Raw genomic sequence first — 72,089 nt, 5'->3', positions numbered from 1 at the left:
ATTAACCCCTAATCTGCCGAGCGGACCGCACCGCTATTATAATAAAGTTATTAACCCCTAATCCGCCTCACTAACCCTATAATAAATAGTATTAACCCCTAATCTGCCCTCCCTAACATCGCCGACACCTAACTTCAAACATTAACCCCTAATCTGCCGACTGGAGCTCACCGCTATTCTAATAAATGTATTAACCCCTAAAGCTAAGTCTAACCCTAACACTAACACCCCCCTAAATTAAATATAATTTAAATCTAACGAAATAAATTAACTCTTATTAAATAAATTATTCCTATTTAAAGCTAAATACTTACCTGTAAAATAAATCCTAATATAGCTACAATATAAATTATAATTATATTATAGCAATTTTAGGATTTATATTTATTTTACAGGTAACTTTGTATTTATTTTAACCAGGTGCAATAGCTATTAAATAGTTAAGAACTATTTAATAGCTAAAATAGTTAAAATAATTACAAAATTACCTGTAAAATAAATCCTAACCTAAGTTACAATTAACAGAAAAAAGAGAAAGCCGCTAAGGTAAAACTCAGTACTTTATTAATCAACATTAAAACTTGATGCCAGCGTGCAGTAACAAGTATTTTCAAACAGCTGCTTAGTCACAAACAGGCCAGTCTGACGCGTTTCGGCTGATATGCCTTATTCATAGACTTAATTTTGTTAATTCACCTGTGGGACTTTAAATGCCCCCTCACAATCTGATTGGTGGCCTGTGTAATGTGTCTGTAATGACTCCTCCCTTATGCGTAATTGACATTGATTGACATCTGCCTTTGCACACAACATACTTTTCATTATTAAAGCCTGTCACAGTTGCCTATTACATTCATAGACATGTCACGTTTGCCTCAGTGATATCTGGATCTATTATCACAAACCCAATTAGGATGAGAATAAGGGAAAAATACGTATAGGTTTATAATGTTGTATGCCACAGAAAAGGAAAGAAAAGAAAAGAAATGAAATGAAATTAGCCATCCCTCATTTAACTTAACACTAATGTTCCTAAATTGTTATATGTATGGAGCAGCGATTATCATTATCTATATTCGCTTTTTGTAAATAAATCTCATATAAATAAACTTCCTGAATTTGAACACAGTTTGTTCAATCTTTATATCACAGTAATGAACACCAACATGTTGTGTTAATTGTACAAGGGTGATCGGTACACCTATTCCTTGTCCTTTCTACTACTCCCAAAAATTGATGATGTCATTTGTTATATTCATGCCCACTGGTCTCCGTGTATTTAGGGTGAAGATCCAGTATGCCTCTCTACGTAATAGCTCCTGCATCCTACTTCCCCCTCTAGGTTTCTTGTCTATCACTTCTATGATCATCCATCTGAAGTTACTTGCATCACCATGATGATCATACAGAAAATGTTTCGCTACCCCTGTAGTTGTTTTTTCTTTGTCGATGTCATTGAGATGCTCTCTTATCCTTGCTCTAGCCTCTCTTGAAGTGCACCCCACGTATTGCAAATTGCAAACGTTACATGTCACCAGGTACACGACAAATTCTGACCTGCAGTTAGTGCATCTCTGACATTCAAAAACCTTCTTTGTATGTGCCGATTGAAACACCTTGCTTATTAAAGCATAGCTGCACGCTGTGCAACTTCTGGCACCACATTTGTAGTGCCCTTTGCTGCTCAACCAGCTACTCTCTTTTTTCGGTGGCTTGAGCATACTTGGGGAGATCATATTCCCTATGGTGATATTCCTCCTAGGAACAAATAGACAGCCCTTGTCTATCACATTTTTTAAGATGTCATCACCTCTTAGAATCTGAAGATTCTTTTTGATGATGTTACAAATCTTGTGAAATTGACTGGTGTATGCTGTAACAAATGTAATCTCACTATGGGTTTCCTGTTTTCGTTGTTTTGGTAATAACAATGTTTCTCTGGGCATATTCCTGACTTCTCTCTGAGCTCTTTTTATAGGACCCTCTGGATACCCCCTTTCTCTTAGTTTTGCCATGAGAGCCTCACTTTCTGTTTCAAAGTCCAACTCGTCAGAGCAATTGCGTTTAGCCCTGATTAGCTGGCCCTTTGCCACACCATAATGCATATGGCATGGGTGACTACTTCTCGCATGAATCAATGAGTTGGCTGAAATCGGTTTAGTGAACAGTTTCGTCCTAACCCCACCAGCAACGCTGTCACCTATTAGCGTGATGTCAAGGTAATCTACCTTTATCTTGTCAAAACAATGAGTAAATGACAAGCCCACATCGTTGCTGTTGAGGTATGACACAAACTGCTCACTTTGTTCCCTGCTGCCTGACCAGACAAACAACAGGTCGTCTATGTAGCGCTTGTAGCCAACTATCTGTTCACTGAAGGGATTTGTATCTGCAAAGACGTGGGACAGCTCCCACCAGCCCATGAATAAATTGGCATAGGCTGGGGCAAATTTGGCTCCCATCGCTGTCCCACGCCTTTGCAGATAAAAACATCCATTGAAATTGAAGAAATTGTGATCAAGCAAAAATTCAATGACTCGTACAATGTAATCCCTTAGTTCAGGCGAATAGTCACTCAGAAAGTCTAGCATATACTTAATGGCCTGTAGGCCCTTATCATGTGGTATGGCGGAATATAATCCCACCACATCCACCATGAGCCAGCAATATTCTGAACACCACATGATCTCCTCCACACAATTCAACAAATGCTTGGTGTCTCGAAGGAAGGTTGGTAACTTCCACACCAGAGGTTGTAAAAGGGACTCGACCCAATTTGACAAATTTTCAAATAATGAGCCGATCCCTGATACAATGGGTCTGCCCTTCACATTCTCGATGGACTTGTGCACCTTCGGTAAATGATGGAAAATAGGTGTCACCGGTTCCTTCACATTGAGATATTCAAAGGTGCACAAGTCCATCAGACCCTCCTCCAGACCATCATCAAGCAGATCTCTTAGCTCTGCCTGAAACCTGACTGTGGGATCATAGGACAGCCTTTGATATATTTCTCCATCACTGAGCTGTCTATTGGCCTCCTTGATATAGTCAGATTCGGTCATGACAACTATTGTGCCACCTTTATCGGCATTCTTAATCACTATACCTTGTCTCTCTTTCAGCTTCTTCAGACCCACCTTTTCAATGTGAGTGAGATTATGTGTGTGATTACTGTTTTCACTTTTGAGCTTAACCAAATCCTCCTCAACTCTCTTGTGAAAACTCTCCAGCACTTCCCCCCTGTAGTGAGTTGGATAGAATGTTGATTTATTTTTGTACCCTGTATGGCTATCCTTTAGTGTTAATTCTCCCATACTCTCTTTTTCTAACTGACTTAAGGTTAACAGATCAATGGTGTCTCTGAAGAGAAAACAATCATTCACCACCTGTCCAGTTTCTGATTTCAAGATCCCGACACCCCCTGGAGGTTGTTCTAAAGTCTGTTCAGCATAATAATACTTTTTTAAGGTTAAACTACGTTAAGTTACAATTAAACCTAACACTACACTATCAATAAATAAATTAAATAAACTACCTACAATTATCTACAATTAAACCTAACACTACACTATCAATAAATTAATTAAATACAATACCTACAATTATCTACAATTAAACCTAACACTACACTATCAATAAATTATTTAAATAAAATATCTACAAATAACTACAATGAAATAAACTAACTAAAGTACAAAAAATAAAAAAAATATTTACAAACATTAGAAAAATATTACAACAATTTTAAATTAATTACACTTACTCTAAGCCCCCTAATAAAATATCAAAGCCCCCCAAAATAAAAAATGCCCTACCCTATTCTAAATTAAAAAAGTTCAAAGCTCTTTTACCTTACCAGCCCTGAACAGGGCCCTTTGCGGGGCATGCCCCAAAGAATTCAGCTCTTTTGCCTGTAAAAAAAACACATACAATACCCCCCCAACATTACAACCCACCACCCACATACCCCTAATCTAACCCAAACCCCCCTTAAATAAACCTAACACTAAGCCCCTGAATATCTCCCTACCTTGTCTTCACCTCACCGGGTCCCGATCTGTCTAGAAGAGCCTCCGATGTCTTGATCCAAGCCCAAGCGGGGGGCTGAAGAGTGACGTCCATCCTCAGGCTGAAGTCTGGATCCAAGCGGCGGTTGAAGAAATCCATCATCGGCTGAAGTCGGAAGTCCATCATCGGGATGAAGTCTTCTATCAAGCCGCATCTTCAATCTTCTTTCTTCTGGAGCGGAGCGGAGCCATCTTCTTTCCAACCGACGCGGAACATCCTCTTCAACCGCTAAATGACGTCATCCAAGATGGCGTTCCTCGAATTCCAATTGGCTGATAGGATTCTATCAGCCAATCGGAATTAAGGTAGGAATATTCTGATTGGCTGATGGAATAAGCCAATCAGAATCAAGTTCAATCCGATTGGCTGATCCAATCAGCCAATCAGATTGAGCTCACATTCTATCGGCTGATCGGAACAGCCAATAGAATGCGAGCTCAATCTGATTGGCTGATTGGATCAGCCAATCGGATTGAACTTGATTCTGATTGGCTGATTCCATGAGCCAATCAGAATATTCCTACCTTAATTCCGATTGGCTGATAGAATCCTATCAGCCAATCGGAATTTGAGGAACGCCATCTTGGATGACGTCATTTAAAGGAACCGTCATTCGGCGAGTAGGCGTCGGTTGAAGAGGATGTTCCGTGTCAGTTGGAAAGAAGATCGCTCCGCTCCGCTCCAGAAGAAAGAAGATTGAAGATGCGGCTTGATATAAGACTTCATCCCGATGATGGAATTCCGACTTCAGCCAATGATGGATTTCTTCAGCCGCCGCTTGGATCCAGACTTCAGCCCGAGGATGGACGTCACTCTTCAGCCCCCCGCTTGGGCTTGGATCAAGACATCGGAGGCTCTTCTGGACAGATCGGGACCCGGTGAGGTGAAGACAAGGTAGGGAGATCTTCAGGGGCTCATTGTTAGGTTTATTTAAGGGGGGTTTGGGTTAGATTATGGGTATGTGGGTGGTGGGTTGTAATGTTGGGGGGGGGGTATTGTATGTGTTTTTTTTACAGGCAAAAGAGCTGAATTCTTTGGGGCATGCCCCGCAAAGGGCCCTGTTCAGGGCTGGTAAGGTAAAAGAGCTTTGAACTTTTTAAATTTAGAATAGGGTAGGGCATTTTTTATTTTGGGGGGCTTTGTTATTTTATTAGGGGGCTTAGAGTAGGTGTAATTAATTTAAAATTGTTGTAATATTTTTCTAATGTTTGTAAATATTTTTTTATTTTTTGTAACTTAGTTCTTTTTTATTTTTTGTACTTTAGTTAGTTTATTTCATTGTAGTTATTTGTAGATATGTTATTTAAATAATTTATTGATAGTGTAGTGTTAGGTTTAATTGTAGATAATTGTAGGTATTGTATTTAATTAATTTATTGATAGTGTAGTGTTAGGTTTAATTGTAGATAATTGTAGGTAGTTTATTTAATTTATTTATTGATAGTGTAGTGTTAGGTTTAATTGTAACTTAGGTTAGGATTTATTTTACAGGTAATTTTGTAATTATTTTAACTATTTTAGCTATTAAATAGTTCTTAACTATTTAATAGCTATTGTACCTGGTTAAAATAAATACAAAGTTACCTGTAAAATAAATATAAATCCTAAAATAGCTATAATATAATTATAATTTATATTGTAGCTATATTAGGATTTATTTTACAGGTAAGTATTTAGCTTTAAATAGGAATAATTTTTTTTTTATTTTTTTTTTATATTTAAAAGTTTTTATTTGTTTTAACAAGTATAACACTGTCTGGGGATTCGCAGATCCCCTACACATTATAGTACAAAGTAAACCATAGAGTACTAGAATGAAATACAAACAAACAAAAGGAAAAATCCATTAGAAAGGATACAACTGAGTCATTGAAGTATCCGAGATAGAAGTCAGTACATTACGCGAGAAATTATCAAGAGAGGGGGGGGGGGAAGGGGGGGGGAGGTGGAGGGGAGGGATTCATCCTTGTGGGTGGGGAGGGAAGGGGGGATTGAAGAGTACCTATCGGAATTTGTCTAAGGTGGGAAATATGTGCGTTACTATACCCTGACCTGGGGGAGCCATGTGGTGTCGTGTATTTCCGTCCAATCGGCCCAGACCATCTCAAACAGGTCACTTTTGTCCAGACTATAGAATATATCCCTTTCCATGGTCTGCAAGTAGGCCATGTTCCTAAGGATATCCGACCAGCCAGGGGGGGAAGCTTTCTTCCAGCATCTAGCAATACAGGTTTTGACTGAAGTTAGAAGGTAAACACAAATGATCTGTTGGTGTTTGGGGAGGGCTTGTAGGTTTAAATGTAGAAGTGCTGTGGCAGGGCTTTTGGGCAGCTGTATCTTGAGAGCAGATAGAGTGCGGAAACACAAATTCCACAAGTGAGACAACCTAGGGCAGTCCCACCAGACGTGGAGCATGGTCCCCTGAGCTCCACATTCCCTCCAGCATTGTGGGGAGGACGTCGGGAACATCTTGGCTAATCGCACTGGGACCAGGTACCATTGGGAGACGACTTTATAGTGCGTTTCAAACATTGTCACACAATGCAAGGATTTTTTGGTCAGGGTAAGAGATCCTTGCCAGGCACTAGCCGAGATTCTAGTGTGGAGGATAGCGTCCCACTTGTTCAAATGCAGGGCCAGGTCCGGGGGTGCCGTGCCCTCTAGCAGACAGTAATGTCTCGACAGAGGTTTGTAGAGTCTGCGCCCACCCTTCCAAGTAGATTCCCATGGAGTAAGTGGGCGCGAAGCAGAGGGGGAAAATCCCCAACTAGATAGGAAACTCTTAATCCTGGTAAGCTCGAAGTGGAGGTAAGGTGGGACATCTTTACCGAGGCTGTCCCTAGACAACCTGAGATAGCCATCTCCACTGGCCGCAGACCAGAGATCCGAAACTTGTGTCACCCCCATTCTAGCCCATGTGTTGGGGTGTGTATCCGGGAGGCCCGTAAATAGGCCAGGAATAGAGGTAATTGGGGAGGGATGCGGCGCGATCAGCTTGCGGTGCCGGATCTTGTCCCAAACCGCCAAGCACTCTACAATTACAAGGTTTTAGATGTTCAAGGTTCTACGACTGTGGACCGGGGTCCAGATTAAATCTTTTAGATAGATATCAAAGGGCAGTGAAGCTTGTTCGATATCCCTCCACCTGTCTTGAGATTGCAAAACTCCCCACTGGGAGATATGCGTGAGCATGGCTCCCTCATAATACTTAATTATGGATGGGGAGGCCAAACCCCCCAAATGAACCGGGAACTGGAGTGTTTTATGGGCTATCCTCAGGGTTTTATTCTGCCAAATGAATTTGGTGCATTCGCTTTGGAATTGCAACAGTAAGTGGGAGGGTACTCTAATTGGTAGGCACCTAAATAGATAGGTGAGCCGTGGGAGGAATGACATCTTGAGAGAGGCTATGCGCCCCATCCAAGAGATGCTCTTGTGATCCCAGGTATTCTTTAATGCTCGCAGATCTGCCAGCAAGGATGAGAAGTTATCTTTGACCATCTGTTTCAGGTCATTTGATATTTTAACACCAAGGTGTGTGATATTTTTATTAGACCATTTAAAGTCGAATTGCCTCTGGAGGACCGAGATGTATTTTTGGGAGAAACCCCACTAGTAAATTTCTGTTTTGGGGACGTTAAGTTTGTAAAAGGAAAGAGAGCCAAAGGCCTCAAGTATATCCAGAAGTTTAGGGATGGTATGAAGAGGGTCTGCGGAGAACACAGTCACGTCGTCAGCAAATAAGGCAATGTTATGCTTAGAGCCCGAGAGTGTAATACCCATCAAGTCTTTGTTAGTGCGTATAGTTTCTGCAAGTGGCTCTACTGCCAGGGCAAACAGAAGTGGGGAGAGAGGGCAGCCCTGCCTCGTACCATTACGGATGGGGAATGGAGTTGAATGGAACCCCATTCCCCTAACCGTAGCTGTAGGGTTGGAATATAGGGCTTGGATAGCTAGGCGTATATCAGAGGGGAATTTGAAGACGTCTAGGGTCTCCCAAAGGTAACTCCATCAAACCCTATCGAAGGCCTTCTCGGCATCTAAAGAGATAACCGAAAAAGGCTTGTTCATTCTTGTTGATTCACAAACTATATTAATGAGGCGCCTAGTGTTATCAGGGCCCTCCCGGTTATGTATAAACCCCACTTGGTCTGGGTTGACCAGGGCAGGAAGAAGTTTGCAAATTCGATTCGCGATAAGCTTGGAATAGATTTTAATGTGCACATTTATAAGCAAAATAGGCCTATAGTTGGGGCAGAGAGAGGGGTCTTTATTTGGTTTCGGGATCATAATGATCTCAGCCTCCAAAAATTCCCTTTTAAGGCTTCCTTCTTGCCTGGCACTGTTAAAAAACCTAAGGAGTAACGGTACTAGTTCTTGGCAGTAGGTTTTGTAGAACTGTGCGGGAAATCCGTCAGGGCCAGGGGCCTTAAGAGATTTGAGTCGCTGGATGACCCGTTTAACTTCCGCCTGAGTGAACGGATTAGTCAAGGACTCTTGTTGTTCCGTCGATAGAGAGGGTAGGTTTAAGGAATCGAGAAATTCTCTGATCTGGTTGGTGGAGGCAGGGGCCTTGATCTCAATACCCTCAAGATCGTAGAGCTTAGAGTAGTAGTCTGAGAAGCAGTCCCCTATCTGTGAGGGGAGCTTGTGAGTCTGGTTGTTGTAAAAGATTTGGTGTATGCGGGACGATATAGCCTCTGGTTACCGCCTTAATGGCTCCCCAGAGTGTGTCATCGGCGGTCTGGCCGTTGTCGTTGAGTTGGATGAGATCTATAAGGTCTCTTCGTAACTCCTCCCTAAAAGGGATGTCCGCTAGTATCTTACGTGGGAGAGACCATCTGCTTTTGTGGGGACAAGGATCACTGAGTTGTAAGTCCACAAGTACCGGGTCATGGTCAGACCATGGGCATAGAGGGATATTGGACTGGAGCACTGAATCCAGAGTCCCGGCCAAGCAAAAAATATGATCCAACCTAGAATAGGTTTTGTGGACCTGGGAAAAATGAGTGAAGTATCTATCCATGGTGTGTAGAGAACGCCAGATATCGTAATATCCAAACTCGGACATGATTGCTTTGAATCGTGTAGAGAGGCGGGTCAGTTGGGGAGAGGGCCTATTTGGGTTTAACGTCTTACGGTCAAGGTCAGTGTCCCAAATCATGTTGTAGTCCCCTGCTATTATGACTCTGCCTTGTTTATGTTGGTCAATCAATCTCAGAATTTTCCTGAGACAAGCAGGCTGATGGGAGTTGGGTAAATAGATCGAGACAAGGGTGTGTGTGACGTGGTCTAGCTTACATACTACAACTGTGAATCTGGCCTGAGGGTCTCTTAGTACCTGGATTTCCTCATAGGCTATATTAGGATTTATTTTACAGGTAAGTATTTAGCTTTAAATAGGAATAATTTATTTAATAAGAGTTAATTTATTTTGTTAGATTTAAATTATATTTAATTTAGGGGGGTGTTAGTGTTAGGGTTAGACTTAGCTTTAGGGGTTAATACATTTATTAGAATAGCGGTGAGCTCCAGTCAGCAGATTAGGGGTTAATGTTTGAAGCTAGGTGTCGGCGATGTTAGGGAGGGCAGATTAGGGGTTAATACTATTTATTATAGGGTTAGTGAGGCGGATTAGGGGTTAATAACTTTATTATAATAGCGGTGCGGTCCGCTCGGCAGATTAGGGGTTAATAAGTGTAGGCAGGTGGAGGCAACGTTGTGGGGGGCAGATTAGGGGTTAATAAATATAATATAGGGGTCGGCGGTGTTAGGGGCAGCAGATTAGGGGTACATAGGGATAATGTAAGTAGCGGCGGTTTACGGAGCGGCAGATTAGGGATTAAAAAAAATATGCAGGGGTCAGCGATAGCGGGGGCGGCAGAATAGGGGTTAATAAGTGTAAAGTTAGGGGTGTTTAGACTCGGGGTACATGTTAGAGTGTTAGGTGCAGACGTAGGAAGTGTTTCCCCATAGACAACAATGTGGCTGCGTTAGGAGCTGAACGCGGCTTTTTTGCAGGTGTTAGGTTTTTTTTCAGCTCAAACAGCCCCATTGTTTTCTATGGGGGAATCGTGCACAAGCACGTTTTTGAAGCTGGCCGCGTCTGTAAGCACCGCTGGTATCGAGAGTTGAAGTTGCGTTAAATATGCTCTACGCTCCTTTTTTGGAGCCTAACGCAGCCATTCTGTGAACTCTCAATACCAGCGGTATTTAAAAGGTGCGGCCAGAAAAAAGCATGCGTAGCTAACGCACCCCTTTGGCCGCAGAACTCTAAATCTAGGCGATAGATTCCTCATGTGATTAGCTCACCCATGTGCATTACTATTTCTTCAACAAAGGATTTCTAAAGAATAAAGCAAATTAGATTATCAAAGTAAATTGGAAAGATGTTTAAAATTGTATTCGCTATCTGAATCATGAAAGAAAAATTGTGGGTTTTGTGTCCCTTTAACGGTAAGAAAATTGAAAAAATGGTCTGGTCGCTAAGGGGTTAAACAAATTTCCAATTTTCTTCTATTATCTAATTTGCTTCATTTTCTTGGTATCCTTTGTTGAAGAAGAAGCAATGCACTACTGGAAGTTAGCTAAAAGACACTCACCTAGATTACGAGTTTTGCACTTAACAGGGTGCGAAACTAACGCCAAAAAAGTGGAGTTATTTCACTCTCCATAGCGCTGCCATTACGAGTTACTGAAAAGCCTCTTTGTGCGTGTGATATGGTGGCGTTAAGCTCCATACCACACAAAAGCAGAGGGCTGATTTGACGTGCTTGTGCACGCTTTCCCCATAGACATCAATGGGGAGAGAGTGCTAGACAAAAACCTAACACATGAATTCCTAAATGAAAAATTTCTGTAACGCAACCCCATTGATGTCTATGGGGGTAAAAAAGTTAATTTTAAACATAACACCCTAACATAAACCCCAAGTCTAAACACCCCCAATCTGCCGCCCCCGACATAGCCTACACCTAAATAAAGTTATTAACCCCTAATCTGCACTCCCAACATCGTAGACACTAATAAAATCTATTAACCCCTATTCCACTGCTCCCCGACAATGCTGACACTATAATAAAGTTATTAACCCTTAAACCTCCGACCTCTCACATTGTCAACACTATAATAAAGTTATTAACCCCTAAACATCAGGCCTCCCATATCGCTGCCACCAAATAAACCTATTAACCCCTAAATCTCCGGCCTCCCACACTGCCACCACTAAATAAACCTATTAACCCCTAAACCTCCGGCCTCCCACATCTCTGCAACTAAACACCCTAACATAAATCCCAAGTCTAAACACCCCAAATCTGCCGCCCCCGACATCGCCTACACCTAAATAAAGTTATTAACCCCTAAGCTGCCACTCCCAACATCGTAGACACTAATAAAAGCTATTAACCCCTATTCCGCTGCTCCCTGACAATGCTGACACTATAATAAAGTTATTAACCCTTAAACCTCCGGCCTCTCACATCGTCGCCACTATAATAAAGTTATTAACCCCTAAACATCAGGCCTCCCATATCGCTGCCACCAAATAAACCTATTAACCCCTAAATCTCCGGCCTTCCACACTGCCACCACTAAATAAACCTATTAACCCCTAAACCTCCGGCCTCCCACATCTCTGCAACTAAATAAACAGCGAAACTGCCGGCTCCCCACATCGCAAAACACAAAATTAAACTATTAACCCCTAAACCTAACACTCCCTAACTTTAAATTAAAATTACAATATAATTATCTTTAAATAAATAAAAACTTACCTGTGAAATAAAAATAAACCTAACATTAAACTATAAATTAACCTAACATAACTATTCTAATAAAATAAAAAATACTACCAATTAAAAAATCTAAACCACAAATTTAAAAAAACCTAAGACTACGAGAAAAATAAAAAAATCTAAAAATACTAAAAATAATAAACACTAAATTGCGAAAAATAAAAAACACTAAGCTTACCAAAAATAATAAACAAAATTATCAAAAATAAAAACAATTACACCTAATGTAATATACCAAAAAAAAATTAAAAAGCCCCACCAAAATAAAAACACCTCCTAGCCTACAATAAACTACCAATAGCCCTTAAAAGGGCCTTTTGTAGGGCATTGCCCTAAGTTAAACAGCTCTTTTACCTGTAAAAAAATACAAAGTCCCCCAAACAGTAAAACCCACTGTGACGGACCTCTCGGTACCCTCTCTGGGTATGTCCGCCTGTTCAGCTTCTCTAACAGCTGGAACCACCAATGCTTCAGAAAATTACCCCAAGAATCAGACAAGACCGATTTTGGAGAAAAAACAGAATGAGCCTTTATTGAAAGAGACACACACATGTTATACACTTCCAGGGACAATATCCCTCCATGAATAAACATTAGCTAGAGCAGCAGATTAAACAATTGGAATGTAAATAATAGAGATGTAGCCTTCATCCAGGCGGCGACATCTTCATCCATTGCGGGGGCGTCTTCTATCTTCATCCCGGCGACGCTGGGATTTCAGTAGCTCTCATCCTATTTGCTGTTTTGAACAGCCAATAGGATTTAAGTAGCTCTCATCCTATTGGCTGATTTGAATTTAAAGAATCAAATCAGCCAATAGTGCAAGTTATGCCATATTGAAACGACTGCCTTGCACTGAAGCTTCAGTGTACAGTGGGGACCTTATGAAGAGGACACTTTGCACTGAATGTCTTCGCCGCTCCACGCCGCCGGAATGAAGATAGAAGATGCCCCCATGATGGATAAAGATTTTGCCACCTGCATGGCTGGATGGAGATGGATGTCCGGACTTACCGTGAGTAGATATTCTGGGGTTAGTGTTAGGTATTTTTTTATTTTTTGTGGTGTTTTTTTTTTCAAATTAGGGTTTGGGCAATTTGAAAAAGAGCTAAATGCCTTTTTAAGGGAAATGAAAAAGAGCTGAATGTCCTTTTAAGGGCAATGCCCATACAAATCCCCTTTAGGGGCAATGGGTAGCTTAGGTTTTTTTTAGAGTTAGTTTTTTTATTTTTGGGGGTTGGTTGGGTGGTGGGTTTTACTGTTGGGGGGACTTTGTATTTGTTTACAGGTAAAAGGGCTGTTTACTTAGGGCAATGCCCTACAAAAGGCCCTTTTAAGGGCTATTGGTAGTTTATTGTAGGCTAGGGGGTGCTTTTATTTGTTTTTTTTTTATTTTTATAGGGCTATTAGATTAGGTGTAATTATTTCTATTTTTGATAATTTTGTTTATTATTTTTTGTAAGCTTAGTGTTTTTTATTTTTCGCAATTTAGTGTTTATTATTTTTTGCAATTTTAGATTTTTTTAATTTTTCTCGTAGTATTTTTTTTTTTTTTAATTTGTTATTTAGATTTTTTAATAGGTAGTATTTTTTATTTTATTAGAATAGTAAGGTTAGGTTAATTTATAGTTTAATGTTAGGTTTATTTTTATTTCACAGGTAAGTTTTTATTTATTTAAAGATAGTTGTATTGTAATTTTAATTTAAAGTTAGGGGGTGTTAGGTTTAAAGTTTAATAGTTTAATTTAGTGTTTTGGGATGTGGGGAGCCGGCAGTTTAGGGGTTAATAGGTTTATTTAGTTGCAGAGATGTGGGAGGCCGGAGGTTTAGGTGTTAATAGCTTTATTAAGTTGCGAAGATGTGGGAGGTTGGAGGTTTAGGGGTTAATAGGTTTATTTAGTGGCAGCGGTGTGGGAGGCCGGAGGTTTAGGGGTTAATAGGTTTATTTAGTGGAATTGATATGGGAGGCCTGAGGTTTAGGGGTTAATAACTTTATTATAGTGGCGACGATGTGAGAGGCCGGAGGTTTAAGGATCGGTGGAATAGGGGTTGATAGCTTTTATTAGTGTCTATGATGTTGGGAGTGGCGGATTAGGGGTTAATAACTTTATTTAGGTGTCGGCGATGTCCGGGGCGGCAGATTAGGGGTGTTTAGACTTGGGGGTTTTGTTAGGTTGTTAGGTTTAAACGTAACTTTTTCCCCCCATAGACATCAATGGGGTTGCGTTACAGAGATTTTTCATTCCGCACTTCACGTGTCACGGTAAAATTTAGTGAATGTATGCAAAGAGGACCAAGTTGCCACTTTGCAAATCTGATCAACTGAAACTTCATTCTTAAAAGCCCATGAAGTAGAGACTGATCTAGTAGAATGAGCTGTAATTCTCTGAGGCGGGGCCTGACCCGACTCCAAATAAGCTTGATGAATCAAAAGTTTCAACCAAGAAGCCAAGGAAATAGCAGAAGCCTTCTGACCTTTCCTAGGACCAGAAAATAAAACAAATAGACTGGAAGTCTTCCTGAAATCTTTAGTAGCTTCCATATAATATTTCAAAGCTCTTACCACATCCAAAGAATGTAAGGATCTCTCCAAAGAAATCTTAGGATTAGGACACAAGGAAGGGACAACAATTTCTCTACTAAAGTTGTTAGAATTCACAACCTTAGGTAAAAATTGAAAAGAAGTCCGCAAAACTGTCTTGTCCTGATGAAAAATCAAAAAAGGAGACTCACAAGAAAGAGAATAAATAAATATATATATATATATATATATATATATATATATATATATATATATACGCCTTTGCACACAAAATATATATACATTCACACAGATACAAACACACATTATATATATATATATATATATATATATATATATTTACACGCCTTTGCACACAAAATATATATACATTCACACAGATACAAACACACATATATATATATATATATACACACACATATATATATATATATATATATATATATATATATATATACACACACACATATATATATATATATATATACACACACATACATATACACACACACACACACACACACATATACATATATATACACACACACACACACATATATAAATATATATATATATATATACATACATATATGACTTTACACACAAAATACATATACATTCACACAGATACAAACACATATATATATATATATACACACACACACGCCTTTACACACAAAATACATATACATTCACACAGATACAAACAAATATACATATATATATATATACACATACACAATACACACACACACACAAAATACTCATACATTCACACAGATACAGAAACTCATCAACTCACATACATAAACTAGTGCAAACACACAGAAACCACACAAAAAAACACATACATACAAATTGTGTTGATTAAATACTGTTTGCATTTGTTTTCACTTTTCTGAGAGCTCCCTTTTAGCAGTGAAACAGTTAAAAAGTGCTTAGAGAAAGGCTGGTCAAAACGGCAGGGTGAGGGGGATAATTTTGCCCTGCATTATAACCTCAAACCTCCTAAATAAGCAGCAGCAGGACAAAGGTTGTAAAAACTAAACTTGAAGAAGTGATAATAGAAGATAAGTAACACAGCACATACCTTTCACCCGTGGGAGGAAACTGCAAATACATTAGGCTGTCTCTTGCACTTGCAGTGCTGGACAGCAGCATGGCAAACATTGACATTGACAGGCTGCTCTGATTTTGATCTATTGAGAGATTTGTTGAAGCTAATCTGCAGAAAAAAATTGAGAGGTGCGCACAAATGCCGGTCCTTGTCTTCTACAACTACTTAAATGAAATATGGGAGGTTATTAAAAAAGCTCTACAATGAGAGCCAGCACTCACTCAATAAATGGCTCCTGTCAGGTGGTGAACCACTCTTACATCCAGACCGCGATTTTCAAACAGCCCGCCCTAAGTAAGTAGCACACATTAGGAAGTGCTACTCTTTTGCTGGACAGCCTGGACCCTCAAAAAAATTATTATATAAATATATATACTGTATATAGCGCACCATCCAGTTCCTGTGCAGCTGTGCTCTCTTTAAAAAATGTATGCATGGGTCTCGCAATGACAGAGTAGAATTAGATAGCAACGGTTCCAGCAATGCACTGACTTACCTCTGGCTCTTCCTACTTCCTTCCACTTCACAGTCTAGGCAGGGACTTTCAAATGCGTCACTGGCTGGTAGCAAGCTGCATTAATTCACTGCAGAGACCGCTCTGCTCCAGCCTCCTTTCCCGCACTCAGTAGCAAATGTTTCAGAGCGTTGCCATGGTAACCCACGGCAACGCTCTGATTTAAAACTGTTAGGGTGCAGAAACGCAGCCACTGAAAAAAATTATGTAACATAAAAGTTTGTTTTAAAAAAAAAAGTATTGAAAATAAAACATTTGTGGAAAAATAAAAAAGTTTGTTGTTCTGCTGAAGCTGGGCCCCCCTAAGGTTGGACCTGCTGGGCCCGGTCGCAAGTGCGACCTCTGCACCACTGTTAGTTACGCCCCTGCAAAAGACTGTTCCATGATGATTTTGGAGATCACTCTTGGAAGGAGAACTAGAGGTGGGAAGATGAAAGCAGGATGATAACACCAAAGAAGTGTCAGCGCATCCACTGCTTCCACCTGAACATCCCTGGACCTGGACAGGTATCTGGGAAGTTTCTTGTTTAGATGAGAGGCCATGAGATCTATCTCTGGAAGACCCCACATCTGAACAATCTGAGAAAACACATCTGGATGGAGAGACCACTCCCCTGGATGTAAAGTCTGGCGGATGAGATAATCCGCCTCCCAATTGTCTACACCTGGGATATGCACCACAGAGATTAGACAGGAGCTGGATTCCGCCCAAGCAAGTATCCGAGATACTTCTTTCATAGCTTGGGGACTGTGAGTCCCACCCTGATGATTGACATAAGCTACAGTTGTGATAATGTCTGTCTGAAAACAAATGAACGGTTCTCTCTTTAGCAGAGGCCAGAACTGAAGAGCCCTGAGAATTGCACGGAGTTCTAAAATATTTATTGGTAATCTCGCCTCTTGAGATTTCCAAACCCCTTGTGCTGTCAGAGATCCCCAAACAGCTCCCCAACTTGAAAGACTCTCATCTGTTGAGATCACAGTCCAGGTTGGCCGAACAAAAGAAGCCCCTTAAACCAAACGATTGTGATCTATCCACCATGTCAGAGAGTGTCATACATTGGGATTCAAGGATATTAATTGTGATATCTTTGTATAATCCCATTGATTCAGCATACAAAGCTGCAGAGGTCTCATGTGAAAACGAGCAAAGGGGATCGCGTTGATGCTGCAGTCATGAGACCTAAAACTTCCATGCACATTGCCACTGAAGGGAATGACTGAGACTGAAGGTGCCGGCATGCTGTGACCAATTTTTAACATCTCTTGTCTGTTAGAGACAGAGTCATAGACACTGAATCTATCTGGAAGCCTAAAAAGGGGACCCTTGTCTGAGGAATCAAGAAACTTTTTGGTAAATTGATCCTCCAACCATGTTTCCGAAGAAACAACACTAGTTGATTCGTGTGAGATTCTGCAGTACGTAAAGTCTGAGTTAGTACCAAGATATCGTCCAAATAAGGAAACACCGCAATACCCTGTTCTCTGATTACAGATAGTAGGGCACCCAGAACCTTTGAAAAGATTCTTGGAGCTGTTGCTAGGCCAAATGGAAGAGCAACAAATTGGTAACGCTTGTCTAGAAAAGAGAATCTCAGAAACTGATAGTGTTCTGGATAAATCGGAATATGAAGGTATGCATCCTGCAAGTCTATTGTTGACATATAATGTCCTTGCTGAACAAAAGGCAGAATAGTCCTTATAGTCACCATCTTGAAAGTTGGTACTCTTACATAACGATTCAAAATTTTCTTTCTCTGGTACAATGAATAGTTTTGAATAAAACCCCAAACCTTGTTCCTGAGGAGGAACTGGCATGATTACCCCTGAAGACTCCAGGTCTGAAACACACTTCAGGAAAGCCTGAGCTTTTACTGGATTTACAGGGATACGTGAGAGAAAAAAATCTTCTCACAGGAGGTCTTACTCTGAATCCTATTCGATACCCTTGAGAGACAATGCTCTGAATCCAATGATTTTGTACAGATTTTATCCAAAAATCCTTGAAAAACCTTAATCTGCCCCCTACCAGCTGAGCTGGAATGAGGGCCGCACCTTCATGCGGACTTAGGGGCTGACTTTGGTTTCCTAAATGGCTTGGATTTATTCCAATTTGAGGAAGGCTTCCAATTGGAAGCAGATTCCTTGGAAAGAAAGACATAGTAATCTAGATTTAGATGTCATATCAGCATTCCAAGATTTAAGCCACAAAGCTCTTCTAGCTAATACAGCTAAAGACATGGATCTAACATCAATTTTGATAATATAAAAAATGGTATCACAAATAAAATGATTAGCATGCTGCAGTAAGCGAATAATGCTAGATATGTCAGAATCCAATTCATGTTGCGCTAAATTCTCCAACCAAAAAGTTGATGCAACCGCAACATCAGCCAAAGAAATAGCAGGTATGAGAAGATGACCTGAATATAAATAGGCCTTCCTTAGATAGGATTCAAGCTTCCTATCTAAAGGATCCTTAAAGGAAGTACTATCTTCCATAGGAATAGTGGTACATTTAGCAAGAGTAGAAATAGCCCCATCAACTTTGGGGATTTTTTTCCCAAAACTCTATAGATTTTGCTGGTAAAGGATACAATTTTTTAAACCTTGAAGAAGGAATAAAAGAAGTACCTGGCTTATTCCATTCCTTAGAAATCATATCAGAAATAGCCTCAGGAATTGGAAAAACCCCTGGAGAAACCACAGGAGGTTTAAAAACAGCATTTAAACGTTTATTAGACTGAACGTCAATAGGACTGGTTACCTCAATATCCAAAGTAATTAACACTTCTTTTAATAAAGAACGCATATACTCTATTTTAAATAAATAAGTAGATTTGTCAGTGTCAATGTCTGAGGAAGGATCTTCTGAATTAGATAGATCCTCATCAGAAGAGGATAAATTATTATGTTGTTGGTCATTTGAAATTTCATCAGCTAAATGAGAAGTTTTTAAAAGACCTTTTACGTTTATTAGAAGGTGGAAATGCAGACAAAGCCTTCAGAATAGAATCAGAAACAAATTCTTTAAAATTTACAGGTATATCATGCACATTAGAAGTTGAAGGAACTGCAACTGGCAATGTACTACTACTGATGGAAACACTATCTGCATGTAAAAGTTTATCATGACAACTATTACAAATGACATTCGGTGGAATTATTTCTACAATTTTTCAACAAATGCACTTAGCTTTGATAGAACCGATGTCAGGCAGCAATGTTCAAGCAGAAACTTCTGAGACAGGATCAGATTGGGACATCTTGCACAATGTAAGAGAAAAAACATCATATAAAGCAAAATTATCTATTTCCTTATATGACAGTTTCAGGAATGGGAAAAAATGCAATAGCATAGGCCTCTGATAGAGAAAAAAAGCAAGAGGCAAACCTACAAGGGGTATTGAAATAATGAAAAAGTTTGGCGCCAAGTATGACGCACAACGTAACGTAAACTTTTTTGGCGCCTCACTCGCGTCACTGATGACGCCGCCATGTGAAAAGTCTCGGCGTCACGTATGATGCAGGAAATGACGAAGTTGCGTCATAAACGTATTTTTTTCACACCAAAAATGACGCAATAAAATTTAGCATTTGACGCACCCGAGGGCCTAATACCCGCAATTGCAAGAAGTAGTCAATTTGAAAAAAGACTAAACCCCAGGTAAGAAATACATTTCTTAAAATGTTTATATTCCCAAATATGAAACTGACTGTCTGCAGAAGGAAATACATGAACCTGACTCATGGCAAATATAAGTACAATACATATATTAAGAACTTTATATAAATGCATAAAGTGCCAAACCATAACTGAGAGTGTCTTAAGTAATGAAAACATACTTACCAAAAGACACCCATCCACATATAGCAGATAGCCAAACCAGTACTAAAACAGTTATTAGTAGATTTAATGGTAAATTGAGAGTATATTGTCGATCTGAAAAGGGAGGTAGGATATGAATCTCTACGACTGATAACAGAGAACTTATGAAATAAACCCCTGTTAGGGAAATCATCGTATTCAAATAAATGATACTCCCTTCACGTCCCTCTGACATTCGCTGTACTCTGAGAGGAATCGGGCTTCAACAATGCTGAGAAGCGCATATCAGCGTAGAAATCTTAGCACAAACTTACTTCACCACCTCCATAGGAGGCAAAGTTTGTAAAACTGAATTGTGGGTGTGGTGAGGGGTGTATTTATAGGCATTTTGAGGTTTGGGAAACTTTGCCCCTCCTGGTAGGATTGTATATCCCATATGTCACTAGCTCATGTACTCTTGCCAATTACATGAAAGAAATATATTTACATGTTCCATTAAATAATATAGCAGAGCATACTGGTAATCAATGATTTTCTGCTGCTGCTATACTGGGATGTTCTGTGACAGGTACAGTGTTTGAAGAGTTGGGGTAATTTATTTATATGTGATAGTAGGATTTTTACAAATGTCATAGCACAGTGAGTTCCAGGCTACTATCAGTAGTCTACTTGGACCAGTGACATGCAGTGACATCAGAGGCTGGTGAGGCAGTGGCTAGGATATGCCTTCATTCTTTAGATATCCTTTGTTGAAGAAATAGCAATGCACATGGGTGAGCCAATCACATGAGGTATCTATGTGCAGCCACCAATCAGCAGCTACTGAGCATATTTAGATATGATTTTCAACAAAGGATATCAAAAGAATGAAGAAAATTATATATTAGATGTAAATTGTAAAGTTATTTAAAAATGCATGCTCTTTCTAAATCATGAAAGAAAACATATGGGTTTCATGTCCCTTTAAATGGTGTCTTGGAAAACTGGTCAACTTAGTAAACATCTGATTTTAGGATTGTAACAGAAACTCTTGCCAGATAACAAAATGCTTGCTCTGATTATGAGATCTAGAAATCCATGCCCATTAAAATATGTTTAAAACATACTTTTTACTTTAATGCTGCAAATTATGCTTATAGATTCTTTCATTATTCAGTAAATATAAAAATGTCTTGATCCAGTGGCGGCTGGTGAAATTTAAAGATGGTGGGGCACTTGACCCCACCCCTTTAAATAAAGCCACACAAGCAGATGGCACTACCAATTCATTAAAAAAGGTAGACAGAAACACAGAAAAACACTCGGGGGGAGAGGGAGAGAGAGATGAGGGAGAGACACACAGAGGGTTAGAGAGAAAGAGAAAGAGACACAATCACACACAGAGGGTTAGAGAGAGAGAGAAAGAGAGAGAAACACAATCACACACAGAGGGTTAGAGAGAAAGAAAGACAAAATCACAAACAGAGGGTTAGAGAGAGAGAGAAAGAGAGACACAATCACACACAGAGGGTTAGAGAGAGAGAGAGAGAATCACACACAGAGGGTTAGAGAGAAAGAGAGAGAGAGACACAATCATAAACAGAGGGTTAGAGAGAGAGAGAGAAAGAGAGAGAGACACAAGCACACACTGAGGGTTAGAGAGAGAGAGAGACACAATCATACACAGAGGGTTAGAGAGAGAGAGAGAAAAAAAGAGAGAGACATACAATCACACACAGAGGGTTAGAAAGAGAGAAAGAGAGAGAGAGACACAATCACACACAGAGGGTTAGAGAGAAAGAGAGAGCGACACAATCACACACAGAGGGTTAGAGAGAGAAAGAGACACAATCATATACAGAGGGTTAGAGATAGAAAGAGAAAGAGAGAGAGATACACACAATCACACACAGAGGGTAAGAGAGAGAGAGACACAATCACAAACAGAGGGTTAGAGAGAGAGACACAATCATATACAGAGGGTTAGAGAGAAAGAGAGATAGAGAGACACAATCACAAACAGAGGGTTAGAGAGAGAGAAAGAGAGAGAGAGACACAATCACACACAGAGGGTTAGAGAGAGAGAGAAAGAGAGAGGGAGACACAATCACACACAGAGGGTTAGAGAGAAAGAAAGACAAAATCACAAACAGAGGGTTAGAGAGAGAGAGAAAGACACAATCACACACAGAGGGTTAGAGAGAGAGTGAAAGACACAATCACACACAGAGGGTTAGAGAGAGAGAGAAAGAGAAAGAGTCACAATCATACACAGAGGGTTAGGGAGAGATAGAAAGAGAGAGAGAGAGACACAAGCACACACTGAGGGTTAGAGAGAGAGAGAGACAATCATACACAGAGGGTTAGAGAGAGAGAGAGAGAGAGAGAGAGAGAGAGAGAAAAAAAGAGAGAGACATACAATCACACACAGAGGGTTAGAAAGAGAGAAAGAGAGAGAGACACAATCACACACAGAGGGTTAGAAAGAGAGAAAGAGACACAATCACACACAGAGGGTTAGAGAGAAAGAGAGAGAGACACAATCACACACAGAGGGTTAGAAAGAGAGAAAGAGACACAATCATATACAGAGGGTTAGAGATAGAAAGAGAAAGAGAGAGAGAGAGAGAGAGAGAGAGACAATCACACACAGAGGGTTAGAGAGAGAGAGACACAATCACACACAGAGGGTTAGAGAAAGAGAGACACAATAACACACAGAGGGTTAGAGAGAGAGAAAGAGAGAGACACAATCACACACAGAGGGTTAGAGAGAGAGACACAATCATATACAGAGGGTTAGAGAGAGAGAGAGAGAAAGAGAGAGACAATTACACACAGAGGGTTAGAGAGAGAGAAAGAGAGACAGAGACACAATCACACACAGAGGGTTAGAGAGAGAGAAAGAGAGAAGGAGACACAATCACACACAGAGGGTTAGAGAGAGAGAAAGAGAGAGAGACACAATCACACACAGAGGGTGAGAGAGAGAGAGAGAGAGGCACAATCACACACAGAGGGTTAGAGAGAGAGAGAGAGAGAGAGAGAGAGAGAGGCACAATCACACACAGAGGGTTAGAGAGAGAGACACACAATCACACACAGAGGGTTAGAGAGAGAGAGAGACACACTCACACACAGAGGGTTAGAGAGAGAGAGACACAATCACACACATAGGGTTAGAGAAAGAGAGAGAGACAATCACACACAGAGGGTTAGAGAAAGAGAGAGAGACGCAATCACACACAGAGGGTTAGAGAAAGAGAGAGAGACACAAATCACACACAGAGGGTTAGAGAGAGAGAAAGAGAGAGAGACACAATCACACACAGAGGGTTAGAGAAAGAGAGAGAGACACAATCACACACAGAGGGTTAGAGAAAGAGAGACACAATCAGACACAGAGGGTTAGAGAGACACATAGGGGATGAGAGAGTCAGAGGGGGAGGAAGAGAGACAGAGAGAGAAAGAGACCATGGGGAGAACGACACATAAGGAGATAGATGGATAGATAGAGAGACACACACACACACACAAAGAGGGTTAGAGAAAGAGAGAGAGAGAGACATAATCACACACAGAGGGTTAGAGAGAGAGAGAGAAAGAGAGAGAGAGACACAATCACACACAGAGGGTTAGAGAAAGAGAGAGAGACACAATCACACACAGAGGGTTAGAGAAAGATAGAGAGACACAATCACACACAGAGGGTTAGAGAGACACATATAGGATTAGAGAGTCAGAGGGGGAGGAAGAGAGACAGAGAGAGAAAGAGACCATGGGGGAGAACAACACATAAGGAGAGAGATGGATAGATAGAGAGAGAGAGAGAGAGAGAGAGAGAGAGAGAGAGAGAGAGACACACACACAAGGGGGGGGGGGAGAGGGACCACTGCATTTTTAAGTAATAAAACAGCCGAGCTACACAGAGTTCAGAAAATGAGACTATAAATTAGTGTGCAATACAGAGGCAAGCTTCTAAGTTAGTGGGTGTAAAGTTTGAGGAAACAAAATACAAAAACGATCCTTAAACTGCTGTAAAAGAGTAAAAAAAAAAAAAAACACTAAACCACATTCATTAAATTATAATTTTCACTAACAGAATCCCTTTCAGTAAAATCTAAGGTTGTAGAACTTACTTTAATAAAATGTGGCTAAAACACTGCTCTCTCTCTGCATCTCTTCCTGCTCTGTATATGGAAGTGACAGTGGAAAATTCCACTGCACTTAGAGGGGAAGTAAAGAACTCTCTTTTTCACTTTAGCAAAGCTGTCAGCTTTACAGGACAGCAACAAAATAAATGAAAGTTGTTTTTTTTCCCGTTTTTGTTTTGTTTTATATGATTAAACATCCAGCCCCAACCCTAAGTTCCACATACTAATGCCTCTCACTGGATTGGGTCAGCCCAAATAGGACTCAAATAAGCATTTATGTGCCATGCAATGATCTTAACCACTTTCATCCAGTAGGTGGCGCAGCATGTTTTATAATAGTGGGCAGACCTGCTTGTGCCTCTCCATTGCACAACATGTAGCTGTGATAAAAAAAAATGCTGGTGGAAAAAAAATTGCAATTTTTTTTTTTTTTAAAAAAAGCCAATAAAAAAAATATATTTTTGCCCATATAAGAGGTGAAGCACTGCCTCACCTGCCTCTACTGACTGCACATCACTGACTTGAACATTATTATTGTTTAAAGTAACAGTCTACTCCAAAATTTGTATTTTTTAAAAAATATAGATAATCCCTTTATTACCCATTCCTTAACTTTGCATAACCAAGACAGTTATATTAATATACTTTTTACATCTGTGATTACCTTGTATCTAAGCCTATGCCGACTGTCCCCTTATTTCAGTTTTTTAACAGACTTGCATTTTAGCCAATCAGTGCTGACTCATAAATAACTCCACTGGAGTGAGCACAATGTTCTCTATATAACAGGTGAACTAGCGCTGTCTAGCTGTGAAAAACTGTCAAAATGGACTGAGGTAAGAGCCAGCCTTCTATGGCATAGAAATCAGTTCGAGCCTACCTAGGTTTAGCTTTCAACAAAGAATACCAAGAGGACAAAGCAAATTTGAAAGTTGTTTAAAATTGTATGCCTTATCTAAATTATGAAAGTGTATTTTTGACTGGACTGTCCCTTTAAATAAACGCATTGTGAATTTTGAGTTGACTTTAATAAAGCTGGAAAGATAAATCAGTTAAACCTGCTGCTGTAAAATGCTTAGCAAATATAATAAATATAATTAGGACTTCAGACACACCCAAGAAACATTAGTTAATTGTGATCTTCATCTACGTCACAATAAATTCAAACACAATATGACTAAACTAATAACACAGAAACAGTTGCATTTTTCACATTGTGAAGTAAAAGGGAGAGATAGGTGCGCTAGGCCAAATAGATAACCAAACACCCCCTTAAAAAGACAAATATCCCTACAATTGTCTAAAATCAGAGAGAATAATACAGGTACTAAGGGAGGCACTAAAAAAGCCAAAGGTATCAAGCACTTATAAAATTTAATAAAAACACATATGCATACAATATCATATATAAAAGGGGACGTCTCCCCAAAACTAATACTAATATTTAATTACTTAAAATACTAAAAAATACAATTGATATAAATTCCCACAGATAAAAAACATACAGTCTGTATAGAGCAGTCCCAATCAGTTCGTTATAATAAGGTCAGAAAGAAATGTCTCCTGAACCGGAACATCTTTCAGTGACGTCAGACGCCAGAAAGTTTCAGTCGGCCCCGCTCGAGGTGAATACCGGGCTAGGGGAAAAGACATCCACCTCACGTATAAGGATCTGGTAAAGTACACGGCTGAATGTTTTGCTAAAGTGATATCTTACACAGTAAGAGGACTTTGGAATTGCAAGTATATAATTATCTACTTACACTGTTTGGCAGCAATTTGGTCTATCAATTGTTCTATCAATTTGGCAGCTTGGTGGTATTTGACTAGTGAAACGCTGTCCGCTTATTCAGTTACTTTTTATATGGAGAAAAGACATTTCTTTCTGACCTTATTATAACGAACTGATTGGGACTGCTCTATACAGACTGTATGTTTTTTATCTGTGGGAATTTATATCAATTGTATTTTTTAGTATTTTAAGTAATTAAATATTAGTATTCGTTTTGGGGAGACGTCCCCTTTTATATATGATATTGTATGCATATGTGTTTTTATTAAATTTTATAAGTGCTTGATACCTTTGGCTTTTTTAGCGCCTCCCTTAGTACCTGTATTATTCTCTCGCATTTTTCACATTTACATTTTAGACATTCAAAGCCGACTGGGAAAAAAATAAGTGAACCACTGAATTTAGTAATTTACAGATCTTCATTTAGAAGCAACATCCATCAGCAAATGTTTCCCGTATCTGCTTATAAGACTTGCACAACTTTAAAGTATGAATTTGTAAACATTTAGTTAAAGGGACACTAAACCCATTTTTTCTGTCATGATTCAGATAGAGAATACAATTTTAAACAACTCTCCAATTTACTTCTATTATCTAATTTGCTTCATTTTTTAGAGATCCTTTGTTGAAGAAAGAGCAATGTACATGGGAGAGCCAATCACACGAGGCATCTTTGTGCAGCAACCTATAAGCAGCTACTGAACCTATCTAGATATGTTTTTCAGCAAAGAATATCAAGAGAATGAAGCAAATTAGATAATAGGGTTTCATGTCCCTTTAAGGTCAGGCCTCTGACTTGGGTCCCTATTTATCAAATGTCTTGCGGACCTGGGTCCCTATTTATCGAATGTCTTGCAAGACATCGCTGAATACGGAGAGTAATACGCTCTCCGTATTCAGCATTGCACCAGCATCTCACTCGATCGGGTTGAATTGCGGCGATGTCTGTCCACCTGCTCAGAGCAGGCGGACAGGGTTATGGAGCAGCGGTCTTTGTGACCGCTGCTTCATAACTGCTGTTTCTGGTGAGCCTGTAGGCTCACCAGAAACACGGGGCATCAAGCTCCATTCGGAGCTTGATAGATAGGCCCTTCAGTCATTTCAGACCACAAATCTTTTTCTGTTTCAGCTATTCTTTAGTTGATTTACTTTTGTGCTTTGGGTCTTTGTCTTGTTGCATTGCCTGACCTGTCTTAAAGGGACAGTCAAGTCCAAAAAAAACGTTCATGTTTCAAATAGGGCATGTAATTTTTTAAATAACTTTCCAATTTACTTTTATCACCAATTTTTCTTTGTTCTTTTGGTATTCTTAGTTGAAAGCTAGACCTAGGCTCATATGATAATTTCTAAGCCCTTGAAGGCCGCCTCTAATCACATGCTTTTGTATTTGCTTTTCACAGCAGGGGAGAGCTAGTTCAGGTAAACCCTATAGATAACATTGCGAGAACGCTTGTGGATTGTGGCACACACTGCACTAATTGGCTAAAATGAAAGTCAATAGATAATAAATAAAATGTCATGTGATCAGGGGTCTGTCAGAAGATGCTTAGATACAAGGTAATCACAGAGGTAAAAAGTATATTATTATAACTGTGTTGGTTATGCAAAACTAGTTAATGGGTAATAAAGGGATTATCTATCTTTTAAAACAACAAAAAATCTGTTGTTGACTGTCCCTTTAAGCTCTAGGTCATGGACTGCTGGCATCTAGGCCCTGAGACAGCAAATCAGGCCCAAATCATGATGCTCCCCCACCATAATTCACAGTTGGGATGAGGTTTTGGTGTTGAGGTTCAACACCCTTTTCCTTCCACATATAGCAGTGTGCATTTTTGCCAGAATTTTTTTTTTATTTCATCTGTCCATATTGCATATTTTCCCAGAAGTGGTGTGGAACATCCAGGTGGTCTTGGCAAACTTGAGACATGCAACAATGTTTTTTTTTACACATCAGTTGTTCCTTTTGTGATGTCTGTCCATGAGCACCATTCTTGTTCAGTATTTATGTGATAGTAGACACATAAACAAAGACTTTTACTGTTCCGTTGTTACCCTTGAGTTCTTTCCCACCTTTACCAAAGTTGCCCATTGTGCTCTTGGAGTGATCTTTGCAGCACAATCACTCCAAGGTAGAGTAGCAACAAACCTGAATTTTGTGCAACCCACATGTCCTAATCTCCTGATTAAAAATATATTTTGAAGAAGTTGTTAACGCAGAGGATAACTTACTTTTTCCAGCCTGCACTGTGAATGACTACCCAATGTCTACAATAACATTTAAAAAAAAAGATCAACTGTTTGTATGTTATTAATAATAATTTAGACAAATTGTGTTTGTCTATAACTGTGAATTAGATGAAGAGATAGTTCACAGATTACAAGTTGCGTGCTATTTAGCGATTTTTGCTTGAGCTTAACCTTAGCTAGAAGTAAGTTTTTTGTCGGGTAGCAGGTGTATTACAAGTTGAAAGTCAAACTTTACACAGAGGCAAACCCCAATCTGTGCCCACCAAATATAAAGACCTTGCATGAGCGTCCGCAGAATTTTTTTCAAGGGGAGGCAAAAAAAATAAACTGCCCAAAGTATAATAACATCAAGTGAAGGAGACAGAGTTAGTGACTATCAAAAGAGTAACTCAAGCAAATGCTGATGCTTAGATATAAGACGGATTGAGAAATAGGATACGAAAACTAGGGCTGCAATATGATGAGAAAACATTTTATTTACATACATTTATGAAAAAAGATAGTCTGGCAGTCTCTTGCAAGCACACAGCTAGACTAAAAGAGGAGTGGAAGAGTGCTCTAAGTGCTAAAAGTGCTCTAATGAGAGATCAGGACAGATATGTGGCCCCACAGCTTAAATTACATATCTTAACAAATGTATAGCCTCAGTAGCTGTAATATACTGCTAGATAATACCTAATATTAATTATTTGAATATTGCAGCCTGCCACGTTATGCCAGCTCTGTGCCCAATGAGGTCAGATACATAGGGGTAGATTTATTAAGCAGTGGATGCTGCAATCTACCCCCATAGTTTCTGGCACGTCAGAAACAAAAGTTAAGAAGCAGCAGTCTTAGGACTGCTGCTCCTTAACATCTTTGTCACCTCTTAGGAGGCGAACTGCAATCATCCTGATCAGATAAGATCAGGATGATTGACACCCCTTTTGGCTGTGTATGTGCAGAGGGCGTCATTGCAAAAGCATTACATAAGAGATACTTGTGCAATGTTAAATGCTGACAGCATATGCTGTTCGTCATTTAGCAATGTCGGGCGGACATGATTCTCTACAGCGAATCATGTCCACCAGCCATTTGTTAAATCAGCCCTATAGTCTCTTTGGACTCATCATGCCACCTATATACCAAAATTTGAGTTCAGATCAGAGGCATAACCCCTGAATATTCTTCATACCCTATATATTCCCAAATAAAATTTACATCATGTACACAGCCCATGTAGTCCCTTGTTATCGTCTTACTCTACTCAGTCAGGCCCCAGGAGTCTTAGGCACACAGGTAAATGTAATTGTTCCTTTAAAAAAAATCCCAATCTAAATCCTGCAACGCAGTTCTGCAATATATGTTTCTTACAACACCCACAAAGCACAAGCTTACTCACACATATACACAAACGCACACTTTTTCTGACACACACACACAAACTCACAGTGATACAAAAATGCATGAACAAACTTGCACAAACAGGAACATACACATACTCTTGTTCACACACAGGGGCCTATTTATCAAAGCGTCAACTATGTTGCATTCACCGGCGTTAATAAGCTTGCCAAACATCACCAAACATTGATGCCGCAGATCTGAAAAAATCTCCTTATTTGTCAAAAAAGCCGTCAAAAACATGCGCGTCAAGTACGATGCGAAGAGCATCGGACTGATGTTAACTAACAGTCATCGATGATACTTTCACGGAAATTAATGTGTATTTCTATTTCTAGGAGTCATAGTTTTTTTATTTATTTTTTAAATTATTATTAATGCTAGAATTTGTACATATATCCTTGCACATTCTTCATATATATATATATATATATATATATATATATATATATATATATATATATATATATATATATATATATATATATATGTGTGTATGTGTGTGTGTGTGTGTATGTCAGAAATCCTTTGCAAATATATTAACATGTCCCTAAGTTCCTTTTTTTGTTCTAAACAATGTTTTCTTTCAAGAAAACAAAGCTGTCAACTATGTTCAAACTCGCATCTTTAAAATTGCGAGCGTACTTATCCGCCAAATCTCCCTACCTCTCCATTTTTCACTGTAATTAGACACATTTGACCACCAACTCGCCAAAAACAAATGTACTAAAAAATCTATTTGTCCGCTCGCGACAATTTCCGCTCCAACCTCGTTATTTTTGCCTCGCCACCTTTTAGGTGGCAGGCAAGGTACAAAACAATAGGAAAGTCACTCTAGACGTCAGTCTAGACATATATAAAAGGCAGTAATATCAGCATTGTACTTACATTGTTCATTTCAGCAGCTATGGAGACACTTCTGTATTTGTTTATTCTCCATGTGATGCAAATCCGGTCTAGAAGACAGAATACTGGAAATGTCGCTAATCGAATGGTTAGAAGAAGGAGAGTTTATGTCCCCCGTGTATTCCTTCCACGGGTTGGTTTGCACGGCCTTTCTGACCGAGAGATCATACAAAGATTCCGGCTTGATCGTGAATCCATATTACACCTGTATTGAGAGATTGAAGATCATTTGGAGCCGATGACGGCTCGTTCACAAGTTATTCCGGGACTTCTGAAACTATTAGCTGCATTGCATTTTATAGCAACAGGCTCCTTTCAGGCAGTTCCTTTAAAAAAAATCCCAATCTAAATCCTGCAACGCAGTTCTGCAATATATGTTTCTTACAACACCCACAAAGCACAAGCTTACTCACACATATACACAAACGCACACTTTTTCTTACACACACACACAAACTCACAGGGATACAAAAATGCATGAACAAACTTGCACAAACAGGAACATACACATACTCTTGTTCACACACAGGGGCCTATTTATCAAAGCGTCAACTATGTTGCATTCACCGGCGTTAATAAGCTTGCCAAACATCACCAAACATTGATGCCGCAGATCTGAAAAAATCTCCTTATTTGTCAAAAAAGCCGTCAAAAACATGCGCGTCAAGTACGATGCGAAGAGCATCGAACTGATGTTAACTAACAGTCATCGATGATACTTTCACGGAAATTAATGTGTATTTCTATTTCTAGGAGTCATAGTTTTTTTATTTATTTTTTAAATTATTATTAATGCTAGAATTTGTACATATATCCTTGCACATTCTTCATATATATATATATATATATATATATATATATATATATATGTGTGTATGTGTGTGTGTGTGTATGTCAGAAATCCTTTGCAAATATATTAACATGTCCCTAAGTTCCTTTTTTTGTTCTAAACAATGTTTTCTTTCATATCTCTGTGTTTATTTACCACTAAGGGCTCCATGTACTAAGCAGTCAGCGAGCTACCCGCAACAAATCTCGCGTCAAAACTCGCAAACTGATATGTACAAAGCCGTCAACTATGTTCAAACTCGCATCTTTAAAATTGCGAGCGTACTTATCCGCCAAATCTCCCTACCTCTCCATTTTTCACTGTAATTAGACACATTTGACCACCAACTCGCCAAAAACGAATGTACTAAAAAATCTATTTGTCCGCTCGCGACAATTTCCGATCCCACCTCGTTATTTTTGCCTCGCCACCTTTTAGGTGGTGGGCAAGGTACAAAACAATAGGAAAGTCGGGGGGGCGGAGCGTAGCCGTGCAGGAACATGGCTGCACTTTAACTTTGCTCCGTAACATATTCTCACACACAGGTTCCATTATGGTGATTTGAAGGGCAGCAATAAGCTAAAAAGCAACTAGAAACTCTTATGCCATAAACCTAACTGTCCGGTGACCGGACCAAACGCTTACCAGCTGAAGAACCGCTGAACTTTAAACAACGTACTACCGCACCTATACTTACTCGGCTGGAAGCTCCGCTTTACAAGAGGCACGCTTGTGCTCTGGATCCAGCTTCGGTTCAGCAGCGGGGAGCTGGTGACCCACACTGGTAGACCGCAGCAGCGATTGCCGGACTTGAGGCTCAGACGGTCGGGCGAAACGCCACATACAGCCGCACGCCATTACAGCACCCACGTGGCGCGGCTCCACCGGACAAACAAGGTAACACGCAGATACACCTCAGACTACAGCCCAATCCACTGAACACATAAGCAAAGCAAAACGACCTAAACATTAGCATCGGATCGCAGTGGAAGTCTGAGACCGGCCTTAAGGTAGCTATCTAACTATACCAAACCAGAGACTGAGGCCTACAGACTTAAACCGCTCTCCCTAGACAGATCGCAGCCGCCATCAGAGATAGCAACCTACCTATTTAATGAACTGGTGCTATATTACATTAAGGAACCCTCTCCTTTTAAACACCAGTGAATGAAAACTAGCTGTTGGCGAAGGGATAACTCTGTTATATCAATGGCATCAAGACAGAAACCCAAAGCGGACAAGAAATCATCCACAACAGCTACTACCACCATGTCCTCCTTCTTTCACAAACAAGAGATTGACGCTCTTGACAGTACTAAAGATTCACCACCAACGGACTCACATTTATCACAGGAGCAAGAACCCATACCACAGTCACAACAACTTAGTCTGATACAGAAAACTATTTCACAACTACCCTCTAAGTCTGACCTGGCAGACCTAAAATCATTCATCAAAACAGAAATGTCCTCCCTAAAAAAGTACATCAGCGAACTGGGGGCAAGAATAGAGACCCTGGAGGAGGGTCAAGACACCTTAAACACTATGGTTTCCGATGCCAATCATCAAATGGTGAGACAAGACATCACAATGCAAGCACTTCAACTTAAAATTGAAGACCTGGATAACAGGAGCCGTAGGAGCAATTTGAGGATAAGAGGGGTACCAGAAGAAGTGACACAGGATAACCTTGTCTCATACTTGCTACAACTTTTTGAGTACATTGTCCCTTCCCTCAAACTATCTGAAGCCTCTATGGAACGCGCACACAGAGCGCTGAGACCCATACCAAAACCCCCCAATCCACCAAGAGATATAATCATTAAATTCACCACCTACTTAGACAAGGAGGCAATATGGAAGCAAGTTAGACTACAAAGAGAAATTAAATTCCAGGCCTACAGTATACAAATCTTTCAGGACATTAGCCCCTCAACAATTGAGAGAAGAAAGGGAATAAGATTCATTACCCAAGTCCTGCAAGAGAGGCGAATGAAGTACAGATGGGGATTCCCCTTCAGCCTTATAGTACAACAAGAAGGCAAGACACATATCTACAAAGAACCCGACGACCTAGATGCTTTCTCAAAGGGCCTAAACATCTCCTTTCCACAACCACTACTTAAAGATCTGGATGCACCTTCTTCAAGTGACCAGTCGAACCCCAAGCCACAACGCTCACAATGGCATCAAGCTAACAAAAAGAAAAAAATAGATACCACAGCACCCTAGTCTCATGCACACGTTTGATGCAATAAGTACCCTGACACCCTGAAGAATATCAAGCTCGGACCGAAATGGACCTTGTCTCCCAGGAACTGATAAGTATATTGCTAAAAAGCTAACTGACCTAAAGGGAAATGTACCCTGGGACCTATTTGGAACTGATCTGATTTGGGGTGGGAATAGAACTGTTAAAGTTATTACTTTCTAGATAGACCTAGCTGTTCCCCTCCCCCCTTACCCTCTCCTGCTCGGTGTCTGTATCACATTAACATAAGACCTATGTTGTTTAGAAATGCAGGCTCAAAACCAACCTACTACACCCACGGTGACTGTGATCAGACGCTGAACATGATGCCCTACCTGAGAGGTTGGGGGATGAGGATGAGATGGCTTAACGTTGTTGGTTTGAAGTTGATATCATCATGGTTAAAACGTTTAATTATTATATTTATGATCCTAACCTCTCACATGTTGGATATTTCAGTTATCCCCTTTTTACTGAGTGATGTGCTCTGAATGTACCCACATTTCTAGCTCTCTTTCTATAACTACCATGTTTATCCATAGCTATAACCCCTGTAGTAAATGACGATAAGAGAATCTAGAATCATGCTAACAGTGTATAATACCCTATTGTTCTATTAAAGGAACCTAGTGATAGATGAGAAATGATACCCCCCTTTATCCAACTACTGTTAATGTTGGTTTTTCCTGAATATTTGACCCCACTGTTTATGTTATTTTATATTTGTGTTTTAAATTTGTTTTTTGAAGTTAATACATTATCACGTGGCCTGATGTTTAGGCCGCGTAAGGGCGCTCCCGGCCCGTCCTGCATCCAGACTCACAAACGCTCAACATCACAAATAGACATTTTCATAACCTCACGACCTACGTCAGACATCCATAAACTAGATAATGGCTAACAGTAGAAGACAACCCCATTCCGGTAATAACTTAAAAATATACTCAATTAACGCAAAAGGACTAAATATACCTTGTAAGAGAACGCAGGCCTCTAAAGATTTCCATAGGCAGGGAGCAGACCTTGTCTTCTTACAGGAGACCCATTTCCGTAAAGGAAAGGAACCTACCACCTTCGCACGCACGTTTGGCACATGCTTTTGGGCATCACATTACCACAATAAAAAACAAGGGGTGGGAATCCTTATTAAGAAAAATATACCCTTTACATCACTACAAACACTTAGAGACAGAGAAGGCAGATACCTCCTCCTAACTGGTCTTCTCTACGGGAGACCTGTAACATTAGTTTCAGTGTATGCCCCTAACACAGCACAACACTCCTTCATGAAGAAAATTAAAAACCTAATTTTAGACCATCAGAAGGGGACACTCATAATGTGTGGAGACTTAAACACAGCACTTAACCCTAGCCTAGACTGCTCATCTCGATACTCCTCCACATCACCTTCACAAATCTCAAAAATTAAGTCGTATCTCGAGAAAATTGTAGCACATGACGTATGGAGAACCTTACACCCTCAGACTAGAGACTATACATATTATTCTTACCCACATGAGATCTATACGAGAATAGACTATGTGTTTGCAGATGTTGGAGGCCTATCACTATTTAACTCAGCCACAATCTCTCCGATCACATGGTCTGACCATGCCTCTATGATATGTACAATGACATGGCCCTCTAAACCTATAAGAGATTTTGTCTGGCGACTTGATGAACATTTATTAACAGAAACTGATGTGATCACCAAACTGACAACCACTCTTACGGAATACTTTGAACATAATACTCAACCTGAGACAAGCATGCACACCCTCTGGGAAGCACATAAAAGTGTTATTAGGGGAGAACTAATGGCCATTAAGGCACAACATAATAAAGCACAAAGAGAGCTCACGATCTCTCTAGTCTCACAAATAGAACAGATGGAAAACTTACATAAAAAAAACCCGACTGACAAAAATCTACTCGAAGAAATTACTGAACACAAACAAAAACTAGCCTCACATCTTGACAAGACACACAAACGACAGGCACTCTACTCCCAACAAAAACACTATGAGGGTTGGAACAAATCAGGCAGACTACTAGCCAGGTACCTCAAACAGAAGACATACCAGAGGTACATTATGCAGATTAAAGACAAAAAGAACGTCTCCCATTTCTCCACCCAATCCATATCCAATACATTCAGAAACTTTTTCCAAAAAATATACAATATACAACCCACCAATCCCAGAAACTTGAACCACAATTTAACTAGATCACAACTAATAGAGGAATATCTTAGCAGACTTAACTTACCACATATTAACGAATTACAAAAAGAACAATTAGAGAACCCCATCTCACTAGTTGAGCTCCAGTTAGCTATGAAACACCTACCCACAGGGAAAGCACCTGGACCAGACGGCTTTAGCCACAAATATTACACCACTTTCCAAGAGATCCTAAATCTGTATATGGTACAATACTTCCAATCTATAGACGAGAGTAAATCATTTCCTGACACCGCACTAGTAGCCCATATAACATTAATCCCTAAACCTAACAAACCCCAAGATTTACCTAACAATTATCGCCCCATATCGTTACTGAATACGGACATAAAAAATTTTGCACGGATACTGGCTCATAGATTAAACGGAATCCTCCCTGACCTGATCCATTTGGACCAGGTCGGCTTTGTGCCGGGAAGAGAGGCGAAAGACAACACGGTCAGGGCCTTAAACCTAATACATCATGCTAAGCATAATAACATCTCCTCTGTCCTTTTGTCCACAGACGCGGAAAAGGCCTTTGACCGTGTTGCCTGGGACTTCATGCGAGCCACACTGACCCATATGGGTCTAGGCACAAAGATCCTTACCAGGATCTTCTCCCTATACTCCCAGCCCACCGCGAGAATATTAGTAAATGGAACTCTTTCCCCCCCATTTCAAATTAATAATGGAACACGCCAGGGATGCCCCCTATCCCCACTCCTATTCGCCTGCGTGATTGAAACATTGGCAACCAGGATCAGACAAAACCCCCTGATAACAGGAATTACAATTAAGGAACAGAAATATGTTCTGTCTCTGTTTGCCGATGACATGTTATTCACACTCACCGACCCCGAACGCTCAATTCCTCACTTATTAAACGAATTTAACTCCTTCAAATTCCTGTCCAATTTCGCAATAAACATGTCCAAATCAGAAATATTAAACATAAATATGTCAGGCCCCTCACTACTAGCCACACAAGAGATTTCCCCGTTCACCTGGTGCACTCATTCATTGAAATACTTGGGAGTACACTTGACCTCCTCACAAGAAGATATCTTCCACCTTAACTATATACCTGCTAAACACAATATAATACGTGATCTCTCATCATGGGGATCTAAAAAGCTATCATGGTTAGGTCGCATCGACACGATTAAAATGAATATATTCCCACGTATCTTATACCTACTTCAGACCTTACCAATACCCCTTCCCAAAACATACCTCCCGTCCCTCCAGAAAGCATTCAGCGACTTCATTTGGCGCCGTAGACCACCCAGAATTAGTAAACAAACAATGCAAACTTCAAAAACACAAGGAGGCCTGGGAGTTCCAAACCTAGCAGCTTACCGTCAAGCTATCTTTCTGCAACGCCTAGTGGATTGGAACATCCATTTCAACCATAAAAGATGGGTACCACTAGAACACCTAATAATGAATAAGCCGCACCTGGGAAGGTTATGTTGGAGCAGCCCACATCTATTCAAATTAATTAGAACAGACAACCCAATGATACAGGAGACACTTAAGGTTTGGGAACATACAATTAACACAACACACTACATCTCCTCCATACCCTCACCCATGACATCCCTAATTGAAAACGGGGAATTCACGGTAAGGCCCTTCACCACACAATCCACCACAACAACTCTGAACAGAGACCTCGCAGTATATACACTAACCGAAAATGAATCCTTACTCTCACAAAAAGAATTAGTAAAAAAGGGACTAAACTGTTTCGCTGACTGGTTCACTTACAGACAGACTACCCACTTTATCACCACACACCCAGAATATGGGAACATGGTCAGACCTCTAACCTCCTTTGAATCCCTGTGCACTCGCTCTCCCCCCCTGAGACATACATTGTCCATTATCTATAAGATCTTAACTCACACACCCCCAGGACAAACACCCCCCTATATAGAAAGCTGGGAAAGAGATCTAGGTGTCATTATACTACCCCAAACAAGTAAACTGATGTTCCAAGCTACAAAGAAATCTTCAATCTCATCCTCCATTCTGGAGGTCAATTTTAAACTTTTGCACAGGTGGTATCTCACTCCGAAAAAACTACACCGCCTTTTTAGATCTCAAAGCAATAGATGCTGGCGATGCGGCCATGTAAATAGTGACACTGCCCATATGTGGTGGTGGTGCAATAGTATTCAAAACTTATGGAGGAAAGTCATCTCCGAGATAGAAATCATACTGGATACCCAATTGCTACTTGACCCCCTGATATGGCTTCTGCACAAACCCCCCTCCACTCTCAAATATAAACCATACATTCACTTGTTTAAAATTATGACTAATGGAATCAAAGTCCTGATAGCTAAAAATTGGAGAAGAAGTGAAGCTCTTTCTCCACCTTTGCCAATAACACTATTGGATATTGAATTATCTCCCCATCCATATCAAGTTTTCCATAAAAACACACAGACAGGTAATGACTTATTATTTAAGTTTTAAATAATATATTTTAGGTTTTGGCTTCAATAGTTTTAGCATGCAATGTTAAGCAATTTTCTAATTTACTTCTATTATCAATTTTTCTTCATTCTCTTGCTATCTTTATTTGAAAAAGAAGGCATCTAAGCTAAGGAGCCAGCCATTTTTTGGTTGAGCACCATGTACAGCACTTTTTTATTGGTTCTGTCCAATTAGCAAGGACAACACAGTTTGTTCACCAAAAATGGGCTGGCATCTAAACTTACATTCTTGCTTTTCAAATAAAGATACCAAAAGAATTAAGTAAAATAGAATGTTTCTTAAAATTGCATGCTCTATCTGAATCATGAAAGAAAAAAATTGGGTTCAGTGTCCCTTTTAATTAATTATTATTTAAGTTTTAAATAATATATTTTAGGTTTTGGCTTAAATAGTTTTCTATCTTTATCTTTGTAATTACGTTCATAGATATTACCATGGAAGACATGGAAAATAGTATTGAAATGGAAGATTTTCAAAATCCTGATAGTGTGCCAATATTTGAAGCCTTGAGTTCAGATGATACTCAACCAAGGATAGAAGTTTTAACAACAATGATGGTAGATAAAGGTATGTTTCATACTCAGTAATCTTAAATCTAAGAAAATCAAAGTTTTAACTAATACATATTGTATATTTCTACTAGGAGTTGGCTCAGATGAAAGCTTTAAAGGAGTGGACATAAGTGTAGAAGCCAATATAGTAGATAACCTAGATAACAGCACATCAGGAGGTAATATTTGTGATGAAATAAACCATATGATACATTGCATATGTATATGTAAATGGAATAAAAATTTTCTTTGCCTTCATTTTTCGACAGATTTATCTTCAACATCAACTACTGAAACTGAAGACAAAAGTACTCAGAGTTGTCTTGAAGATCATGTTAAACAAAAAATATCTAAAATTAGGGAAACTTTGGGAATGTTAATGGAGCAAGTAGATTTTTTATACTGTAAATATGTTATTTGATTTCATTTTTTTTTTTTTTTTTTCATGATGATTGTCAGAAGAATGACAATTAATAAATGAGAAAAACTTTTTTGGTGAAGAATCAATAGTGATTTTGAATTTATGTAAATAAAACATATTTTTTGGGCATAAAAAAAATTGTCTTTATTAAACAATAACATTTTAAACTTAAAGAACACAAATAATAACTAATTAAAAAATATATTGATGAAAACAATTAACATAAAATACAACTTTAGGGACTAAGGTGTTATAAATAATAAATTAAATGTTCACTGCAGACGTGGCCTTTTTGGGTCTGTTGTACCCTCCCTTTCACTGACAATAGAAAACAGAGATTGTACTGTCCTTTCAGTGATGGATAAAGCTCTGATAATTTGCAGGTTTTTCTCTTCATCCATCTGCCTCTGCCACTGGAACATTTCTCTTTGCAGCTGTAATTTCTGCCTTTCAATGTCATTCCTTTCCATTTCTAGTTCAATATTTTTTTCTGACAGAGCTGCCCAGCGTTCAATATTAGTGTTTATAATATTTTGCATATCTCTGTGGTCCTCTCTATATTGCCTTGCAAGGGTCAACATTTCCCTTAATCCCACATCGGCCAATAGTCCTTCTGCCGGTGTATTAGCAATATTTAGAGCACCTGTTTCCAGTGTAATTGGTGGTGCCTGTGTTTCAACTGGTTCCTCCAGGTTTTCCGGTGTGTGTATTTCATCCGGTTGTGCATCTCCACATTCTTCAAGAATATCTGGAGTCTCGCTTCCATCATACCCTCCTGGTGGTTCATCTTGAATGGGATTTTCCACTATTGGCATGAGATTGATAGTGATCTCCCTTGATGAGTTTTCTTCTTCTAGATCAAGACATAAAAAATTCTTAGTAAATAAAAATAAAATTTTCTAAAAACACTTGCAGAAATAGAAGGAGAGAGCAGATACAACAGTCATACACAAATTTAAGTTATATTATATATATATATACATATGTGATACATACCATCAAATAATGGAGATGAATGTCCAGTCAATCTCTGGAAAAGATGTCCCAAATCACCTATAAAAAAATAAAATAAAATAAATGTTTTTTTTGTCAATGTAACCATATATTCAAACACTATTACATTCAGTGAAATTTCTATTAGTAAAATTATTAATGAAAATGTACTTTGCAATTAACTGGACACTGAACCAAAAATAATAATTTTGAGAATAATATATATATAGCATGGAATTTCAATCAACTTTCTAATTTAATACTATTATCAATTCTCAAAAAGAAAATAATGATAAAATTTAAACCCATTAGAAAGTTGCTTACAATTGCATGCTCTACATGAATCATCATTTAAAAAATTTTGTACAGTGTCCCTTTCATGAAAATCTAAGATCATTGCTATTTGTCCTTCAAATTCCATTCCATCTGTAAAAGATCTCGAACTCGATTATGTCAATAATGACATTTGACATTTTTTTACCAAAAAAAAAATATTATTTGATAGATAAAAGACATAAAACACACAACATTGAAATTATTCATTAAATTTGTAAAGTACTTACCAGTTGCTCTGCCAACACCAGTTTCTGGAGTGCTGGTCCTTACATCAGGAAGTGTGTCCGCTGATGAAGTACTGTGTGTAACAGTAGATGTGGAGCGTATGAATTGTCCATGTGAAAAACTGGCCGAAGGTCTGGAACCAGCTGCACTGGGTGGTCTGTAAACAGCAGAAGACGAAGTAGAACAAGTGGGCACTTCGTTGTTACTCCTCACAGGCTCTGCTTGTATTGTTGGTGTTGCTTTAAAAAAAATAAAAAATATTAATACTATTTTAGTTTTCTTTTTATTTCTAGTTTAAACTGAAAGCTAAAAGTGTTAATAATAATATAATCACAGCAGTGAATGAAGGCTCAATCATTAAAGGGACATGAACAAATAAATTTTCCTTTCGAGATCTCATAAGAAAATGCTTTTTCAAAAATATTTAATTGTATTATGTTTTTGGCTTCATTGGATTGATATACTTTGATGAAAAGCAAATCTATACAGGCACAGTAAATGATCATTGGTTGATGCACATAGATGGGTCATGTGACTGCATCAACTATGTGCATAGCTATGTCTGAAAAAAGTATATGTTTAGAAAGCGGAGAACAATTATATATTCTAATTTTGAAAGATGTTAAAAATAATATTCTATACTCAAATACCGCTACAAATTTAAGTCAATAGATAAGAGATTTAAGAAGGCATGTGATCTGGGGTCAGCCAGAATATGCAGAGATAAAAGTTAAAGTGATATGAATTTAAAATAATTGTATTTCATGATTAATGTCAAACATACCCTGTTACACAACATCAATAATTTTTTAATAGTTTCAAATTACATTATTTCTATTGTCATTATCTCTTTAAGGAGTTTCTATGCAATACTGGTTTGTAAATGAACACATGGGTGTTATCTTTAGGGATCACTATATTTCTAATCAACTCTTAAAAAATGTATATTTCCGTTATAGCTTTAAAAAAAAAAGGCAGTATAACAACCCTATTATTGTACAATCCCTTATACATATATGCAACATAAATGATTAGAGTATTTGGGGCCTAAATGGCCTATATGGATTCAGATACGGAAGCGTAAGAAGTCAGATCATGTTACTTTTAAGAAATATATATTGGAGACAATGAGCTATCATAATTTAACAAACATTTTTGCATCAATTATGTTGTACATTTACCTCTTAAATCACTGTCACAATCATCCGTTATGCCAGTGATGATCTCTGGTCCCAGACGCTGAACAAGCTTCTGCTCATAGTCGTTGAGGTCGGCCACATATGCTGGTCCACCTCCGGTAGCACGTGCCAATTTTTTTTTTCTCTGGCCAATTTAGCTTTGGCGAAACGTTTAATGTCGTTGTAATGCTTCTTCAGCTGATCAACATCCTTTTTTCCTGGACCCTGGGCCCTAACGGCATCGCTGATCCTTTGCCAGATCTGCTTCCTCCTAGAAAAATTTGTCTGTTTGACACGACATCCAAACAAATAATCATTAGAGTCAATAATCATGTCAATCAAAATGACGTTTTGCTGATGCGAAAAGTGAGGATTCTTGGATTTTGAAGCGGTTTCAGATCCAGATGAAGCCATATCGAATTTGTAAATAAAGATCACAAAAAATAACGCTCTGTAATCACTCTCCAAAAATTTTGGAACAATAATAAAGTTGTTTAGAAAAGTTGTACTTTTATAGGAGCAAAATTCTATTCCCGCGACTACTATGACGTTCGTGACACCTTGCATGTCACGTGTTAACAATTGGCTAGACAATTCAACTGAAAGTTAAGTACATCAGCTTAGTCGTGGCGAGCGAGGCATCAAATTTATCAATTTTCCGCCACTGCTCGCGGTGGGCTAGACGTGTCTATTTATTGTGGGATTATTAGTACATAGCAACAGCGGACACCATTTCGCCCGCGGCGAGTAACGGCGAGTTTATCCGCGTCTACAATGACGGATGAATTGACGGCTTAGTACATGGAGCCCTATATGTATATATTGTAAATGTATTATTATTCTGAGCACTAATAATTGTGAATATAACATGTAATCAGTGAATATGTATTTATTTGCAATCAATGGATATTTTAAAGGGATAGGAAAGTAAAAATTAAACTTGTATGATTCAGATAGAGCATGTAATTTTAAAACACTTTAAAATTCACTTCTATTTTCAAATGTGCTTTGTTCTTTTGGTATCCCTTGTTGGAAAATAATATGCAAATATCGTAAACTAGTGGGAGCTAGCTTCTAATTGGTGCCTGCACACAATTGTCTCTTGTGATTGGCTAAATAGATGTGTTGCAATGCTGTTCCTTCAGCAAAGGATAACAAGAGAATGAAGCACATTTGATAATAGAAGTAAATTGGAAAGTTGTTTAAAATTGTATGTTCTATCCATATCATGAAATAATATTTTGGGGTTTCCTGTCCCTTTAAGAGCTGGACCAGGTTTCTCTCTGCGCCTGTCTAACCCCTCCTGATTGCAATCTATTTTTAAAAACCACCCCTTCACAGGTATAAAATGGGCTGGCATATAAAATGACATTTCTTACTGATAAAGAAATTCAAGAGAAGGAGGAAATACACTGAAAATAGCATGCCAGTAAAGAGGTGATTTTAATTTCTGCTGTATCTGAATCATGACAGTTTAAAGTTAGGTGGGCTATCCCTTTGAGCTATCAACTTAAAATTATATTGAATCAAACATCAATTCAAATTTTAAAATCCTTGTCTAAAATATTACACTGTGTGTCCTAATGTCAGCATCAATGTTTATCTTTAATACTAATATCACATATACATACTTTCAAAGTATAATGCACAATGTAACAAATGGCACTTAAAACTTCTGATGAGTGATCAATGACACAAGTATCGAGCAATTTGATTAGCTAGTTATAGTCTATAATGTGTATTTGAATCAGACTGGCTGATGTCATAAATCATGTGAATATGCATATTCCAATCAAAAGCGGTGGAAAAATTCACTTGTGTGTGGGTTGTTTAGGAGTTTGCGTCATAATTGGTGCAAAAAGTGTTGAGTCAAAAAAGGCCCCAAGCGGAGAGTGGGACTTGTATTACATGGCTCAAACATGGTGCACATAGATTTTTCTAACAAATAAAAATGAAGTTAGCTATATTATGTTGTGTATTTATTTCTTTTTTATCTCTATCTATTAGTGCAAAACTTTGCACCAAATATGAAGAAATAATATTGTCCCCTTGCTTTGTAATAAGAGACAAAGTTGTAGCATAATCCATAAGTAGTAATGTATTTTTCATTTTTATCCCTATATCTACTAGTGCACCAAATTTGGAGCAATAATATTGTTTGATTTAGAAAGGGTATACAATTGTAATACATTTTCTAATTTACTTTTATTATGTAATATACTTCATTCTCTTGCAGCATTGAACATAAGCTTTCTGTGTTTTCCAACTCCCATTGAGTTCTATGGCATCCGCGACAGCGACCTCAAGTCGGAAAAGACGCAAGTGTAACTGTATAATTTTTGATAACTTCGTAAGAGCTTTAAATAGCGTCGATTAGGAGGGTGAATAAACACAATTTCACTCGAATACCACGGTTTTCAACTCGCATCGATCTGTCGGATTGAGATCGCGGGATCATATTTTATGTCACAATTTTCAACATTTGCAGATCTTGACACTTTGATAACTACGACGGATCATTCTCGCGACAATTACGACACGGAATTCCAGCATATTTTCAGTAGACGCTTTGATAAATAGGCCGCAAAGGAACACACACTCTTGCTCGCACACAGGAACAAACACAGACACTTGCTCACACACACACAGGAAAAAACACACACTCTTGTTCACACGCACACACAAACACACACAGGAAAAAACACACAATCATGCTCACACACAGAAACAAACACACATTATTGCTCTCACACACACACACGGAGGAACAAACACACACTCTTGCTCATACATACATACACATGCATACACTCAAGAACAAAAACACACAAACACGCACACACACAGTACCAAACACACACACAAGAACAAACACACACTCTTACACACAAGAACAAACACACTTTCTCACACACACACACAGGAACACACACTTGCTCACACACAGGAACAAACACTCTTGCTCACACACACTTTCTCACACACAAACAGGAGCAAAAACAAAACACTTGGCTCACACACACAGGAATAAACTAACACTCTTGCACACATGTACACACACAGAAACAAACTTACACACTTGCTTGCAATGACACACACATACATTTAAGACCATATTTAACATACATTTGGAAACATTGACACTTACATGTCAGTTGCTGAGACTCTACCACCTACAGCACAACTCCAGGGGCTGGACTTCCTTCTTAAGTACTTGCAGACTGGTACTGGTTATGCAAAACTGGGAAATAGGTAATAAGGGAATTATCTATCTTTTTAAACATTAAAAATTTTCAAGTAGATTGTCTCTTTAACCCTTTAACGACCAACATCCTACAAAAAAAGTCTGTTAACGACAAAGGACGTACCCTGTGCGTAGTTGGTGTCTTCAAGCGGTGGAAGCGATCCTGATCGCTTCCAGCTGCTTTTATGTTATTGCAATGATGCCTCAATATTGAGGCATCCTGCAATAACATTTTTTGGCCCTCCGATGCAGAGAGAGCCACTTTGTGGCCCTCTATGCATCGGACATCGATGGCCACGATCATTGGTGGGTGGGAGCTGTTGCAGGGAGGCAGGTGGGTGGCCATAAATTGGGGTTGCACGTCAGAGGGGGCGGGATCACATTTGGGGATGCCGTGATTACGTTCGGGGATGCCGGGAGCACGCACGAGAGTGCGCACGGGGCAGGGGTGAGCACAGGTATAAGTGAGATAATCCCTTAAGGCGCCAATCAAAGGATGGCATAGGGTGGACGAGAAGATATAACAGCTGATCTGGGCTGTGAGGTAGTAAATGCTATACCTATATGAGTGGGTACTAAATGAACCCTAAAAGTGTCAAAGGCCTTCTGAATATGTATTGGCCCAATATAAAGTGCAATAATCTAAAAATCTAAATGTCAAAGTAAAATGTTTAATTTGTACAATTAAAAATACAATTCTCTTGAAAACACACTAAACCTTAAAAACATTGAAACATACAAATACAAAATATATGTATACATATATCATGGATCCATGATAAACATCAGCTGATAAATAGGTATAATAAAATAATAAAAACAATAAGCTATATTGCAATGGTGCCGCAATGAATGAGTGGTGATGGATAGAATAAAATGGAGCGGCAAAGAAGTCCTTTGGATATAACCAATCCTGTGAAGTGAGTGATAAAAATATATAAAAAATATATAAAAAATATATAGAAAGTGTTGATGTGCAGCACGTGATAGTCGTAAAGTGATGGTGTCCAAATCCTAGGTAAAAATAAATTGAAAAGATGGAATAAAAAATGGGATAAAAAGTTGGAAAAATTGGATCCTAACTGTGTAGAGAATACTATGTTGGAAAAAACTTTGTTGAAAAAATCCTGTGTTGAAAAAATCCTGTGTTTAAAGTCCTGGTGTAAAATATCCTAGGTAAAAAATGGTGTGTTAAAAATAGTACAATGTCTCAGCAGGGGAAAAAACACATTACGTGTTAGTCCAAAGCACTGAATAGTGATTGAAGAATAGGTGAAACAAAAAGTGAAACAAATGTGACAGTTCCAAAAAAGAAAATTAGTTGTAGTGATCCAAAAATAAGATGTGATGTACAAATCAAATGGTAACACAACAGAGATGCAAACAAGTTAAGTGACTGTGTTACAGCAAAGTGGTGCTTGCGGGGAAGGGCTCCTAAAATCCTCTAAGTATGGACTTCTAAAAGATGATAATCAACCTAAAAAGGAAGATAAAAACAACATAGTGCAATAATGTTTTTAGCATTAAAGAGATATGAAAATAGGCTTACCAATCGGTCAACGCGTTTCGGCCCTGGAGTAGGCCTTTATCAAGACTCGGGGTGAGCACAGGGTGGGAGGGAATGCTAAACTATGGCACAATTGTTGTAAAATAAAGTGGGAAGGAGGAGGGAGGGAAATGTTCATCTAAGGGATCTGGGAGGGGTAAGGGGTTGGTTATTGAGTATGGGCAGCTACACTACAGAAAAATTTGCACACAAAAAAAAACATTTTGTGGCAAACTGGGTACTGGCAGACTGCTTCCAGTACCCAAGATGGTGCACAATAAGGTAGAGGGGGAGGATTAGAGAGTTGTTTGGGGGGGATCAGGGAGTTTGGAGGCTAAGGGGGGATCCTACACAGCAGAATATGTTTAAAACAAAAAAAAAAAACTTTTATTTTAGTACTGGCAGACTTTCTGCTAGTACTTAAGATGGTGGGGACAATTGTGGGATGGGGAGGAAAGAGAGCTGTTTGGGAGGGATCAGGGGGTGGGATGTGTCAGGTAGGAGGCTGATCTCTACACTAAAGCTAAAATTAACAATGCAAGCTCCCTACAAGCTACCTAATTAACCCCTTCACTGCTGGGCATAACACAAGTGTGGTGTGCAGTGGCATTTAGTGGCCTTCTAATTACCAAAAAGCAATGCTAAAGCCATATATATCTGCTATTTCTGAACAAAGGGGATCCCAGAGAAGCATTTACAACAATTTACAGCTGTTTGTAAATTATTTCACTGAGAAACCTTAAGTTAGCAAAAAAAAAATTTTTTTATTTGATTGCATTTGGCGGTGAAATGGTGGTATGAAATATACCAAAATGGGTCTAGATCAATACTTTGGGTTGTCTACTAAAAAATATATATATATACATGTCAAGGGATATTCAGGGATTCCTGAAAGATATCAGCGTTCCAATGTAACTATCGCTAATTTTGAAAAAAAGTGGTTTGGAAATAGCAAAGGGCTACTTGTATTTATTGCCCTATACCTTAAAAAAAAAAGCAAAGTACATGTAAACATTGAGTATTTCTAAACTCAGGACAAAATTTAGAAACCATTTAGCATGGGTGTTTTTTTGGTGGTTGTAGATGTGTAACAGATTTTGGGGGTCAAAGTTAGAAAAAGTGTTTTTCCCATTTTTTCCTCATATTTTATAAAAATTTGTATAGTAAAATATACAATATGATGAAAATAATGGTATCTTTAGAAAGTCTGTTTAATGGCGAGAAAAACGGTATATAATATGTGTGGGTACAGTAAATGAATAAGAGGAAAATAACAGCTAAACACAAACACAACAGAAATGTAAAAATAGCCTTGGTCCCAAACGGTCAGAAAATGGAAAAGTGCTGTTGTCCTTAAGGGGTTAAGAAGTAGCTCTCTTAAGACAGCAGTTTCTGCACCACCTCAGAGGGGATGGATTACAATTACCCCTGTTGGATAACACTTATTGTTCTTGAGGGGTTAGTGTGAGGACTTGCTCATACAATGATTAAATATTACAACCTGATGATTAGAAACATTTTCTAAATGGAGAACTTTGTGTTGTCAAATGTGGCATATCATATTTAGAATATGTGGATAGCCTTGGATCCACAATCACCAAAGTAAATTATTATATGTTATAGCAATCATGCATTACTGTGAACATGTGAGCTCTTGCTACAAAAGAAGGATAACTTTCTTTCAATTATAAGATTTCATGCTTTTTTTCCATTATCTTATGTTGAAAGTTTAGGAGTCGCTAAAATCTATTCAAAATAAGCCAACATTTCTGGTGTTGCTCAACAGTCATTGTACAATGTACTCTAGATACAAGAGAGAGACACAAGTAAGTAATTGGACTCCATTTATTAAACTGCAAGGCAGCTTTAGAGCTCTAGCGTTCAGGCTCAATTACACTCTAGTTAATCAAGACCATTGATACTTAATCTCTCCTCCAAATTATGTTTGGCAAATTTCAGCAAATCACTCAGTGGCTTCTTCAATGCTATATGAGGGCAGCACATGCTGCCCACTCTCCACGAGGCTGGGTGGAAGAACTTCATGATGGTGAACCTTGTCCTCCCACCACATGTTTGTATGTTTGTATTAAATCAGTAATGGTGAGAAAAGCTTTTTTGGTTTACAGTATTAGCAATGCAGAGTCCAGAGAATTGTTGGGCAAATACATATTGTCTATTCATATAAGGAACATTTTAATGCATTTATATTAGATTCCAGAAGCAGGACATATTTCTCTTGTATTGTTAGTTTTTTTTTTAGATAATTCCATGTAACATATACCTGCATTTCTAACAAATGGAGCCTCAAACTGGAATATATCACATTCAATACAGTATATGTTTTGTGTTGAATCTTCGTGATACGGGCGTTTTAAACATGAGCTATTAAAAAAAAAAAAAAAAATTAAGCTATATATTATCTTTATAGTCAATGGAAAATGTCATTTTTGTAATGTATGATGTAGTAAACCTATTTTTAAGTTAACCTCCACCAAAATACCCTTACTTCAACATTTGATATTTCCACAGTTAAAAAACATTTAATGTAGTATTATAGTAATGACATGAAACTATTATCTTATGAATATAATGGTGCCCACAACATAAAGACCTAACTCTGCTATTGACAAATCATTATTAACAATAAATATTTGTGCTGACTTTTTGGCAAATAAAGCGGTTAAGCAGAGAACGCTCCTCAGCACACAGAAGTGTTGCTCCTCTACAATATCTTCAACATTAATTAATTCCACATTTTCCGTCAAAGCAACTTTTTTTTTTCATACAGTTGAGCATATGGTGGTATTAGTTAACCCTTTCATTGTCACCCTACATAAATAGTAGGTCATAAAAACATATTTTCTTTAATGGAAGTGAAAAATGTTTTATACATTAAACATATCCATTGTTTTTGTTCATTTTTGTGGGTTAACTACGTTAGCAAAGACATATTAATTCAAATTTATATTAGTGTCTTTTTCAAGGCATATACAATAAAGCACTTTTAAAATATCTTTTCATAATACAGTCTAAACCACAACTGAGAGAATAATTACAAAAAGCTATTGAATGTGAGAACATCTACTATTATTGAAAAAATTCAGCCTCTATAATATCTGTTTCTGTGTGAATTACGCTGTTGATGACAGTAGATGCAATATTTTTAGAAAGGATAAAAGAACTATTTTTAGGAAAGTGGATGAAAACTAAAATAAATAGAAGAAACATTCTTTGTATTGTGTAAGAGAGTTAGTTCAATGAATGGATTTCATACAAGAGGTGAGTTTACATTAGTAGGTGATTTTAGTGCTATAATTAGAGTTTATAAACCTTCCTCTGAAAAATAAATGCAAGTGATGACAATAGTGTCAAGCAATTAATTCATAAACAATAAAACGGTTGATATTTAAAAGGACATGAAACCCAAAAATGTTATTTCATGATTTAGGCAGAGCATTCAATTTAAAAAAAAGAAGTTCCAATTTATTTCTATTATTAAATTTCCCTCATTCTCATGGTATTATTTCTTGACAAGATACCTAGGTAGGTAGCGTACCCATGCCTGGAGCACAATATGGCAGGAGCAAGCGCTGCCATCTAGTGCTCTTGCAAATGTATAACATTTATTCAAAACTACTGCCTTAAAGTGCAGCAGACATGTGCATGCTCCTGAAATGAGCTTTTAAACAAAGGATACCTAGAGAATAAAAGAACATTTGATAATAAAGAAATATTGAAAAGTTGTTTAAAATTGCATGTTCTATGATGAAGAGAAAAAAACAATAATAGAAAGACTATCTCAGAGGGGGAAACAGATAACGAAACCCGAGGAAATATTGGATATATTTGCTGAATACTTTCGAAATATAAATACTTGTAGAGGTTACGATGCTTCTCGAGCATCAGAGTTCTGGAACAAAATCACCTGTCCCTCAGCTTCGTCCGAAGAGATAGCTACTCTCAATTCCCCTATCTCAAAAGAAGAGATAGAAAAAGTAATTGCTAATCTTTCCCTTAATAAAGCACCAGGCCCAGGTGGGCTTCCAAACGAATTTTATAAAATCTTATCAGCCGAAATAACACCTTATCTGAGTAATCTTTATAATGAGGTATACACCACTGGTAAACCGGTCCTCTCCTCTTTTCCTTCCTCATTCACGACTCTGATTTTAAAAGGAGGAAAGGATCCATTACAAAAAGAGTCATATAGACCAATCGCTCTCTTAAACTCTGATTATAAAATCATGACTGCTATATTAGCAAACAGGCTACAATCTATCTTAATGAGAATTATTCACATGGATCAAGCTGGCTTTCCTAACAAACGAAACTCAGCGGCAAAATGAACTTCTTGTTACACTGGATTACATCCAGAACCTCCCCCCTTCTGAGGCGGAGAGAGTGGGCACTCCAGATTTAGCTATTCTATCAATCGACGCCGAAAAAGCGTTCGACTCGGTAATTTTTAACCATATAATAACATCTTTACTAAAATTTGGGATTAAAGGAAATTTCTCTGATTTTTTAGAAAATCTACATAAACAATCCCATACGCAATTGATAATAAATGATACCATCTCCTCTCCGATCGTGATAGATAGGGGGACACGCCAGGGCTGCCCTCTTTCTCCGCTTCATTTTGACATAGCAATTGAGCCCTTAGCAATTAGGATAAGGGAATCTCTCGATGGTATAAAAATTCGGAACTATGAGATAAAAACCGGATTGTATGCGGATGACCTATTAATTTACCTTTCCAACACAAAACTTAATATACCAAGACTTCTTCAAATAACAGATCATTTTGGTCAAAATCCGAGATACTCTGGCTGAGAAGAAACAATAGCTCTATTTTAAACACCCCATTTAGTGTGGTCTCGGAATCTCTTAAATATCTTGGTATACATATACCAATTGACCTAAAAAACTTGTATAAACTCAACATAACTCCTATATTAATCAATATCAAGGAGAAGTTAAAAGATTGGCAATATTTACCATTATCTATATCTGGTCGATCAGAATTATTTCAAATGATTCTTCTCCCTAAACTTCTTTATATTTTGCAGAATGTTCCGCTGATCTTGTTAGAAAAAGATACTCGATCTATCAATACGTGGATTAGACAATTTCTATGGCAAGGGAGAAGATCTAAGATATCACTTGCTAAACTTACTGCCCCAAGGGACTATGGAGGCTTAGCAGTTCCGAATATTAGACTTTATAATCTTAGCTTCCTAGCTCGCATTGTAATGGATTGGACCTTTGCCAAGAACTATATATTAAACAATGAGCTGGAACTCAACATCTGTAAACCATATCTCCCACTAGCTATGATTCACTGCCTACCAAAGAAACTTCCAATAAAGATTAAGAGACTTAAAACCATATATAACCCCATTAAGGCTTGGTGGAAAATAACCAAGTTTCTAGCAATTACCAGCACTGTCTCAAATCATCTCCCCTTGATAGGGAACCCACAATTTCAACCAGGTATAAACTCCACGGTTTTTAACCGATGGCATAGTAACGGCCTCAACAAGATATCGTGTCTGATTAACACTGATAGAAAGTGTGTTAAGACCTTCGAAGAACTAAAGAGTGAATATAACCTGAACAATAAAGATTTTTTTGCATATCTGCAAATAAGACACTATATTGCTGAATTAACTAAAGAGGCAGGATGGCACTGGACGCTAGGCAAGTTGGAAAATTGGTTAATTTTAAGTAAAAATGGTTATATGTCTATTGCCCCATGGTATCATACACTTAGTGTTAAGAAAAACGCCCCTACCATGGATAAGATGGCAGCAATATGGTCCTCCCTAATACCCCAGAGCAATATCGAAACAAAAATTCTCCAGTTTTCAATCAATAAAGTGGTAGCAACCACCTTATCGGCTACTTGGCGAGAGGCACATATTAAACTCCTCCACAGGGCTTATTTCACCCCGGAAAGTGGTCTCAGAGTGCACAATCAACAGTTTAATAAATGCCCCAAATGCTCTTACCTTGCAGCAGATTTTATACACATGTTTTGACACTGCCCCAAAATTAGAAATTACTGGAGTAAACTAGAATATTGGCTTAAAACTGCCTTGAAAGCTGAGACGCTTACTTTATCGCTATACCAAATTATTTTATGCCTAAATAGAGAAAATATTCATCAAAACAATGAAAAATTAATAAATCTCTCTATTCTAGCCTCTAGATATTTGATTTGTAAAAAATGGAAAATGAGAACATTACCAACGATTACTGAAGTTAAGAATTATTTAAAAAAACAATGTGTAATAGAGCAAAAATGTACAAATATCGACAAGGAATCAGACATAAAGAGCTTCTTTAGCAAATGGGCAGTGTTCATAAAAACACTTCATGAAAGGGAAATTGACCATATGATTTTTCCATTTAAAAATTCGGAAATAGTTCTTCTTGGCATTTGGTGAGTTGTGAACATTCCTCTGGTCTCCTTCCTTCCTACCTTTTTTTTTTTTCTCTCTCTCCTTCTCTTGTCTTCTTCCTTCTTTCCCCTTAAGTTATCTAGCACCATACTCTGATACATAATATAAAATTCTGATTTGCTCTATTTAAACGATATTCCTACCCCATGCCTTGCCTGAGCTCCAAGTTTTGATCTGATCATGATTTAGGCTGAGATAAGGATTAATCTAGCCCAACTAAAGGGAACTCTAGAGTCTATCTAAAAGACACCATGTAGAGAGATCTCAAATTTCTTAGGTGTAACACATAGGTGTTAAGCTGACCCTGTCATAGGGGTTTGCAGAGGCTAACAAATAATGTAAATAAACAATGTCAATAATATAATTTAGTTGATTGTGTGGGGGGGGGGAAGTTTTTTTTTTTTTTTCTTATTTATTTTCTGTCGTTGTTGTTGTTATTTTTCTATCTGTTTTTTATGTCTTATTTCATAATTTACTTTCTCATTGATATGGGATGTCATGTAGGGCATGACATCCGAGGAAATTGTCTTGTAAATTAAAAAAAGGAAAAAAACTCCTCAGCAGAGCACTCAACATAACTCTGTGAAATATCTACAACATTGACAAATATTTTCTGTTTACAATTTCATGCTATATCATTCTTTTTCTTTTTTTTTTTTTTTTTGTCATGGGCCCTGCGTGGCACAAAATGTGACTTCTCTTTTACTTTTGTATGCTCTGCTGATTACAAATAAAATATATATAAAAAAAAAAAATTGCATGTTCTACCTGAATCATGAATGTATACCCCGTTCTTCAAATTTAAACCACAATAAGCATTTTTAAAGGTCTGTAGCACAATTCAAATGATTTTCTGTTAAGATGAAGCATTTTATTTTAACAAGAATTAAAAAAAAAAGCTCACACGATTATATAAAAATGCATATCAGGTAGATAATTTATGAATAAAAAAAATAAATAAAAGGTGTCCATCATCTCACTAATAAGAGCAACTATAAAGTTTAATTATAAAACATATTTCTAACAATAAACCGGAGCTTAACAGTCATAACAAGACCTATTGTGTCTTCAGTGTTGGTACTATATGCTGTAACTTAAAGCAAATAGGTGCAGGTAGAGGCGTCTTTGCCCAGAAGTTCACAGAACCACCTCACCAACAAAACATGACACTTTCCCTCACACTGAGGAAATGTATATTAAATAGAAATGCTAGGGGAAGCCATAAAACACATAATTTTAATTAAAATATCTTATAAAGAAAAAGAAATACAAAAGAGAAACTGTTAAAAAAAAAAAACTTTAATTGAATAGGCAAAGAGACACCAAGCAAAAATATTTTGTACAAACTCAAGTTTAATGATATTTTTTTAATGGACACTCTAGGTTCTTCTTGTTAAGAAACATGTATTGCTGTGTCACACTATGCATGAAATGTACAGTTTCTTTACTTGCTAAAATGAAGTCCTACTATATTTTCTGACATTATGACCCTTCATTAGAACCTACATTAAACATCTACCTATATCACTGTGTATTTATAACACTGAGACATTCCTGGAGGCCAATTTATCAAAGTGCGAGTTGACATGATACAATGTAGCATATCATGTCCACCGCACATCGATAAATGCAGACAGCATACGCTGTCAGCATTTATCATTGCACAAGCAGTTCTTGTAAACTGTTTGTGCAATGCTGCCCCCTGCAGATTTGCCGCTAGCAGGGGGTGTCAATCAACCCAACCATATAGGATCGGACGGATTGATTTTCGCAGCTTTAGAGCAGGCAGACAAGTTATGGAGCAGCAGTCTTTAGACCGCTGCTTCATAACGGCTGTTTCCGGTGAGCCAGAGTTGATAATTCGGCCCCATGTGCTTTAATTAAAGCATAAAACAAAGCAAATACCTGAATTTTTAAGTGGATTTCTGAAACCTTACATACATTATGATACATTAATTAAAGTGAAGATCTCCTCCCTCACACTTCCACTATAACCTGCCCTGATCTCGCTACAGCCCACTATAACAAAACTCTCTCCTCTGCATTAGACACACTTGCCCCTCCCCAACTGCGCAAAACATCACGCCGTCAGTTACAGCCCTGGCACGCTCAGCAAACACGCTATTTGCAAAAATGCTCCCGTACTGCTGAACATGTCTGGAGGAAAACTCACTCTGAACCTGATTTCGTACACTATAAGTTTATTCTTCGTTCATACACTTCTGCCCTTCACTTAGCCAAGCAAACCTACTTCTTTTCTCTCATATCTACTCTTTCCTTAAACCCTAAACCACTATTCTCCACCTTTAACTCTCTCCTCTACCCACCTGCTTCACCCCCCCATCTGCCTTTAGGGCTCAAGACCTGGCAGCCTACTTTTTAAACAAAACACATACTATCCAATGCAACATCCCAACACCAACCTGCAGTATTCCAACAACAGGCCCAGTTACTTCCTGTGCCACCCTCTGCATCTTCCATCCAGCCACTGAGAATGACGTTTCTTCCTTACTATCTTCCTCATGCCTCACTACCTGCCCGCTCGACCCTATCCCTTCCCATTTAATACCCTCCCTGTCTTCTACCCTCACTCCTGATCTTACTCACATCTTCAACCTATCTCTCTCTACAGGCTCATTCCCATCTTCTTTCAAACACACAAAAGTCACTCCCATGCTCAAAAAATCATCCATCGATCCGAATTCTCCTGAAAGATACTGCCCCATTGCTTCCTATAACATCAATACTCCTTAAAAACTAGTTTACAATCGCCTAACCCACTTCCTGTCCACCAACTCCTTACTTGACCCCCTGCAATCTAAATTCCGCACAAAACACTCAACTAAGACTGCCCTTACCAAGATTACTAACAATCTTCTCTCTGCTAAAAATATTGGCCACTACTCTTTTGGCCTCTGTGACACTGCTCTTTCCTGGATTCACTCCTATCTTTCATACAGGTCTTTTTCTGTGTCATTTGCCAGCAACTAATCCTCTTCAATGCCTTTGTCTGTTGGAGTACCTCAAGGATCTGTTCTGGGTTCTCTACTCTTCGCAATTTATACTTCTTCACTGGGTAAACTTATCAACAGTTATGGCTTCAAATATCACCTCTATGCTGATGACACCCAGCTCTACCTCTCCACCCCTGCTCTCTCCCTCTGTCCTTTCTCATGTCACTTATCTGGTATTTCTTTCTGGATGGCCTCTCACCACCTAAAGAGTAACATGTCCAAGACTGAGCTCCTTCTTATCCCCCCTCAAGCTCTACGCTGACTTCTGACTACTATATCCCTGTTGACGGCATCACCATTTCCCCATTGCCCCAAGTCCGTTGCCTCAGAGTTATACTTGACTCAAATCTATCCTTCATCCCCCATATCCAATCGCTTTCTAAATCCTGCCTCAACCATCTACGCAATATTACAAAGATTCGCCCTTTTCTGAGCACTAACACCACAAAGCAAATAATCCACTACCTTGTTATTTCCCGACTTGACTACTGCAAGAACCTACACACTGGCCTTCCTCTATCCTGCCTCTCCCCCCTTCAATCCATCCTAAATGCCTCTGCCAGGCTGATCAACCTTTCCCGTCGCTCTGTATCTGTGGCACCTCTCTGCAAATCCCTTCATTGTCTCCCCATTTACAGCAGAATTAAATTCAAAATTCTCACCCTTACAAACAAAGCTCTCACCAACATCGTTCCCCTCTACCTATCCTCTCTAATAAACAAGTATACTCCAGCCCGTCCACTAAGATCTAACAATGACCTGCTCCTTGCATCCACGACTATCACCTCTTCTCATGCTAGACTGCAGGACTTCTGTCATGCAGTACCTACCTCTGGAACACTCTCCCTCATGCTGTCAGGCTTTGCTCTTATCTTTCTTCCTTTAAATTCTTCCTGAAGACTCTTCTGTTCAGGATAGCCTACCACCCAACTCAATAATAAATTAATTTCCCTTACCTAACATTTCCCTCATCTAACTCTGCATTAACATCTTTCTCAATCTTGCAGTCCTCACCACCTGTTTCTCAACCTCCTACCCTTCTAGATTGTAAGTTCCCATGGGAATAGGACCCTCAACTCCTCCTGTAAGTGTTTGTAAATTTTGTCCTGTCTCTTTCAGGTTTTATATCATTGTTTTATTTAAATTAATTGTATCCATGGACAGCACTGCGGAATATGTTGGTGCTTCAAAAATGAAGTATAATAATAATAATAATTAGACTCTTTGAGACAGCACAGTGAGTTGTCTGGGTCAATCTAACCTTATGTGGACAAAGGCTTTATTGTTGAAAGCTTTGTGTCATTGAAACCCCTTTAACTCTCTTACGGCCTTATGATAAAATATTCTCCTTCTTAGAGAGAAATATAGATTTCACAGGGGCTGAATTCACTGAATGCTGAAAAAGGGTTGAACCTAGAAGCCAGAGAGAGATGAGAGATACCCCTCATAAAGCTTTCTGTGATAAAATGATCTAAAATGATCCTTCAACACTGCAAGATCTCTTAAAACATTCTATACAGGCACATTTTTCTATACGTCTTTAAGGGGCATTCTCTGCATTTTTATGTGAGAAAGAGAGATAAGCCCAGTGCAATATAGCATAGCATAAAAGTTTTGTTAAACTTACACTTTGTACTTTGTATTTTATATTACTTTACACTTTAGATTGGGGGGTAGATTTACCAATGTCTGTCCGACATGACACGCTGTAGCGTATCATGTCAGCCAGACATCGCTGAATGCCAACAGCATACACGGTCAGCATTTATCATTGCACAAGCAGCTCACTCGAACTGCTTGTACAATGCCAACCCCTGCAGATTGGGGGTGTCAATCAGCCCGATCTTATAGGATCGGGTGGATTGAAGACCGCAGCCTCAGAGGCAGCGGTGTTCAATCCTAAAGGCTCGCTAGGAAACAAGGGCCATTCGGCTCTTGTTAAATCGATCCCTGGGTCTTTTCAGTATAATTACATTTAAGCTTTGTACTTTCTCATTTGTATTTGAATGCATTTAAATTTAGATACAGCAGTGATTTTTATTAATTCTGTTTATATTTTAGCATGTGATCCTACGAGCCTAGCTGCTTTGTAGATCACCTTCATGAGACCTGATTTGCAACAGTGGCAGTTTTTTTTTTCTTGGCAGGGCACTTTTACCTTTGTCACCTATAATTGTTACCTTGCATATTAGAGCCATGTTTTTCACACTGCCTAATTTGTGGGTGCTCTACAAATAACTAATAATAATAATAATTTGTAAATTTTCTTTGCTTCTTTAACAAATTAGGATCATAATATGTATATGATGTATATAGTGGGATGAACAGGGAAGTCCCCTAAAGCTCTCTCACAATTCTCATGAAGCACTTTAAGCATTTTATACATGCTTGCCTTGCTGAATAATCTCACCATTTGTGTGCAGATAAAGCTTTCTCAAAATTCACAATACACTTATTTAACTGACAGAAAAGTAGAACATACTAAACTAGTGGAAAAACAAGTTAAATTGTAGTGAAAACTGAGACTTTATGTCAGTCTCCGGTGTCTCCTATTACATTTTCTCTTCCTTTGTGTAATTCTGTATCCCAGAGACACTCATTACTTTATATGGAAGGCATCTCTTATCTCTATGGTACTTTCGGATTTAACAATTTTCTTAAAGAAATTCGTATATATTCAGCAATGTGAAATCTTCACTATAATTTCACTCCTAACTAGAGAATCTTTGCTTATCGGGCCCATAGCAAGTAATGAAGCTCGCTGGGAAACAGAATCTGTCAGTTTTTCAGTTTTATTTTAAATAGCACAAATATAAAGTGCAATATAATTTGAAAAAGATACAAATATATATATACAAATTATGTTTATTTTTTTAAAGTTACATAGATACTGTCAAAACATAATCGAAATTTCTAAAATCACGATCTTAAATACACTGCTGTATACATAATTTATTACTAGGGACCTCGCAGTGCTGGATGATCATTTTAATCATCTCATTTGTGCGTTGAGGTTCATATCATCAGGTCTTTAGAGATGGTCACTGGATGAATTAGACAATAAGAATACTGAGTGGATTTATTATAGGGACAGGCACTAAAGTCAAAATTACACTGTCATGACTCAGATAGAGCGTGCAGTTTTAAGATAATTTTCAATTTACTTTCATTACCAAATTGTGCACAGTATTTTTTATGCAAATGTACACTATCTGAGGCACCAACTACTAATCAGCATGTGCAAAAGTGCACATTGTATGTGTATATGGGTCTGAGATTGGCTGATAATTGTCACATGATATGGGGTGGCAAATTTAAGTGATGTTGCATTATTCTTTTTTATGCACTTGTTGATTATGCAATTATACTGTATTTAACAGTCCTTTAAAAATGCTAATTATTCAACTTAATAAAGTAAAAGTTTGGCAGAATTTTAATTTTGAAATAATTAAGTGTTAGCTAGTGAGCTTAAAGGGATACTGCACCCAAATTGTTTCTTTCATGATTCAGATAGATAATGATGTTAAGCAACTTTCTAATTTTACTCCTATTATGAATTTTTCTTCATTCTCTTGGTATATTTACTTGAAAAGAAGGAATGTAAGCTTACGAGCCGGCCCATGTTTGGTTCATCACCTGGGTAGTGCTTACTGATTGGTGGCTAAATGCAGATACCAACCAGCAAGTGCTATGCAGGGTGCTGAACTAAAAATGGGCCGACTCGTACGCTTACATTCCTGCTTTTTAAAATAAAGATACCAAGAGAATGAAGAATAATTGATAATAGCAGTACATTAGAAAGTTGCTTAAAATTGCATGATCTATCTGAATCATGAAAATAAAATTGGATTCAGTATCCCTTTGTGACAACCAAGGTTAACCAACCCTGCGCCTGTCACTTGTTTGGCACATAAAGGGTTATCAGACCCCTTCTACTGTCACTACTCTGTCACAGTTTAGCCACTCCAAGCAAGCCTGTGACTTATTTCAGTGGGTGCAAGGGTTAACAACACTCACTAGTCTGTGCTAGACGTAAAATAAATGCCCAAACTCTCCTTTAGTGCCACCCACACTAAACTAACACTATATCAAGCTGCCACCACTTAAGATTATATGATATGGGAAATCTTAAGGAAAACCCAGAAAAATTACAAATTGAATCCCAGATTACAATTTAGCAAAAAAATAACATAAAATAACAGTACTGATACTACAAGTCTTTATACTATCAGTCTCTTTTAGTTACGTGGTTCAAATATTGGACAAAGGCCACAGCTTAATAAATAAAGGTTTATTATGTGAAAACATTTCCACAATGCATTATTAATAAAAAACACGTTAACCATTAGATTTACACAAGCAAACAGTTTTTAAAATAAAAAAGCAGAACCCTTATACTTCTCTAGTCTTGGTATCTGTGCCAAGGAGATTGGTAGGAAAAGATGATCTCTCACTCTGTTGGTATACAGCCTCCCATGTAAGAAGAACAACTTTGCATGTTAAAACACAAAACTTTATACCTCTTTCCATGATATCAGATTGCTTGAGTCAACCTTCTGGCAGGGGGACTAGGGAAATATCCACCCCTTTCTTTTATGACCGGTCATAAAGCTCAACACCTTTGGCTGAAATCATAGAACGCATTACCACTTCTGATAGGCAAATTCAGCGCATTCACCTATATAAGCAACTTCCCAGGGAAGTCATATTTTCCTCATCTAGTGTCATAACATATGTTAAAAGCATATATTAAATTGTACTAGGGTCCTATTATTGACCTTATTTGCTCTGGGGAGAGGCACTGCTTTGTGTCTCTGGAGCTGACAAGTTTATTGGCTTTATGGCTCAATGCACACACTATAACATTTGGTGAAATGGGCCTTAGAAACTATTTATGGGGGGGGTCTGGCATATGAAAGGGAAATTGCATGCACACAAACACACAGCAACACAGTTCTTAAAAAACAAACAACTGTTTTTAGCACAGAACTACAGAAAGTTAACCCCTTAGCATCCCAATCATGGGGTATTTGTGACACCCTTTAATAAAATAATTTTGTATTATTATTATTATTATTATTATTATTATTATTATTATTTTTGTCTGTGCTTAACATTTCATCAGATGTCTTAAAGAAATAAATGTATCTTCAGTCAGAGAAAGAAACACTACATTTTTAAAGTCTCTGAATATTGTAATTATTGTTTCTATGGTATGAGTTTGCATTTGTACTTTTACTTTGTTATATGAATCTCAAAGCACTGGAGAGCCACAAAACCAGCAAGGCCCAGTTAGCTTTTTTTTTCCCCCTTATAGACTTGCAGAATTTATTGGGTCTTGTCTATTATGCTGAACATAGTCATGAGTGAGAGATGGTAACAACAGCTACTGGATATTAAAATGTGCCTGAGAAGCAACAAAACGTGTTATTTTAATGCACATTAGTTGGCTGCTGGGTATGTAGAACTTAATAACTTATTTGGTTTTGGTTCTGGCAGGTTATAGTGCTTTTCACTTGTTATATATGATTACAGTTAATGCATGTGGATAAAACAACTTTCGTACCCACTAGAGAATTACTTTTAAAGTACAGTATTATCCTATCCATGTGCTCTATGTTTATAACTCTGTGCTTTACTCATTTTGTGATGTTCAATATATTTAGGCTCTTAAAAATACATTTGAAACATAAACAGTAGAAGTAGTAATAATAATAAAAATAGTGGAGATATTTGCAATTTGAATTAATAATTGATGTAGAATGACAATATAGTTATTGTGGATTAAAATAGGTTGTACTGGATATTAGTTAAAGATAGAGATGTACCGTACAGTATTACATTCTGAATTTAAATTTTTTTTGGTCATTATGGATATAGATTTGTTTCCATTCTATATGATGCAGATTTGCTTCATTGTGAAATCTCACAATAGTACAAATGTGGTTATTTTGCTTCTGTTTCAGCTGTGAAGCACATTAATGCTGCAAAATACATAAACATTGCAACCAGTGCCTATAGAAAACAACAATGTACAAATTATTATATTTTCAATTTAAATATCCCAGAGTTTATGACTTATGTTTCCTAAGACTTAAAAAAAATAGGATATTATAACTAAATATTCAATAAATATAAGTAAATAACGCTGAAATCTACATCATGTTGCTTAGTCGTTGTAAACAAATAGGTTTGAATAAAATATGCAACTTTATGAGAATATGTGTGCTATAAAGCAGCACACAATTATTGATTCAGACAGGGGTGATTTAATTGATTTTTACAATGTAAGTATTCAGTGTATTTGTTGGCTGTGTTGAAGGAGTGGATGTAGTGGAAAGGGTTAAATGTTTCTGAAATTAAGTTGGAGTTAAAGGGATATGACACACAAAATGTTTCCTTCATCATTTAGATAGAGCATGTAATTTAAAACAACTTTCCATTTCACTTCTATTGTCTAATTTACAATGTTCTCTTGGTATTCTTTGTTGCAAAGCATATCTAGGTAGGCTAAAGAGCAGCAATGCACTACTGGGATGTTGCTGCTGTATGTTGGCTGTACATACTGCAGATGTCTCATCTATTTGGCTCACTCGTGTTTAAATAGCTCCCAGTAGTGCATTTCTGCTCCTTCAATAAAGGATACCAAGAGAATAAAGCAAATGTGATAATAAAGTAAATTGTACAGTTGTTTAAAACTGTTTGCTCTATCTGATTCATGAAAAAATATGGGTTTCATGTCCCTTTAACTCCTAATGGAGTCAGTTAAAGCTGCACATAAAATAAACTAAAGTGAAACAGGGCAAAGACAGGAGAATAGTATATACCATTAACCTGCCCTACACACAAAGAAGTTCTGTTGGGATTACAGGTGTTAATGATAATCTACCCCTTCCTTGTCAGACAGCATATTTGAGGTTGGCATTATGACATTGGAGCAAAACATGTAACTCATTTTTATTTCTGATGGAGATATTTATGGTCAATAATTGGCAAAACCACATGAAAAATCATGCTTAGCCAGTACTGCTTATAAAATAATTTGTATCTAGCTTATGTATTTGACTTGTTTGATGAACCAGTTAAGCAAAGATGGTGGAGAAAGAGAATGCCATTTCTACAAAACTACCTCTATGACTTATTGTTCTTGGAACAAAAGATGGTCATATATACAGTATATATATTGTTATTCAGACCAAACTGTACCATTGAGTGGTAGGCAAATATGATGGTTATAGTTGCACTTTCTCCCATTATTTATATAAATTCTAGTATTTTTTAAAGGTTTTATCAGGATTACTGATTATGAACAGATGAATAAATGTCCTATATCTGTGTGTCAGCTTCCTAGAGCAAACTTTGAAGTTCTCTTGCTCTACTATCTAACATTCCCAAGCTATTTCATATCTAACTCCTTATTACATATGTCAATGCCCCACACATCTGTACTGTAGCCTAGTTTCTTACTTTTTTTTCCCTTTGGACAACTAAATTGGAAGAAGCTTGAGCGCCCCTACCGGTGGTGAACTATCTATAACGATTTACTATCATTTCATGGTGCTCAAAAACAGGGTATTTCCCTACTTTGTTTATACTTTGTTAATTTTATAATGTATTTTATCTTGTTTGAATAGCTTTTTTATGTGTAGTGCTGCATACATATTTTGAGGCTATATAGATGAAGATAATGATATTATTAATAATAACAGTCATAATGATAATGAGAATACATTTTATGTAAACAATATGAGACTCTTAATTCATTTTTGCGTGAAACAGAAAACCAGTAATTTATTATTAAAAATGTAGTTCCATGCTTCTCATTAGGTAATTAATCATCGGTATTTGTACCATATTTTGTAAATTTTGAGTAAAATATACAGTCAAATAAAAACAAGTTGAACTCCCCACCACCACCACTTCAGAGTAATAAAATTGAGCCAGTAGTTTGCACATATTATTGAGATGTGGCTACTTGAATTAAGAATTCAAAGATTTTCATTTTTTAAATCCATTATAATTTATGGATAAGAATATTCTACTTCTGATTTGGTTTATTACCTTCACTAAACAAAGACTAGTTGACTTTCTTTAAGAAATATAGATCACACAGCTGAACATTTTTTCAGTATAGCACTTTTCTTGAGATATATTTCTACGGCTGCAGGCCATTGTTTAATATGCAACATGACTTTGCCAAAAAAAGTTTTAAACAAGAAAGGTGATGGCTTGCATTGTAGTATTTCTGGTAAATTACCTAATATGCTTTGAATATATAACATGAACAAGGACATTTTAATGTGAAAGTCATTGGAGAAACTAATTACGTTAAGATGCTTAATGCGGCTGGGTACTTAATACTGACAAAATCCATATGAGAAAAATCTACTGAGATAAAAGACAAAAATTAAAAAGGCTGGAACTATTTGCTTGACCATTGTTATATTAAAATGCTTTACTTAATACATTGCAAGTCTTTAAATTGTATGTATATATATATATATATATATATATATTGTATCTCCCTGCATATATTATAATAATGGTACCACATATTCTACAGCTTTTGTAGGATAATCTATAAATAAAAGTGATACATTTAAAATAATTTTCAGCTAAAGATTTATTTTTCTAAGAAAATTCTATAGATGGCTGATATATTTATCTTATTGATATTGCAGATATTACTTTTGTGCTTTGCAATAAAATATCTTAATGGTGCTGATAAAATGCTAATTTGTCATAACTTATATATTAATTTAAAGGACTAAATTTATCAAGCTGCAGACACAGCTTGGCAGCCTTACTATTGGGAGCCTGCAAATCACGGGTGAAGGACAAATCTAAAAGACTAAAGCAAAAACAAGGCACCCCAAATGTTTTTCTTCACATTTCTTTATAACAGCTTGAATACCACATCTTGAGTATCCAGTTTGTTTGCTGATTTTCATTTGAGAGGGGTTTAAAGACATGGAATACACACAGCACACATCAGACACCATTAAACAATACACAGGAAAGGATTATAAAAAGTTCGGACAACTATAAAAGAACCTGTAACCTCAACTAGTGAGGGGAAGACACAAGATCCAAGCCAATTAGCCCACAATAAATGTCCCTATTATTAAAGGGACAGTCTACCATATAATTGTTATTGTTTTAAACTATAGATAATCCCTGTATTACCCATTCCCCAGTTTTGCATAACCAACACAGCTATATTAATATACTTTTTACCTCTGTGATTACCTTGTATCTAGGAACCTTCTTCCAGCCCCCTGATCACATGACTGTGACTGTTTATTATCTATTGTCTTAAATTTAGCATTGTGTTGTGCTAGATCTTAACTTTTTGTGCCTGAACACAGTGTTATCTATATGGTCCACGTGTACTTTCTGTCTCTTTGTGTTGAAAAGAGATTTAAAAGCATGTGATAAGAGGCAGCCCTCAAAGGCTTAGAAATTAGCATATGAGCCTACCTATGTTTAGTTTAAACTAAGAATACCAAGAGAAAAAAGCAAATTTGATGATAAAAGTAAATTGCAAAGTTGATTAAAATTAAAAGTCCTATCTGAATAATGAAAGTTTAATTTATACTAGACTGTCCCTTTAAGGGGCTGTAAGAGGTCTTGAACATTGCTACTTTTGGACACTATATATTTTTTTCTGAATAAAGACCTCCATTTGAATGATTGCACATGGGATATTCTTCTTGATAATTTATGGGATTTAGCAAGGCCATTTCCTTGTATATACGTACAGTGTTGTTCCCTATTGTTACATAGTAATTCATCAACATGCCTTAATTAGTGGATTAAATATTACATGATATGGTAGGAATGATTAGGAAAATGGTGATTTTGGAGTCTCTGTCTAATGCAGAGGTCTTGGATAGATTTATGGGGGTTAATTTATTAAGGTGCGGACGGACATAATATGCTGTATCGTATCATGTTCGCCACACATCGATAAATGCTGACAGCATACGCTGTCAACATTTATCATTGCACCAGCAGTTCTGGTGAACTGCTGGTGCAATGCTGCCCCCTGCAGATTCGCGGCCAATCGGCCGCTAGCAGGGGGTGTCAATCAACCCGATTGTATCCGATCGGGCTGATTGTTTTCCGCCACCTCAGAGTTGGTGGACAAGTTAAGGAGCAGTGGTCTTAGGACCGCTGCTTCTTAACTTCCGCTTCAGGCGGACCTGAAGAGGAGTGGGTCAGAAGCAGCATCCACTGCTTCATAAATTGACCCCTTGGTTTCTATGTAGGACATTTACCAACTCTTAAACAATATACAGCATGATCTGGATCCAAAATCTATGGGGACCTGTGCTAACTATGGCTTTGTAAAACAGATAACCTCACTTCATGTGCTGGCATCTGGATCCTTTCAATTCACCCAGGCCATCATCAGTAAGATAGACTATCATCTTTTTTGTGTTTTTTTCTTTTTGCTACCCTGACCCAGATACTAAAACTTTGTCTACCAGAATCCAATATATAATCAGCTTTCTGATATCACCTTAGGAGGGGATATGTATAAAAATTAAACTTTTTGCAAGGTCACAGACTTGCAACATTCTGTGCTGGTGTAGGCACAAATGTAAATTAGATTCACCTGAAAATCAGAACTTGTTATAGAATGAGTGGAAATTTCCATACAGAATAATTTTTTAACTTAAGTAGCAAATATGATGAGTATATCCTAAGAAAAAGTGCAGTAAATAATCTAAGAATAGAAACTTTATGCTTTGATGACTTACATTACAAAATAATGCTCAAAAAGAGCTTCCATACTGGTGGGTTTTTTTTCTAAATCAGACCCGAAGTGACCTAAATGACTATGTTCTTTACAGGAAAACTGTTAGAAAAGAGAATACTACTCTAGGACCACATAAGAGGGAGACAATATGTATATAATAATAATGGTGCTAGAGTACAAAAATACTTTCATAAATTTAGAAAAAAGGGTAAACAAGCACTCTTTGCAGTATAACTGTAAAAAGCGGACTAGAAAATATGACCTGAACAGCTCTATGTAAAAAATTCCAGGACTTGCAAGGGAGTGTGCAGGGACAGTTATGGTATTTTCCTATTCGGTTTAAGGAACTTTACTGTGAAATCTCATGAGAGTTAAGTGAAATTTCATGGGATCACAGCAAAGCAATGCATGATCTCATCACTGCTGATGCTGATGCTTATTGACTATTGTGTTTTGTTTTTGTTTTAACTTGCAGCTTTATAGCAGCTCTAACTGTTCACAGAGTCCTTACTCTGGTGAGCTGAAGACATTTTAAGGTAAAATATCTTCCCTTTGTACATAGAGATGTTCAGGTGATATTTTCATGTCAGCTTTTTACAGTTATAATGCATCACTTTCAAGTGGTTTAGCATATGAGAATTGTGTCCCTTTAACAGTGGGAAGTACATGGTAGTACAGGTTTCCCATTAAAATCAGTTGCTTAGACTTTCAAAAATCTTTGGATGCTCTGATTAGCAACACAGGGATATATAGGTTCATAAAATGGACAATAAGCCTTTTGAAATTTCAATTTTGTGTAGACAATATTTAATTTAAAGTTATTTAATTAGCATGATGCTGTGGAACGTTTATTACAAAAATTATAATTTCTACAATTATTATACATATTTGCTGTTTTCAAATAATTTAATTTAGCTTTTTCTACCTGTCCACGGATTTTGTAATGCCACCTACGTAATTAATTAAACGGTACTTTGCAACATCCTATTACATGTTCTAATTTCATTGTTATAGTCTTAAGGGGTTCATTGGCATCAGGCGTAAACTGGCAAAAACAATATAAATAAAAACATTAAAAAATAATAATAATAAAGGATATGAACAAAATATTATGAAGGGAATGTTTTTGCTTGATTTAATAAGTATAATTCTGGTAAAATGTACTAAAATTAAATGGGCATAAAACCCAAACATTTTCTTTCATGTCTCAGACAGAGCATACCAATTTTAACAACTTTCTATTTTACTTTATAGTCAAATTAATTTAATGATCTTGTTATCATTTGTTGAATGAGCAGCAATGCACTACTGAAAGCTAGCTGGACACATCTGGTAAGCCATTGACAAGAGGCATATATGTGCAGTCACCACTCACCAGCTAGCACCAATAATACACAGTTGCTCCTGGGCCTACCTAGGTATTCATTTCAACAAGGGATACCAATAACACAAAGCAACTTAAATAATAGAATTATATTGGAAAGTCCCTTTAAATAGTTTTAAATTCTAAAGTAATATTTAATGATATGCAAATGGTTTGAAATTTCTTTATGTATTTATTAGTTATATATAGGGTGACCACATTGCCCCTTTAAGAAGTGACATGAAAAATGCTTAACATGCATATGTCAGGGCTGCTTTCAGGGCTGTTTAAAGAAATGTTTTGTATAAGAACCCTGACATATGTATTTTTCATGTGTGTCCCTTTTTAAATCAGCAATATGGTCACCCTAGTTACTTATATATATAAAAAAAACATGACCTTTTAATCTAATAATTTTTCCAGTTTGTAAAGAGCCTAAACATTTTGGACAGGAAGCTGTGCAAAACTTGGTCCTACAGAACTCAAGAGATAAGTTGTTCTTCAGCGGCTATAATTATTCCATTTAACCATGTTTGTGTTATTAAACAAAATAAATCAAGTAAACTTTATTTAACCTAGATTAAGGGCAAGATTACAAGTGGAGCACAAAATTATCGCATGCCCGCAAATGGGCAAAATTGCCCATTTGCAGTGTGCAATAATTAATCAGCCATTACAAGTGGCTAGTTATTGCCACTGCGAACTCGCTGTAGCAATTAGCACTTATTAATGTGCCACAAATGGCAGTAAAATACAGTCTTGTTTATTTTATTAAAAAATAAAGATAGTAGCATCTTTCTTTTTACAATTAAAATGACTACACCAGGCAGTATTTTGGGGCTAAACTTGATGGGAGTGGGGTGTTAGAATAAAATTGGCACTGAAAAGTGACTTTACATTGCGGTCTATGTGAACTGTGTGTTCCCTGTAAATATATATGCTTAGGGTTATAAACATATATAGTTATGCATTAATCTGTGTATATACACATATTAAAATATCAGAATAGGGGTAATGTCAGTTAAAGACCTCAATATTAACTATGGGTCTTAATATAGATATATTACAGAGCAAGCCCAAATAATCCATTACTTGGTATAAACCCGGTCAGTCTCAACTCCCCTTAAGCAGTAACCCTCTATAAAACTATATGCCGAGGCAACATACCTCTCCATCCTGCTGTGTTTCCGCTTCAGGTGAGACCCTGCTGACTTGGAAACTCCTCCAGGTGCTGACCTTAGCGTTTAGCCATTATGCAGGGTACAATCAGCACACTAGGACAAACACAGCCTCGTAGTCCCATGAGGATGATGATGTCAGTCATGACGTGTCAATAACAGCTAATGAGGGAGGAGGTGTGTCCGTGATCCAAAAGTCGGCTCCGTGCATGTGAGTCCCGGTAGTACTAAACACCAAACGGAAACTTCAGGTTAGCAATGTATGGTGTAATCCATGAAAAATAGTAAGTAGTTTGAACTGTCCTGCTGGTGCGTAGACAGGAAAAAAAGGGGGCGATCGGACAGTTTGTTAAAATTCAAAAACTTTATTTTCTAATTTAAAAATAAGGAGAGCAACAGCATTAAATTCAGGGAGAGTGTAACACCAGCTGGCTTACGCGTTTCGGCTCATGCCATAGTCATAGCCATAGTTGTTAGGACCTCTCTGCTTCCTTTTAAAACACACAATAAAAACCAATTGGTTTATACTTAATTATAATAACGCCCTCCCTGTGAAAACAATGTACCTGAGAAAGCCACGCTTGTACTATACAATATGAGTAAAATATATATGAGTGAAAAAACAAATAAATACAAAACATCAGTTGCACATATGTGCATTACAACGAAAAACCCACAAGTTAAATCAATTGATAAAGTGGATATACCTTACAATGTTATATAAATAACAATAGAAGTGTATGCACATGTGTCACAAATAATGTAAATGCAATAATCCAATGATATGCATATATAGAAACAGAATACATATTAACAATATCATGAAAGGAGTGGATAACACAAACTGACAATAAATGATATACACAAATCCTATAAGCTAATCTGAAAATATATGCAAAACAGGACATTATAAACCACCAGTCTCATCCTAGCTCATCCATGGTGCATAAGTCCATCGTTAGGAAAGAGAGATGCACTTAACACAAGAGGTCCTGCACACGTATCCTGGGGAAAATTATTCCCAATAATTAATAAGGTCATACTTGAAATTCAGACCTTGTGGGATATGCGCGCCTAACCTAAAGATCCAATACATCTCTCTTTTAGCCAGAATTTGTTCCAGATCTCCACCTCTTCTAGGGGGGCTCACTTTTTCTACCACACACCATCTTAGGGAATCAAATGTGCTACCATGTTTATTAGCAAAGTGCTGCACCAGGGGAGTAGTGACTTTTCCCTGCAAGATTCTTGATAAATGTTCACGGATACAAGAATTTACATCTCTACTCATGAGTCCAATATATTGAACTTTACAAAATGTGCAATCTTAAAGATAGATTACAAAGTTTGCCGTACAATTTAAACAAGATTGAATATCAAAAACTTCCCCTGTAACATAAGATTTGAAGTGTTTAATGATAGAAACATAGTCACAAGGTCTACATTTGCTATAGGCACATCTAAACATCCCCAAATGTTTAAGCCAAGAGCTGGAAAGATTAGTTGCAGGTTTTAATTGAGTGGGTGATAGTAAAGAGCCCAAAGTTCGACTTTTTATGATAGGAGCACTTAACCCTTTTCTTTACCATATCCTGCAAACTATCAACAGTAGCCAAAAGCTCAAAGTGCTTTTTGACAATGGCACATATTTGGGGATACTGCGTACTGAAACCAGTTACAAAATGGAGACCATCAAATTGAGTATTCCTTTTCCTAGATGTATTCTCAGATATCAAGGTTTGCTTATCTAAGGAATCCACCTCCTTTCAGGCCCTCATTACATCTTGTCTTGGATATTTCCTGTCAGACAATCTCCTTTCCAAGTCGCCAGCTGCCTTCAGAAAATCAGAGTGTTCGCTACATTTGCGTTTGAGTCGTGTAAATTGGCCTTTGGCTACAGCGAATCTCACATGTTCCCGATGGCAGCTGGCGGCATGCAGAAGGGTGTTACACATATTAACACATAAATATATATATATATATTTGCATATACATACATAGAGAAGAGCACTCACAGGAACAAACAACAAGCTCAATACCATTGTTACTTAGGTATGTGTACCGAGCGCTAAAGTTTATAAAAAGGCCTTAAGCTTACTAACAGATTAGCCTCCTAGCAGGCTAAATAGTAGGTAACAGAATAGGGGGCGATAGTAAGCGCTGAATAGCTTAAAAGGCTGGAAACTAAATTCTGGCGAATAATTTATTCCATATACATTCAAATTAAAATCACAGATAAAATGTTAAAACACAATGTTCATATATAAATACAGTAAAATTCTGTTCATGGATCCATGAAATATTCCAGGAGTTTTGTACCTGGCTACTTTAGTTATACAAAACCTTAAATGTAGCTATCTTCATAAGAACTTTGAAGATAGCTACATTCAAGGTTTTGTATAACTAAAGTAGCCAGGTACAAAACTCCTGGAATATTTCATGGATCCATGAACAGAATTTTACTGTATTTATATATGAACATTGTGTTTTAACATTTTATCTGTGATTTTAATTTGAATGTATATGGAATAAATTATTCGCCAGAATTTAGTTTCCAGCCTTTTAAGCTATTCAGCGCTTACTATCGCCCCCTATTCAATACCATTGTTAGCCTGTTCTATGGCGATTTACCACCTGGGTGCATCTTTTTAGCCCATTAATGCTTTTCACA

This window comes from Bombina bombina, chromosome 5 (assembly GCF_027579735.1).
Source record: "Bombina bombina isolate aBomBom1 chromosome 5, aBomBom1.pri, whole genome shotgun sequence".
NCBI lineage: Eukaryota > Metazoa > Chordata > Amphibia > Anura > Bombinatoridae > Bombina > Bombina bombina.
The sequence above is the reverse complement of the archived record's forward strand: the minus strand, read 5'-3'. Positions refer to the sequence as shown.